Below are 72,089 nucleotides of genomic sequence, written 5' to 3'. Positions count from 1 at the left end.
CTCTTAGCAAAAAAAAAGAACGACAACAAGAGGATGATCTACATATGGACCAAACTGAAATATAATTGCATATATATATATATTCAACGACACTTCATATACTATCTACAAACCATCTACACCATCTAACAACTACACAAAAATTTCTAAAACAAAAAAAAACATCTATTCATCTAACATCACCCGCTGTTGAATAATGCAACCAAAAGGAGATGTTCTAACCAAAACAAACTACAGAGAATGGGGGAGGGGGGGGGGATACCTCAAGGATGCTTGGGGGGCTCAGATCCACAAATTTGAGGGAAGAATGGAGTAGATCAAGGGAAGATTTGGTGCAAGGGGGAAGACGGGTGAGGGAGAGAGAGCCCTCTCGATTCTTGCCCGGCCGCCGCCGGGGAGAAGAGGAGAATGGGTGGGCTGGGCCCAGGCCCGTCCAAGGGCATGTGCGCACTGTGCGACCACACAGGGCCCCCAAATTCAAGGGGCCCCCTGTTTTGGGCCAATGTCTGTATATTATTTGTTTTGGCCCCTTTTTTCGCAGCTAGTCGCGGGCTCCCTTGAACTGGGCCTGCTCCAATATGTCCTGAACCGAGCCCTAGTCCCGATCTACACAGCTTACCGATCCATCGATCAATCTATGATGTTTCCTGAGACGAACTGACAGATCCGCGCCGCCGCCGCAGGGAGACCTAGGCTAGTGCTGTTGTCTCGTTTTTGATTGCTTCGTTTCCTTTGTTTTTTTGCTTTAGTGATTGCTTCATTTCCTGCCCGAAGACACAGCTCAGTTCATAGCCCTTCTTGTATCAAGAACTAATTCCATGATTCCGCTAGCCGCCGGTCGCTCGGAAAGTCGAAGCAAATCAAAACACACAAGTTGAAGCAGCGGGTGGCCAAGACCAAAGGTGAGGGCATCACCGATATGTCTAACAGGTACGCTCAAATTGAATCCATTAAATTTAGACTATGTTGTGTGCTGCTGAATAATTATATTAGTCAGTATATTGTGCGCATATGCATCAATTCATCAATCAACTTTTTTTAGGGGATATATGAAGTAGGTTAGTTAATCAAATTGACACACACCAAGATTTCCAAGATAGTTGATTGTTTAACATTCAGGTCATTTATTTATTTTATTATCTGGACTAGCCTATAATTTATACAGTGTTTGAATTTATTCAAATTTCTTTTCTTAAACAGCGAGTATTCTAGAAATTTTAGGACCACAATTTGCATTTCGCACGGGGGCCTCAAATTTCTGGAGACGGCCCTGGCTGGGCCCACGCGCGTGTGATTTACTTAGCAAGGCGAGACACCAAGGACCGTGACATTTCGACCATTTGCCACGTCAGTCGGTCAACGGGAGAGCGGGTCGTGCAGGCCGGGGGCAGACGTCAGGGTTTCGTGATTTTGTTAGTTTTTTTTTTGAGAATTCCGTGATTTTGCTAGCTATAAAAGGTCAGAACAGAAATTTTGTCCCCCGCCACGGCCCACCACATGTGCCTTCACCAACGGACCGGTCGGTCGACAGGTTCCAGTGGAACCGTGCGGCTTGCTTCCTTCCAGCGACTGCGCTCGCACAGTCGCTGCTGGCTGCGGATCAGCGCGATCGCCTCGCGCGGTTCGAGGGTTTAGGGTTGCAACTTGCACGCGCTTCCCACCAGCCAGCCGGGGCCGGGGATCATTTTCTACTGACACGAGAGATTAGCTGGTAACAGAGACCAAGGTTAGCGCATGTGCAGCTGGCGTCTGATTTGGAGACACTGTCAAACGAGTGGGTGCGACTTTCTGATCGCCTTTACTAATGAAATGCTCCAACTTGATGATGACCACGCGGGCTATTGACTCGGCGGGCCTCGTTCAGATTCACTAGTCCTTCAATGCATTTCATCTTCAATGCATTTCATTAATAATTCATCAATGCACGATGCAAAAAAGTTGGTGGAAAATTATGTCCTGGGGACAAGTTGCAGGTTCGGTTAGTACTGCTTTTCATGATCGGTCTATGTGATAAATGCCTGTGTGCGCTGGATTTCAGATTCATCCTTGATCTTTTATAGTGGGCCAATGTGGCATACATTATAAGGTTAGTCATAGTGGGGAGTAATTTAGACTAGTAACAACGGAGAGTAACTTAGACTAGTAACATCACATTTTACTAGGCTATGTCACTATCTCTATAGTGGGTAGTAACATATGTGTGTTGTCATATTATGCTTCATTTATTAGCCTATAGACTCATATTAGGCTGGTCATAGTGGGGAGTAACTTATACTAGTGTCATAGTGGGGAGTAACTTATACTAGTGTCATGCATATGACACTAGTCTAAGTTAGTACCTTCATAGTGCAAAATAACATAATAGTAGTGTCATAGATGGCTTCATTTATTAGCTTGTAGACTCATCTTATATTGGGAAGCGCTATGTTACAGTAATATATTATGTTACTGCTTCTCATTAACTACTTGCCACATAAGCAAAAATTTCTTGAAGTGCACTATGTTACTCACTAAGTTAGAGGGTGCTTGGATCCAAGGGACTATTTTTAGTTTGACTAAAAATAGTCTCTTTTAGAGGCTAAAGTTCCAAGCACCCCTGACTAAAGAGAGGCTAGGACTAGTCTTGAGCCTAAAATGTTTTAGTCATAGGGAACCTACTAAAATATGTATTAGCCCTCTCTCTCATCATTTAATGCCTCTCCTTTAACACATGCGAGTTCTGGATTGGAGGGTTTGGAGGATAATAAATGCTCAATAACTTGATTTTAGTTTCTTTAGTATTTGGATCCAAGCATGGGTGAGGCTAGCAAGTTTTAGTCCCACTACTTTTAGTCATGGGACTAAAACGTATCCAAGCATCCTCTTACTCCCACTATGACCAGCCTTATCTTGATATGTGTGATGTTACAGTAACTAGCTAAGTTACCACCATCACCTCTCTCATCATTAAATATGTGTCACATAAGCAAAATTATCTTGAAAAGTGTGAGGTTACTAGTGATGTTACTCCCACTGTGACCAACCTTATAAGACTAGTTTTAGCATAGCCTTTATTACTACCTTCACAATGTAAAGTACTCCCTTCAATTTTATTTACTCTGCATATTAGAGTTGACTGAAGTCAAACTTCGTAAAATTTGATCAAGTTTATATAAAAAAATACAAACATTTACTATAACAAATCTATATGATGTGAAAGTACATTCAATAATAAACCTGATGGTATTGATTTTTTATTGTATGTGTTAATAATTTTGTTTATAAATTTTATCAAAGTTTACAAAGCTTGACTTTGACTAAATCTAATACACGGAATAAACAAAAATGAAGGAAGTAGCATACAAGTAGTATCATAAATGATAGCATTTATTACATTATAGACTCATTTTGCTTTGGGTTGCGTTATGTTACAGTAACATATTATGTTACTCTAAACACCCCTCTCCTCATTAACTGTATGCCACATAAGCAAAACTGTCTTGAAATGCGCTATGTTACTTGCTAAGTTACTCCGACTATGACAATCCTGACTATTAGTCTCTCACACAAAATTACTCTTAGGCTGATTATAGTGGAGAGTAACATAGATTAGTAACATACATATGTTACTAGTCTATATTACTACATTTATAGTGGGTAGTGTCATATGTGTGGTAACATAGATGTGTTTATTTATTATTTTGCAGACTCATTTTGCATCGGAAAGCGCTATGTGGTGGTAACATATTAGGTCATCTCCAACAGTTGTAAGATAGGTGTTGTTAAATTTGTCATTTAGGACATAGTGATGACGTGGCATGTAATAAATGTGAAAAGAGAGCAAAGTCATATGTAGATTAACCAACAACCTTTGCACAAGCTCCAAGATAAAATAAAGAGCAATCACATTTATTTTCTCATCATCTATTGGATAACTTAGATACAATCTATTGTAGTAGTTGTATGATATCTTATTGGTTGATGACATGGACATTTTATCAACAAGACTAACATACAACCTGTTGGAGATGCCCTTATGTTACTCTATTTGCCTCTCTCCTCATTAACTACTTGCCACCTCATCATTTTTGCTTATGTGGCATCTATGTTACTACTTATGTTACTCCCACTATGACTAGCCCACCATCATTGTAGTACATCGTTTCACTTAAGCCCACGCCTTTGTGATTGCGCAATGACACAACTCTTCTATATCTAAATAGTTAGAGCATCTACAACCGGATTGGCAAATCCGCCCTCTATACGTCCGCGGGCGCACCCGCGGACGCATTAGGACCGTCTCTCGTATCTCGTGCCCAACAACCACATACCTCAAATCCCAATTCTCACATTCATGCACGTCCATCATACACGTCAATATCGCACCTAAAAAATAAATGTTGATACTGAAAATATATAGTTCTTACATATAATTTTTTTAAATGCACAACTCAAACATTAGCTCTTTGGTTTTCACCGTGGGTCCACATATACTCCACAAGATCACGGAGGAAATCACCGTACAGTTTGTGAGGTTGTGGCCCTCACTAATGCGAATGTCCCCAAGCTTGTTTTTCTTAGTGAGACGAGGCAAGCTTCAAAAAAGTTGAGAAGTTAAGGTGGAGAGACTGGGTTTGAAAGGATTTCATTGGAGTGAATAGTGATGGGATAAGTGGAGGACTCGCGTTGTTCAGGGATGGATCTTTGCAACTTACCGTGCTCAATCAATTCTGGCTATAGATACATTGATACTTTGGTGTTTGATGCAGCGACAAATATTCAGTGGCGAGGCATCTTCACCATCTATGTGGGTGGCGGATGACCCGTGGTTTGTCTGTGGAGACTTCATCGAGACCCTATGGCAGCATGAGCATTTTTCTAGCTCATTGCATGCTGAGAATCAAATGGCGGTATTCAGGGACGCGTTGACAATGTGTGAACTGGGTGACTTAGGCTTCTCTGGACTTCCTTACACATACGATAATGACTAGGAGGGTCATAGGAACGTTTGAGTTCGCCTTCGCGGGTAGTGCATCTGACTACTTGTTCAGATCATTGTTCTCTGCTGATTCACTTGATAGATGAAGAGAAAAGAAGATGGCAGAGTTCTTCTGGATACGAGATTATGCGGGAACATGAACCGAGACTACCAAACGTTATTGCTTCGGTATGGTCTAGGAAGAGGCCGGCCGACCATCTGGGCTCGGTCACAAGTGTGCTTTATGAAGGAGCAGAAAATTTGGAGTAAGCATAAGTTTGGGCACGTTGCCCATAGTATTGGGAAACCGAGGACAGAATCAGAAGCCCTTCAAGTTGGGGCAGGGGACCGGAAGGTAGTCGAACTAAAAATGCATGAGCTTGATTAATTGTTGTATACAGAGGAGATGTTATGGTTGCAACGATCTCATATTACTTGGATAAAAGAAGGAGAAAGAAACACAAAAATTTTACATCGCCGCGCGGTATGGAGAGCTCGTCAAAACTCAAAACTATATACGACGACTTCGTAAAGATGGTTCATGGTGCTCGGTTCCATCAAATATGGAGAGGATGGCAACGAGTGTGGACGATCTGCACATTGGGGCATCTGCACCCGCTTTTCAAAAATATACTTTTTACTTGTTTTGTAATGTTCAAAAATTCTAAAAAAAAGTTATGCATACATGTTAGCAAAGGTATATCCACGGTATAAAGTTTTGTGTAAAAAAGGTATTTTTGTTTTGTCTCAGTAAAAAAGACAAATTTTACTGCTTGTAAATAGCGTCTCACGGCACAAAATTTTGTCTTTTTTTGCACAGGCTACAAAAAAGGTTGTTTTTCCGTGAAACTTTCTGCACATGCATAGAATATGGAGATGTGTGCGCGCACCCTTTTTCAGAATTTTTTAACATTGCAAAATGTGTTTTCCAAAGTGGGTTCATATGTACCCGGGTTCATCCATGTACTTCTCGGATGGCAACCTCTTACTTTCAGGAAGTATACACAAAGGATCCTACCTTAGAGCATCTACAGCCGGACATCCCAAACCCGCCTCAACTGCTCGGACGGAAGACTCTGTCAGTGACTGGTAAAAAAAGCCCGACAGATGGGCGCCTCAAACGGGCCTCAAACATCCGGCCTGACCGGCACCCCTCATATCCAGTCTAGATATGGGGCGGATATGAGAGGCCTAGGCACGACCGAACGCGTCTGCCATATCGTACTGACAACCAGGCCCCACACGGAATCATCCGGAAACCCAATGGTCTTACGAGTGTCTCCTCGGGTGGGGGTGTGAACGTCGTGTGGCGCTGTTCTGGCTCGCCGCCCGAGGCCAAAGTCCGGCTATTTAAGCCGGCCGACGTCCCCAACCCTATCCGCAACCTCTTTCTCCCTCTACGTGCCGTCGGCCCGATCACATTTCTCTCTGTCTCCACCTCCCTCTTCACTCGCCGTCCGATATAGCCCCGCGGAACAAGACCATCTACGCTATGCTAACGCTAGAGCGCCGCTTCTAGATCAAAAAGGAGATCTAGACGAGGCATGCCGCCCGCATCGTAGCCGGACGGCCTCCGGACTGACCGAAGTCGGAAAAGGAGGAGCAGCAACCAGTTCCGATAGAGGTGGTGGATCTGGAGGAGGACAAGGCGGGGTAGCTGGAGGAGGAGCTGGCGCCGACTGCAGGCTTCGGCATGGAGGACGTGGAGACGGAGTTCGCGGTCGCCTAAACGGCGGAGATGGCGGAGCAGCAGGCCATCCTGGATGGAATGGAGTCCATTCAGGATGAGGCTTACGTCGAGGCCAACCGACAATTCATCTGATAGGAAAGGGTGGCGACCAACGTGCTTTTCGTCGAACTTGACGCGGAGGCGGAGGCCGACGTGGCATAGCCGGAGGAGCCATAGGAGCCGGAGTTGCGACTGTCGTCCATGTACCCGGAGCCGGGCATGGAGATAGTGAACATCTCCGACGAGGATTAGGGTAATATAGGTTATATGATCTACGTGGTATGTGAATTTCCTCGTTTGCGTGCTTTGTTTGGATTTAAGGTTTCAAGAATAAGATATCCGGATGCAGAGGAGCAAACTTAAGGTGTGACCGGTCATTGCCAATGGACGCGTTCGAGGCGTTTGAGGGCTTGGATTTGCTGTCTGCGGCTTATAGATGCTCTTAGTCTCTACTTATATTTATATTTATTATTATTATATTATAGTAGTGAAAGGGCCCGTGCATTGCAAGAGAAATAAAAACATAATCTCCAATGGCCATGACCATATTTTGCTGCATCACCGAGATGCACTATCACTCTCAATTTCGTTAAATCATGAACATTTTTTAGACTCGTGAGCATTTTTAAAATTTTTGAACATTTTTTAAAACTAAGAACATTTTTTGAATTGATAAACATTTTATAATATTTGCAAACATATTTTTAAAAAATTGTGAACATTTTTAAACAATTTTACTCAAACGGTGAACATTTCTAGAATGGACGAACATTTTTTAAGAAATTGGTGAAACAGTTTTTGAAATTCATGAACATTTTTTAAAATTTAAGGAACAACTTTTGAATCACGAAGCATTTTATGGTTGAATAAACTATTTTGTAAGTTACGAGTATTTTTGGAATTTTTAGGATATTTTTCAATTCATGAACAGTTTTGGGTTGATGAAATTTTGTCCAATTTCTTTAACATTTTTAATACACGAATTTTTTAAAAAACCATGAACATTTTTTATTTCCCGAACTGAATAAGCAAACAATTGTTTATAAAATTGCGAACATTTTTTGAGTCCATACACATTTTATTTCAGAATCGTCATTTTTGTTTAATTTTCGGATTTTTAAGTCCCAAATTATTTAAAGTGAAAAAAACGAAAATGAAAAAGAAGAAATAAAAAATGAAAATTTAAAAACAAGCCGCCTGGACATGAACCGACCCAAATGGACACGCTGCGTCTGCTCCTGGCGTGGAGTATAGGAGGTCCCTACTGCATGGGCTGGCCCAGGCAGGGGATTTCCATGTGGAGAACTTTTTGTTATCACTTATAGGTGACATTTGTGTGTAATATTTTGCAACTTTTGAGACAATATCCGTGACGTACCGCTAGAAGCAATAGCCCCTTTATTATCAGGTATAGATATAGATTTTATATTACATATACTATTAAAACACAAACATTATCTTTATTAAACACACGTCACTTAACATACACACAATAACGTGCAGTTATTAGAACCTCAGGATTAGGCCTGCTCATTTAGATCTTACTGTCAATATATACCAACTTAAACCTTAAAAAACAACTAAACCTCACCCACATTTGAGGAGGCGGATGAGAACTCTGCCATCTGCACCCGCATTTGTTCAGCTACGAAAAAAGGCACAATATACACAGGCCATCCCAAAAAGCTATCTGTTGTTACTAAGATTTCTTCTTGCAGATTGAGTATCCGTAGCATCGTCTGTTAAGGAAGGAGATGCAAAGCAGGTAATCAACAGAGTGAATAGAACCATGAGCTTGTTGTAACGTCTCTTCCCTTCACATTTTCTTTGCACTAACAAGGAATTAACAAATGTGTTATTAGCATAAACTACAATTCCAAAGGGAGTTAATGAGAATATTGTTCCCAAAATATATACCCAATAGGTCGGTACATTCTATTTTTAACATAATTTTGTAGCAGTGGAGGGGAGATAGCTATTTTTATACCATCGTATGTGCGAGAAGCAATTAAGTGGACACTAACACTTTATAAATCTAGCAACTTTTATACTCCTGAATAAACTATTATATATCATGAAAAGTTGGAACAAAACCCCGTCTGTAGCATGGCACCATATGTATTTTTTTGTTCAAGTGAAATAGTGGACTTACTCAGTACTTGCTATCAAGGATAATATTTGGACCCCGATAAGTATCACACGTGTGGCACAAAGCAATTGGGCCAAACACCCCCATCATCACAGATCGTGCCACGTCACCGCATGCATGCACAAATGATGAAACTGATGATGTCAGCGAGAGTCTTTTAGGTTTTTAGTTTTTTAAATGTTTTATCTCTTAAATTAAAAATCCGACTAAAAGCCATGCATTATTAAATCCGTCACCACGAGATCTACAAAACTAGATCCCATATTGATATGTTTTGACGATTTTCTTGTTTAAAAGTTGACATCTCTATTACACATAAATTACCGTGAGGTTTACACTGAAGTTGCCATGATATGTTTCAACTACTTTTTCTTCTATGTTTAAAGTAAATTTTGGCATGTTATAAAAAAGGGATTTAATAAACTAAGCTTGCCATGGTGGATTACTTTCCATGATCCATGAAATAATTTTGATATGGTTCATAACTAAAAAATCATCGTTAACTAATTTAAAAATGCATGGTCAATGACTCAAATTTGCCATGAAACAGAAACTAAAATTGCCATGGTGAATTATTTAAATTTGCCATGGTTCAAACAAAAAAAAATTCTTTTCATGGTCAAAATTCTGGAATTGCCATGATATATAAACTAAAATTGTCATGATCTATAAACTAAATTTTCCATGATGAATTACTAAAAATTGCCATGATGCATGAATTAAATTTGTCATGGTTAATTACTAAAAACTGCCATGGTCAATTAATAAAATTCGCCATGAAAAATATCTGAAATACAGTGGTAGCTTTAAATCTAGAAGAAAAAAATAGATGAAACATATCATGACAACTTTAGTGTAAACATTACTAGCTTAATTCCCGTGCGTAGCCATGGTGAAAAAAACATAATGAGCAAAGAATATTTTCTCTCATGTTTCTTCCCCCTCGATACTAGTCGTTCTTTCTCAGCCATCTTCTCCTTGAAACAAGTGATGGAATGCCATTTTCACAATACACTGACAAAATGATTGTTTCTCCCCTTTGCTTTCCCCTTGAAATCATCGTTACTTCTTCACCTTCCTCTCTTGGAAAGAAGTGATGGCATGTGGTTTCCATCCATACAAGCTGACTACCCCCCCCCCCCCCTACCCCCGCCCCCACTACCCAAATCATTGTTTCTTCCCAAATATCCTCAAGCAATATATAATCTTCTACCCGCCCCATCCTTCCGCTCCATCTTCAGGATCTTGCACTTCTACAAATTATATAGTCCCTCCTATCCAAAATAAGTGTCATGGTTTTAGTTCAAATTAACTAAAACTACAACACTTATTTTGAATAGGAGAGAGTAATATTGATAAATTGAAAATAACATTGGCATTATATTTCTTATTTATAAATAATTAAATATGCATACAGTACAATGTTTGTCTTGCCTTATTTTTGTGACTGCAACAACGATAACACTTCAAAAACAAGATAAGGGTATCACTTGAGAATATATATAATAGCAACAAATGCATCAATTGCACTTCGCTGCTAAAAAACACCCCCCTCCCCCCTCTCTAGTAAAAAGAACTCCTCGCAGCCTGATCATCTGCCAAGAGCAAGCACACAATTAGAAATACCCATGCGTTGCTATGGAATATGAAATAAAAAAATGATATATTCATCATTGGCAAATGCTTCACCATTGACTTACAATCTTGGATAGCCATCATGGTTTCATTCTCCTGGGACATAGTACCAAGGTACTTGGTTAAGCATAATCAAATTAGAGCATTTATTGGCTGTAAAATTCAAATTAGCTTATTGGTTTCGCCTTCTCCGGGCCTTCACCCGAATTGTCAGCTCCTTTTATCCAACATAGCGCATGTACCCATTGTTGTGAAACCACAGTACATTTTTCTTTCTACCCCGTTCAACTTTCATCTATTTGATAATACGAGTTTAGTACCCCATCTGTTTCTAAATATTAGTCTTTTTAGAGATTTCACTACAAACTACATACGGATGTGTATAGACATATTTTAAAGTGTAGATTCACTCATTTTGCTCCGTATGTAGTCTATAGTGGAATGTCTAAAAAGACTTATATTTAGGAACAGAGGGAGTAATTGACATGCATGAACATTTGGTACATTAGTTTCTTTCAAATAAGCAAACAAAAAAAATTCTGGAGCAAAAGGGTAAGTAACCTTATGGATCTTAAAAACAATACATCAGTTATACTTACAAAGGCATAAATGCAGAACATCTCCCACTATTCTTATATTAAACCATAGTTCCGTGACACACTATACATCTCTAAAATCTCAGGGTTCTATGCCACTTCTGCTTAATTAGCCTAACAATATAGTGTAGTAACATTCTAATTAAGCGCCATACAAAACGAAAATCAAGCAAAGGCATGTAACGCATGTTGCCTATTCATTTTGACACTCATTCTTCTCTACATTACCCCAGTCTGCATGCCTTCTCGTGATCTCGGCATGTCCCTAATCAAATATGATGATAAAAAAGTTTTAAGGTAATAAATAAATGCTATAAGAAAAGATATATCTAGTAAATAAATCAATGCAAAAAACATAGAAGTCCACATGCTTCCGTTTGCATTTTCTCTACTCATTTGCTCAGCTCCATGCTTATCAAAGGTCGCTGTAGAAACTGGAATCAAGTAGCAAGTTATGTGTCTGCGTTGTTTTATTGATCATCCTCCTCCTCCTGTTGTCATCTGGTATAAAAAATTCATTAACCAGTTAGGAGTTTAATCAAACAGGTAAATGCACAAAGATATATTCTACAAGCCAGATCAATGAGATTATCGTTCATATCCATATCTACATGTATTGATCAAATAGTGGGAATCTGTGAAATCAAAATCTGAACCAATCAAAAGAAAATGCAAACCAATTATCTGCTCTAGAGAATTGGTTCACGTGGACCTTGTCATCAACGCTAGTACTGCTTGCGTCCTCCAGTTGTGGGAATAAAAAGAACCATGTGGAGATGGGTTGAGGCCTAATGAGCAGTGACGCTTTGCTTCTAGGCTGCTGCTATGGCCAGCGACAGCGAGTCCATTCGCCCTCAAGTTTCCCTGCTTGCTACCCGGCACATGTATACAACCACGTACGAAAAGCTAGGCTGAACGTTCATGGTTTGTTCCGCCGCTGGCTGCTTAGCTAGCAACGTATATTCATCTAAGAGAGGCCGCCGTGGAACAGTTCTGGGCATCCTTATTCTGCTTGTGAAGGAGATCAAGGTTCAGAGGCGAGGCCATGCTGCCATGGCCATCCGCGCAACCTCGTCGGTTGTCCGACCCCATCCAGCACGCTCGCCTTCCCGTCTCGTCGATGGCCGAGATGGAGTCTCGTGGCTATGCTAGCTTCCAGACGATAGTGGCACATATCGATTTCAGGTCAACACAAATGGATCTTGGTTGCTGTTGATGCCATTGATGAACCTCTCCCCACGTGGCGAGGTAGACCCCCATCGCGAGGGTGAGCACCACGGCGACGCCATCCAGATCGGGCGAGAAGGGAGGCCAGGGGGATGGTGGAGGCGTGAGGGAGGGAGGAAAAAAGGGTGCGGGTGGAGGAGGGGAACGTGCGGCGGCTAGGGATAGCGGATGGCCAACGTGTTTAGGTTTCAATGCGTGGGTTTTTTCCCATTTTTTTTCTCCATCGGCTCTGTTGTGTTGCATGCAAATTAGAAAAAAAATTTGACAAAAGCGGTGGGGGTACGGGGGAGTCCTTTCGATCGATGGGAGGGTGCATACCAACGAAACGACGTACGAAATCCTCCCTCAAAAAGAAGAGATGGCAACTTCAGTGTAACATTATGGCAATTTTTAGCCAAAAAATCGTCAAAACATATCAATATGGAATCTTTTAAGTCTGAAAAATCAAAAAGATTTCGTTGATGTCATCTGTTTGATGTGACAAAATGGATGGTAATGAAAACGTTTGGACCATGTTCCTTCGTGCCACATGTGTGTCACTTATCATTTGGGATATTAATTGAATTTCAGTGAAGAATATGTTCTCCAAGATGGTAGTTTCCTTCCAGAACTACAGCGCATATCATGGCTGTTGCATATCCTTCTAAAAATGAAATGCAGGTTTTCCTTGTCATTGGCTTAACTGCCTTCCTATAAGATTATGACTGTCACTACAGCACAGTGAAGAAATAAATGCATTAAAAAAGTGCCTTAGATTACCCCTCTTAAAGGCATTCCGAACAAAACGCCTTCAAAGGTCTCTTGATAGGAGGCACTTATGAGGAATGCCTCAAAAAGTGCTTAATTACTGGCGTTTTGAAAAAAATGCAGTAATATGTAATAGTTTAGGGGGCGTATTGAAAATGCCAGCACACACTTGGAGGCGTTTTGGAGAAAAATGCCTCGATCTTGTTTACATTTTCAATTTAGTCCCTATTGTATGGAAGATATACCTGTACGGTCTTCCACTCTTGCGGCCCACGTGTGTCCAGATGGAGTTGCTATATGAAGGCTATGCTTTTACCAGCAACAAATAATCTACTGGTTTGCTGGTTGGTGGGTCTTATGAAAAACAGCAGGTCACATTACCTGGCGTAAGAGTTCTCATACATAAGCCGAAAAGAAATGATATTCATATACCTCTACGATAGATAGATATGGATGAGGCAAGGCCAGTCAGCAGCACTGGTGTGTTTCCGTTATTCAATTTTTGCGTGAGCTATTCCTCGCTGGAATACAAAGTTGCAATTTGTTTAGTCCCATACCGCCTGCCCAGCTAAAATTTGACGGGTTTAAATGGAGAGCCGCATTACCTGGCGTAAGAGTTCTCATACATAAGCCGAAAAGAAATGATATTCACATACCTCTACGATAGATAGATATGGATGAGGCAAGGCCAGTCAGCAGCACCAGTGTGTTTCCATTATTCAATTTTTGCGTGAGCTATTCCTCGCCGAAATACAAAGTTGCAATTTGTTTAGTCCCATACCGCCCGCCCAGCTAAAATTTGATGGGTTTAAAAGGAGAGCCGCATTACCTGACGTAAGAGTTCTCATACATAAGCCGAAAAGGAATGATATTCACATACCTCTACGATAGATAGATATGGATGAGGCAACGCCTGTTAGCAGCACCAGTGTGTTTCCGTTATTCAATTTTTGTGTGAGCTATTCCTCGCTGGAATACAAAGTTGCAATTTGTTTAGTCCCATACCGCCCGCCTAGCTAAAATTTGACGGGTTTAAAAGGAGAGCCGCATTACCTGACGTAAGAGTTGTCATACATAAGCCGAAAAGGAATGATATTCACATACCTCTACGATAGATAGATATGGATGAGGCAAGGCTAGTCAGCAGCACCAGTGTGTTTCCGTTATTCAATTTTTGCGTGAGCTATTCCTCACTGGAATACAAAGTTGCAATTTGTTTAGTCCCATACCGCCCGCCCAGCTAAAATTTGACGGGTTTAAAAGGAGAGCCGCATTACCTGGCATAAGAGTTCTCATACATAAGCCGAAAAGGAATGATATTCACATACATCTACGATAGATAGATATGGATGAGGCAAGGCCAGTCAGCAGCACCAGTGTGTTTCCGTTATTCAATTTTTGCGTGAACTATTCCTCGCTGGAATACAAAGTTGCAATTTGTTTAGTCCCATACCGCCCGCCCAGCTAAAATTTGACGGGTTTAAAAGGAGAGCTGCATTACCTGGCGTAAGAGTTCTCATACATAAGCCGAAAAGGAATGATATTCACATACCTCTACGATAGATAGATATGGATGAGGCAAGGCCAGTCAGCAGCAGCACCAGTGTGTTTCCGTTGGGCATTGATTGAGAGCCGAGCTGTATTGGTTGGTGGTGGGTTGAGCATCGGAGGTGTGTAAGAGCAACTCCAATGAGGCGACCCAAACAGACATGGATTTTGTCCGCCTTTTGTCCGTTTGGGTCACCCGTCCGCCTAGCGGATATGACACGGACGACGACTGCTCCCAACGCACAGACGCAAAAACGGACATGCACCTCTGCTCTCAGTCGCTCCTCTACTCCTCCTCGCTGGCAGACACCTCTGCTCCCAGTCGCGTCGCCCCTCCCTTCCTTCTCGCCGGCGGGCACCTCCCCGTGACGCCCCTCTGCTCCTCGTCATGGTGCCCCACTGCTTCCAGCCGCGTCGCTCCCTCCGACCCCTGTCGCGCCGCCGCTGCTTCCAGCCGCGTCGCTCCCTACCCCCCTGCCGCCGCAGGATCTTGCCGGTGCTGAAGTCGAGAGCTCACTCCGCGCAGGCCGGGGCTCTGGAGGTCCCCCACCGAGCGCTTCTTCCTCTGGATCGGCGGCGGGCACCTCTCGCGTCGCCCCTCCGCTCCTCCTCGCCGGCGGGCACCCCATCGCGCCCTCCGCCCCCCGTCGCGCCGGCCCTACGCCGCCGCAGGATCTTGCCGGCGCTGAAGTCGGGGGCTCGCTCCGCCGCGGGCTGCAGCACCTCCCCCCATGAGCTCCAGCGCCGGCGCCAGCTGCTCCGCCGCGGTAGGTGGCGGCCTGCGTCAGTGGGCTCGCTCCTCGTTGCAGCGGTTGTGGAGGTAGATGGGCCTCGACACCGGCGAGGGGTGGGACAACGCGTGTGGGCGGCGCTGGATTAGGTGGGGACGTGCTGTGTCACTGATACGTGGGTCCAGGGACGGACACGAGAGGGCAGCAGCGGACGAGAGCACTCGTTTTGTCCGCCGCGGACCCATTCATGGCCCATTTTTGCGTTCAATTTGGATCGGGGCAGAGGACAAACGGACAACAGGCAGGCACGGACGTCCGTTTGGGTCGCCTCGTTGGGCCAGATTTTATGTCCGGATAATCCAAACGGACGAAATGGGTCATCCCATTGGAGTTGCTCTAAGACCCAGCAGCACTGGCAAGGTTTGTAATTTCAGCAGGTGCAGTTTTTACAGTCGTTCTTCAAGATGCCCTCAAAGGTCCTGAGCATCAAGATGCCCTCAAAGGTCCTGAGCATCGGAGGCGTTTTCAGAAGTGCCTGCCTAGGCTGAGCATTCGAAGGCACACTCCAAAAGTGCCTGCATAGGCTTTTTCCTTCGCGATCGTCCCTAGCATTTTTCTAAAACGCCTGCTTACATCTTTGAAGGCATTTTTTGGCCTTTCAAAGGCGTTTTTGAATGCCTCCTAATATCTACCGTGATGTAGTGTGTAGGACTGAGACACAGGTTTATGATTACATATATGGTAGTTATCTTTGCAGATCATGATTATAGTTCACAATTTTCAAAGCCTTGCATTGCTGCATTCACAATAGTTTCAATTCAGAATCGTGCGTTAAACGAGGAATATGATGTAGATTTTACAAAATTTTGGATTCACTTCCTTAATGCAGATGAACCAAGCAAATGCAATGCAGGGCCTTCTTTTCTCTGATACATGTAAAAGGTTACTTCATGCATTCTTTGGCTAGCGTGCAACATCAGAGGTATGAGGACATTTTTCTTAACTGTTACTATGGAACTAGGGATTAATTTGCCTAGAGAGACAACTGATTCATGACGTCCATGATGACATCCAGCTCTAAATCTGTGAACACAGTGGTACTAGGGGCGGTGGTGGCGGGGGGCCATGGTCACCACCTGGCGCCGGCACATAGGGCAGCTCCCCTTGGCTTGCAGCCACCTCTCCACGCATCGCCCGTGGAACCGGTGCTCGCACGGCGTCTCCTTCCATGCCGCCGAGTCGTGGTCCTTCATGCAAATCGGACAGTCGTGCCCGTCGGCTGGCGCGTCCACAATCTTGAGCGCCTCTGCCACCGCCACGGCCAACGCTGGGTCTGGAGCACCCGCGACGCTAATCTGTGGGGTGATGTCGTCCATGTTCGCCTCGGTAATGTAGGTATAGCCGAGGCGGACAATCTCGCGGAACATGGCATCGGGGTCAGGTAGAAAGTCACCTTCTTCTTGTTGTAGTTGTCGCAGCAAGTCTTGTACTTCGGCCGGGAGTACAAAGTCTTGTACTGCTTGTGATGGTCGTAGCAGCAGTTGGAATTCGTGGGGGATGTCCATGCCAATCGACTCCGTCAAGTACGTAGTACGTAATAGCGAACTCGATCGACGATTCCCCGCCGGCCACGTGTGTTTGTAGTTGGCGGGGTGAGATTGGATCGGGAGCAGATGTTTGGGGAAGCAACGGGAGCGATCGTGCATCTGCCGGTGTGTTTATAGTGGTATATACCGTCTCGTATGTATGCAGGTTCGTGCTGGTGTCGGAGTCGGGGTAGGATTTTTACGTTTTTTTTTTGAGCATCTGGGTAGGATTTTTACGTTTTTTTTTGAGCATCTGGGTAGGATTTGAGCAGGCTACCACGATACAGTGCCGCTATTGGGCCGGGCTGCAAGTTTCGTCACGCTCTTCGTTCTAAACCCAGGTATTGTCCCGGACGGGGCTGGGTTACAGGCAAAGCCAGCCTTTTTTTTTACGAACTAGCAGGAGCTCTGCTTTGCATTAAGTAGGGAAAAATAGTGTCCATTACAGTTTGGGAGCAGGCTGGGAACAGCCGCAGGGCCTCAAGAGGGAGCAAAGAACAAAAGTAAAAAAGAAGAAGAAGGGAGTTTAGTTACATATTGGCTGCCTCTTGAAACATGCAGATATCAGCCTTTGCTTTGCCCGCGACTAAATGCGTCGGTGCCGCTTTGTGCTAAAAAATTCTGGCATTCCTCTCCTTTCAGATATGCCAAGCGATGTACATAGCAGTGGAGACACTAATCTTGCTATCAATGATAGGCGCAGCAGTATGAAGACGAGCCCACCACTTGTTAACTGACGGAGCAGAGAGCACACTTGTAACCATGGACGCAGGAGAGTCCGCGAAATTTCGCCACACCTCCTTAGCAAAAGGGCAAAATATGTTGGAATTTTGCTAGTAGGCCTTGGCCCAAAGCCTAACTAAAATTCTGAAATTCTCTTTGACCCATTTATGCACACATGTGAGTGGAGTAAGTGAGGCTAAAGTTTAGTCCCACTCCGAAAGTTGAGAGAGAGTTGCACCTCTTTATAAGGTGGGCTCTTCTACCACTTGTATGAGCATGAGAAGAGGAGACCTACACGCGCGCTCCTCCTCCTCGCTCGCCTCGTCCCGCCGCGCCGCGGGTTGCGGGATTGAGCCGAGGACAGAGCTATGCACATTGTCTATATTTTTGCTACATGAGAAAACTAATAAGTCATTAATTAATAATTAAAGGACGCGTTAATTACTGAACCGTTTTTGATTCTTTTGGATCGTGACGACTCGGACGTGGGGTTTACTCCCACGACCTACCCGGCCCGCACTACATAGTCAGGCAGACGTCTACCTCGGCAACTGCTGGCAGCGACGACTTCGCGAACGACAACTTCTTCCCCGACCTCGGCAACCTCGTCTTCGACGACATGGGCGATAACGTCAACGCCGGCGGTGCTGCACCCGCTGCACCGTATGTGATTCAATTCTTCCTGTTCGAGATCGTGGTAGAATTCATGCTTCTAGTATGTGCTCTAGATGTGATATGTTCATCTGCTATGCTAGTTTGCATGATTAGTTTAATCTCTACTGTTGTGATCATGATATATCTTCTGTTTATTCGGATTAAATCTTGTAGTAATTTGCTCATATTTCCAATAAAATAGAGATAGATGGGCGGCCATCTCCCGGGTCTGATTGCAGAGCCAGCCTTGACCCGGCCCGACTATTGGAAAAGTACCGCCAGGCCTGGTTGTTGGTTACCGGGGTCGACAAGGACGACATGAGGTGCGTGTCCGACACACATGAGGATAGAACTCCTCCGTCCGTGTCCTCCCGTCGGCGTTGGTTGTTCCTCAAGTGCGAGCCCGTAGAAACTGTGGTTACTGTGGGAACTATTCTTCACTATATGAAAAACCGAGCATCCATGGGTTTATTTTTCCACTTCGTGTCCCAATTAAGAATACCTGGTACTCCTTCTATAAACAAATATTAGAAACGTCTTACATTTATTTTCAGAGGGAGTATTTCTGTTTCTTGTAATCTTCATCATGAAAGATAAAAAGACAAAGTGTTCCAAACTGACGATGTTTATTATAGAGAAAAAAACCAAGAGATATAGTTTATTGCCTTTTGTTCTTGTTAGATGGTGTCTTATCAATAAGGGAGACGCTACGCGTCCGCCGGCTGATCTGTATGACACATCCGCCACCTCGACAGCTGTTCGATGTACGCGCGCGCAGCCGTCCGATCTATTCTGGCGCGTGGCTCGGTCTCCTCCCCCAACCCACCAATTACTGAAACAACGATTGAGTTGCAAAAACAAGCGTCTCGCGAGCCATTCAATGCGTGACGCGAGCCGTTCAATCCTCCTCTCTAATTTCCCGCAACAATGCTCTTGTTACAAGATCTAGTCTTCTCTGATTTCCTGCAACAAGACCTTGTTGCGAAACCTTATCTTCTACAAATTTCCTGAAACAACAGTCGAGTTGCAGAAACAAGCGTCTAATTTTCTGTACATCTTTCACGCGTCTAATTTTCTGCAACAAGATCCTTGTTGCAAAAATTACAACAACATCTTCCGTTACGTCCTATTTTCTGCCACAAGACCCTTGTTGCAAAAATTAAATAAGATCTCTGCCGCATCTAAATTTCTGCAACAGGACCCATGCAGGCATAGGGAGGCGGGAAGAGGAGCAGTTGGAGAGGACAATCAGGAGAGAAGGACTTGCAGCTCGACGGGCGACGGCGACGTTTAGAGCGCCATGGATGGAGATCTCAGAAACAAAAAGAGTTGTGGCCTGCAGCAGTCCTTGCGGTGGCGGCGGCACGCGACAAAGCGGGAGCAACGACCAGCTTGGCGTGGAGCAACGCTATGAGAGAGAAAACGCGAGATAGATTGAGGAAGACGACGGAGTTGCTTTCGGTGGGGAAAGTAACAAGTGGATGAGAACCAAAAAGAGTAGATAAAGATATGACCGTGCGATGCTATAATTGTTTGCCAGGGACACGTGTCTGATGACGGAGGCAACGGATGCAATTGCTGGATCAGCCGGTTGATTAAGATCATTTTCCTATCAATAAACCACTTTTAGTTTCATGCGCCTGTAAACCGAAGGTTATTTTAAGAGTTCGTATATCTACATCTTCGCAGAGGAATCCTATTGGATTTACATCACCTTGGAGATATGGAAGTAGCCCTAAAAAAAGATATGGAAGTATACATGAGAATGTCGGTTGGTTTGTAGAACGACAATGTGTACTATGTAATTTCCTTACCATTATATCTTTTTCTATGTGCCGAATCACTCATAATCACACTGAAAAAGAGACGGCATTTACCAACAAAGGCCAACGAAGCACCACTCAAGGGTACTTGGCGGGGAGGGGGGGGGGGGGGGGGGGGGGGTTGAAACACATGGTCATCATCGTTCTATAGTTGGTATGAGGCGTGCACAGATACAGTTGACGGAAATTAGATTTTCGATGGTACAATCCATATGTTTTATAGTTTTGCCATTTGTGCTTTGGTGAAAATCAACTTCCAGTTAATTTATATCTAGTTTTGTTAAATTTCTCATATATAAAATATCCTGGATTTATTTGATGGGACATGTCTCTTACATAACAGTGGAAGAAGAAGAAGAGGAGGGACATGCAAATCACTAGTAGCAGTTAAGGGCATCTGCAACACTGCCCCGCAAAATTGCTTCGGCATATGTCCGTGAACATTGATCCCGGGCGGACATACGGGGTATGCCAAGTATGCCCCGGCACATGGCGTCCCAACGGTCATCTTGCTCCCACGCTCCGTCCGCGCCCCGTGTTGCCTCCGGCCCCCGTCGTGCCCACCCCCAGCCCCACCCGCCGGTCCGTTGCTCCGACGCCCGTCGGCCAGATAACGCTCCTGCCTGCTCGCTTGTTGGTACGGATGGCTCAGCCCATCCGGCCTCCGATGTCCTGTTACCGGGCCGTTCCAGGCCCGCCTCGATGGATCTTGAACCTAACAATGATGGCTGGACGGAGGTGCGCAGCCGTCGCCACCAGCGCCGTCAAGAGAAGTTGCCCACTGTCAGCCGTTCGCCGGGGCTCAAGCTTTGGATACCTCGGTGGCTGCTGGACAGGTGTTTTAGGTGTCTGGAGTCGGGGCACCACAAAGAGGAGTGCACCGGTGAGATCCGTTGTCATAAGTGTTGGATCTCTAGACACATCGCCCGTGACTGCCCCCCTCCCCTAGCTCCTCGCCTCCCCCCCGCCGCCCAGATCTGGCCGGGCTACCCAGCGCGGCGCCGCCCGTTCGCTGGTCTGGTCGCCCCCCTCCTCCGAGTCGATACCGCCGCCCGCCACCGCTGCAGTCCATGGCGCACTACCCTCCGCTGGCCCAGGTGCGCTTCCCAGGGGAGGTCCTCACGCATGGGGACCCAGATCTGCGGCCGGAGCGTGGCGGCGGAATCATCTCCCGCACCCCGGGTATGGATGCGCTGGAGGCGGACTTTCGCAGCCGGGCGCTGCTGGCCACGGTGGGGGGCCGACGGCCGCCCATCTCTCCGGAGGCCCTGGTCCAATCCCTCGCCCGGATCTGCGGCGTGGAGCGGCGGCATGTCCGGGTGGAGGTCTCTCACCCGGCGGATTTCTTCATCACTTTTTCCTCCACTGCGGACTGTGATAGGGTCTTCCTCGACTCCGGCAAGCTGCGCTGCAAGGGGGCGCCTATCGTGTTCCAGCGTTGGCACCGGAGCGCGCTTGCCTCCAGTGGCTCTATGGAGTTCTTTTGCCGGCTGGGGATTGAGGGGCTGCCGGCAAATGCGTGGGAGTACAGCGCCATCAGCCAGCTGCTCAACAATCTCAATGGCCAGCTGGTTGAAATCCTTCCGCCGGAGGACCGGTGGCAACTCCAGGTCACTGCCTGGTTGAAGAATCCGTCGACGGTCCCGAAGATCTATGATTTGGAGATTACGGAGCCGGTGGGCTTACCGGCCTCCTTCGGCAAAGACAACCCGGCATCACCTCCTCTCCCTGCCCCGCCGACTGAGAGGATCACACTCATCCACCCGCTCACCATCCATGTCATCGATGTGGTGGATCGTACTGTCCCATACTTGGAGCTGCGCCCCAATTTCCAACCAGATGACGACGAGGATCTCACAAGGCGGCACGACTATTCAAGAAGCTGCTACTGGGGCAGGATTGATGGTACTGGAAGGGGCAATGTGCCCAACTCCGGTGGGCATCCGTTCGGCGGGCCTGGTGGCTATGGCATGGCAGGCGACTGGGGAGGTGGCAACAGGGTCATGGGTGTCCTGGCGCCGGCAAGGGGAATGGCGGTACCCGCGCACCTCCTTGCTCCGGGGTCTGCTCATCCTCTGGAAGCTCCGGTCCAGGCGACGCGCTCGACGCTGGTGGCGGTCTCTGGGAGGCCTGGCTCGTCATCCTCTTCGGCGGCCGCAGCAGGTGCGCACGCTGGCTTGCCGGCTGGGAGTCCAGTCGCCAGGTTGCCCCTGGCCGCCGTGCGCTCTTGTGCTTCTCTAGCATCAACTGTTGTTGGCTCGAGGGCCCTGGCGGACACGCCCTTGCTGCTCGGCTCCGAGGCTTCCACTGCGGTTGGATCTAAGGCACTTGGAAGCACGCCTCCCGTTCGGAATTCCGCGCTCTGGGGCACGCCGCCGCATCGAAGGCTGTCCTTCAGCCCGGCGTCTCAAATGCAGGCTGGGAAAGGCACTCAGGAGATGGCGGGGATGATACACGCTGACCAGGCTGGGGAAGAGGAGGTGGAGGTTCAGGGATGCCTGGGGCACCCACAAGCTCATCAAGAGGACAACACTGACTTGCTCCAGGAGGTGGGCTTATCCATGCGGGTAGCGCCGACTCGCAGTGCCAGCACCAGCCCAATCCAGACCCCCTTCGTCGTTCCTCTGCCTCAGCACATGCTGCTGCCGCCGGCATCGGCTAGGGTTGGAACGGGCACTATGCAGGGGGCTATGATGACATCGAAGACACTGAGGCTCGGCCTGGTGGCGTCCCCGGCGCCGTCCATTCTTGGCCCCAGGCCGGCAGCGTCGGCTCTTGTCAGGCGCAGGAAGGCCCTCCCGCCCAATTTTATGCCCAGGAGGAGCGCTAGTCTGTGCAAAAATGCACCAGCCCACAACACAGGGCTTGTGCAGCGGGCGCAATCGGTGCTCCTGAAGCGGATGGGGGTGATTCAGGCTGAACAACAGGTCTCTTCAGAAGCTCTGGACGAGTACCTCAAGTTGTTCGGCAAGCCGCTTGCTCCACACCACGTCAAGGCAATCACCGCGATCTTCGCTCCCGGGGAGGTCGACTTCGACGGGCCTCCACAGGCGGGCTTTGATGCCTTCTCCCTGCCAGAGATGGTAGAGCCGTGTGGCGCTTAAAGCTGCTCTGTTTTATCGGTGGTTCTGCTTTTATCATCATGAGTATGTCTTTAGATGTCATGGTATGGAATGTAAGGGGGCTCAATAACCTTGCTCGGAGGAACGCAGTTAGGCTTTTCGTGCAATCTCTCAATGTATCCCTAGTTTGCTTTCAAGAGTCCAAGTTGGCACTGGTGAATGACACTGTGGTTCGGGAAACTCTGGGGCCTGCCTTCGATGGTTTTGATTTCCTGCCGGCTGAAGGAACACGTGGTGGCATATTGTTGGCTTGGAAGTCTGATATGCTGCGGGTGACTAACATCCAGAAAGAGGAGTTCATGATATCGGCACAAGTTCTTTCTCTAGCAGAGGGCAAAGAGTGGTTGGTTTCTTCGGTGTATGGGCCGCAAGAAGACATAGACAAAGCAAGATTCCTTGAGGTAATTGTGCAGTTTGGAGACCGCGTGAGCTTGCTGTGGATCCTGAATGGAGATTTCAACATTGTGTGCAACCCAGAGGAGCGCATCACTGGGAGAGTGAACAGGAGGCTGATGAATAAGTTTCGGCACACGATCAACAAGTTGGGGCTCCACGACATGCCTCTGATTGGGCGTCGCTTCTCTTGGTGCAATCAACAGGAGAACGCCATATTGGCAAGGCTGGACCGTGTGCTCTTCAACAATGCATGGGAGGACTTGTACCCCATCAGTGATTTGCTTCCGCTTAGCTCCAGTATCTCAGATCACACCCCTTTGCTGCTCACCTGTTCGTCCACATGACCAAGGGCTTTTCGGTTTCGCTTTGAGAATTATTGGTGCAAGTTGCCTGGCTTTTTGGATGTGGTGAAAGACGCCTGGGCTCCAGAGGTTCCGGGGAGTGACCCCATGAAAATCTTCAACACTAAACTTCACAGAACTGCAAAAGCCCTACGCAACTGGGGTCAAAGGAGCATGAGTCAACTGACGCTTCAGTTCCAGGTGGCTAGCGAGGTGATCTTACGCCTTGACAACGCGCAAGAAAGACGTCCTCTTTCCAGTGAGGAAAAGAAGCTGCGTGCTTTTCTCAGGGGGAAGTGCCTGGCGTTCGCATCCCTCGAGCGGGTGCGGTTGCGGCAGAGAGCCAGGGTTCGGGATCTTCGGGAAGGGGATGCCAACTCCATATACTTTCATATGAAGGACAATGGGCGACGTCGGAAACACCTCATACCGTATCTCAAACACGGGGATAGAACAGCTACTGCCATGGAAGACAAATTGAGTATGGCCAACGAGTTCTTTTGTAGGCTGATGGGCGCACGGGATCAGAACCTTAGGAGAGCCTGCCTGCGCCTGGAAGAATTGGGCTTGAGGATGCTGTCACCAGAGATGGCCGACATGCTTGAATCAGAGTTCACGATCGATGAGGTGAAGCGTGTTGTCATGGACATGCCCCCCGACAGGGCACCAAGGCCGGACGGTTTTTCAGGGCTCTTCTTCAAATCATGCTGGGACGTCATAGCCACGGATCTGATGGCGGTGATGAAGGCTCTGCACGACGGCCGCTTCTACTCCTTTGGAGGTCTTAACACCTCGATACTCACCCTCCTGCCCAAGAAAGCCAACTCGCTGGAGATCGGTGACTTTAGGCCCATCAACCTAATACACGGGGTAGCCAAGATATTTGCTAAGGTCCTCGCTACCCTTCTGGCTCCGCTTCTGCCAAGTCTGATTTCGAAAGCTCAGAGTGCTTTTGTGACTAGCCGCAATATCCACGAGAACTTCAAGTTTGTGAGGAACAAAGCTAGGTGGCTGCACAGACGGCGCTGCTCCTCGGTGCTAATGAAAATTGACATATCCAAGGCCTTTGATACTCTATCATGGGAATTTCTTCTGGAGGTGCTGTCTGCTCGGGGATTCGGTCGGAGGTGGCGTTCCTGGATTTGCGGGCTGCTATCCACTGCCTCCACCTCCGTCCTTATCAACGGAGAGCTTGGCCCCTCCTTCGCCCTCGGCCAAGGCGTCCGCCAGGGCGACCCCGTTTCCCCGGCCTTATTCATTCTGGCTATGGACGCCCTTCACGGCATGTTGGAATGGGCAAGGCAGTGCCATCTTCTCTCCGATCTTGGCTGCGACAGAGGGGTGCCGCATGCATCTGTTTTTGCCGATGACGCGGTTCTGTTCTTCAAGCCAGAGCGTAACGATCTCCTGCTTATATCAACCCTTCTGCAGCTCTTTGGGGAGGCGTCGGGGCTTCGGATCAATATGCACAAGAGCACCATCACTTGCATACGATGTGATGAGGTGCAGGCTGCAGAGGTAGCTGGACACTTCCAGTGCAGGCAACAGGCCTTTCCTATCTTATATCTCGGTATACCTCTATCAATATACAGGCTCAAGCGGCACGAGTTGCTGCCCTTGGTTGATAAGCTCTCGAACAAGATGAAGGGCTGGAAACCGAAGATGTTAGCAGTTGCAGGCCGGCTAACGCTCACCTCTTCAGTCCTCATGGCACTGCCCATCCACATCATGGCAGCGCTCCCGCTGCCGGCCTGGGCAAGACTATCAACCGCCGCTGTCGTGGTTTTATTTGGAAGGGGGAGGAGGAGACTAGTGGTGGCCATTGCCTTATGCCTTGGAGCAGGGCGTGCATGCCGCGGGAGCTCGGAGGATTGGGTGTTTTGAATATCAAATGGTTTGGGTTCACGCTGCGCTGCAGATGGCCTTGGTTACGTTGGAGTGCAGAGGAGCGGCCGTGGCATGGCCTGCCTGATACTACGGAGAAGGAGGTCCACGCAATCTTCAATGCAGCCTGCCGCATCACGCTCGGGTCAGGAGAGGTAGCCAAGTTCTGGACTGATAAGTGGTTGGACACCGGCTGCTCAATTGCTCAAACAACACCGCAACTCTGCTCCTTTGTCAAGGACAGGGGGAGATCTGTCAAGGAGGCGCTGACCGGACAGGCTTGGGTACATGACATTGCGGGTGGGCTCTCCCTCCCTGCCATTGCTCAGTACCTCTTGGTCTGGGATATTGCACACGCCACTATGTTAAATCCAGGCGAGAGACACGCCGCGATGGCTCCTGACGGAAAACCAGCAGTTCTCTGTCCAAAGTGCATACGTCTGTTCTTTCTAGGCAACATTCGCTTCGACTGTTACAAGCCTATTTGGAAATCCAAGGCGCCCCCCCCCCCCGCGGCAAATTCTTCATGTGGCTCGTGGTGCACCGTCGTTGCCTTACGGCGGACAATCTGCAGAAAAGGAATTGGCCTTCCAACGGAGTCTGCCCCTTGTGTCTTCAAGCGCCGGAAGACTGCACCCACTTGTTTCTCCACTGCCGTTTTACACAACAAGTTTGGGCGCGCTTCAGATCTTGGACCGGCGCCGATTTCCTTATCCCCGATAACACCTTTGCCTCCACTCGGGAGTGGTGGTTGCAGACCAGGGCTGTCATTCCCAAGCACATGCGAAGGAATTTTGACACGGTGGTGATCTTGATGCATTGGAGGATATGGAAAGAAAGAAACTCCAGGATCTTTGACCAGGTGGCAGCTTCGCCGTCCGGCGTTCTGGAGCGGGTAGTAGAAGATGTGGCCATGTGGAGGGCCACCGGATGCATCGTTGATCTGCCAACTTAGTTGCTGTGGGGGTGTTCATGTTTTGCAAGACCGGCCCTCACCTGGGTGGTCCGAGATCGTTGCTGTAGCGGGGGCACCTCTGTTTTTTGGAGGCCGACCCTTGGCAGGGCTGTTTGTAAACTCTGGGTTCAGTCTAAGTTTCCTAGACTATCCTTGTTGTACTCTCTTTTCTATCTAATAAAGTTCGGCCAATGGCCTTTCGACGAAGAAGAAGAAGAAAAACAAGAGTGATTTAAAAGTAAAAGAGAAGTCTTCTTGATGTGGATGAGCATCGTAAACGTTGCCTCTGTTGAACAAAGCATTCTTCACAGGCATACTATTCAGCACTCATTACTATTTGTTCAACAGAATATCAAAGGTTCAGCTTGCACACCAAGTCTTAACAAATAGAGGTTAAAGTTAAAACTGACAATAAAACACAGAGGCAACATTATTCTGGACCACAAGCAAAAATTAATCTGCACATGACAGTTTTATGCTCTTTATCCGATGAAGCACGGCAATCCTTGCAACATTTGCTTCTTGCCTTGACGCTGCACCATGCTCAATGCTGTATCCAATATGTAGGTTACTTCATTAACTTGCAAGTTTGTCAAACCTTCCGTCCAGAACTTAGATTCATGTAGATCTTACTAGGCCCGGCTCATAGCAATTGACCCAATGATAAGTGACACAACTATTGGCCCCCAAAAAGGGTCAGCAAATTTTGATAGAACTCCTCCAATTTTCGATAGAGCTCCTCTCGGTTTGGTTCGCTTGACCCTAGTGTTTGCCAAGCGGCGCGTGAAGAAGGCTGGCCAGTCCATCTCAAAAGGGATAGCCATCATGACAATGCCGCGAAACCAGTTCGTGACCGCCTCCATTGCCCCTGTTTGGAGATCTATGATGTACATGTCTTCTTGATTGTCCTTGATGAGCAGTATGCCGCTCGTTTCGCCCGCGCACACGCACTGCAGCTGGTCCATCTTGCCCCACTCGGGTGGCTGTAACTCGATCATCTTGGTGCGATGCCAACGGTCTGTGTTGCTAACTCCACTCACGTTGTCAGTCCGGCGTGTCCAGATCACTAGCATGGTGCGTTGCCCGTCCAAGCGAAGCAACGATGGTGCCCCGTCATCAGTGACTCCAAGAATGGGCCGAGTTTGGTCCAGTTTGACTGGGAGCCTTGTTAGGGACATCTCCGTGGTCCTACCACACACGCTGAGTGCATACAAGTTGGACGTATTCTTGCGAAAATATATAACAGAGCATGTGCACCCCGGCCCGCTTATCTGGTACGTCCATATTCCTCGGGATATGCGGCAGACGTTTCCGTAAGACAGTCAGACGACGGTTATATCGCTTGGGTTAGTACTCCCCTCGACCGTGATCTGCCTACATCTCCTACATCTCAGCTTAGGCTACTGTTCAGTGACAAACAGGTTGGAGACACTCCAGAAGCAGGCCCGTGACTCTGGTCCATACGTGTTCCCCCTTGTACCATTATTGAGCAGGCTAGGCGGCGGGGGAGGGGGATTCATCAGTGGCAGAGCATGGTAGAAATCCAAATCTGAGCGGGAGGCAGGAGACTCTGGTACAAGAGGAGGCGCCAGGACGGGCGGGCCACCGGGGAAATCCTCCGCCGGGCCGCCGGGGGAATCCAGCGCGGGTCGCAGCGGGCACCGCCGCCCCTGTCATCTCGCCGCCTCCTGGAGTATGGATCCATCTCAGGTAAATGCGTGATTTCAGATATGCGCATAGGTTGTTTGACTGTCGGGATCTTTTTTGGCATTGGGTGCATATCAGGAAGGTGATTATTCATGGATCACATTGTTCTGCAGGCCAGATTGGGAACGGGGTTGGGGCAGCAATTATTGTCAGGTGTTCACATCTAAGCAGTCATCATGCTGGTAAGATGGCATGTAGAATTAATCTTGATTGTCGATCTGTATTTCTGGGAAGGGGTCCGAGGATGCAAACGAATTACACAATATGTATAGTTGTCATGTCGATACCTGGTCAGGCGGCTTGGTTAGAACAGATTAGCTGATACGTTTGCCATCGTACATGAATGAAGGTATATAGTTGAGCAGTTTTAACATGGTCCCTCTTACCCCCTCTTTTCACATGAGAGGTAAGAGTATAAAATAGATCTTAGCCGTTGATCTCATCAATGAATGGTGTATGGGATGCGCTGAGGTGTACGTCGGGACATAGCCGTAGTATAGAAACCAACGATTTTTGTTTATCCGTCTTGTAGAATTGTACATTAAATCAATGATATTATTGTGCAGAACTACAGCAAGCTCAACAAGCTACCCACGATCGTTGAAGAGGACGAATCAGACAGGGGGGATGGATATAACGGTCCTCCTTTCAGTGTTACTTTGTTATATCATGGTTTGACCAGCAGAAACGAGACATCATTACCTCGATGGGTTGGGGTGGCACTCTATCCATGCAACTGATCAGCAAGTTAAGCGTCTAGCACATGGTTTGGCTTTTAGGGATGGTGGATGAAGTCATACAAGCCATTATCATGGGACCGAATAAGATTTTTAAGTTCAACGAGAGCGACGTTGAGAAGGTATTCAGAATGCCAGCAGTTGGAACAGATGTGATGGACAAAACCGAGCGAGACTGTTTTTGCATACTTGCGAGCTCGATTGGGGATAGAGAATAAGGAGATAAGAAGTCTGAAGAGCATACAGTCCACACTGTCACGTGACTATAAGGGGAAGATGTCACAAGCAGAGGTGGCTGCATTCAAAACTACGTACATCGTCTTCATGATGACACATGTATTTGCACCGACAGTCAAGAACGACTACTTCTACACCGACTATTGGTCCGCACTGGTTGACCCGGATAGCTTGGATAAGTTCAATTGGGGAAGATATATCGTTGAAGTATTGTGTGCTGCCGCCGGGAAGATGAAACAAGATATTCGCAGGAAAACCACGGTGTCGAACATAACATGATGTTTATTCATCCTAAGCGCCAATTGTCCGCAAGGTAATAAAAAAAATCTCAAGGTTCCATTTACATGAATATAGCATTTAATTATTATTGTTATACATGCGTATGTTATACAAGGTTAATGTTCTATGGATCCAGAAAATCATCATATCTACCTATCATGCCTGCGGGCACCTGTATGGTTTCTACGCCATAACTTCTGCAGGAATTTCAGTGGCGACCAAGCGAGTCATAATATTCATGTGGTGAGTATGTTGATTTAGTAAACGTTAAGACCGATTAGATACAATGGATTAGATATAATGGAATGTTAGCTGTTCTAATTTCTTGATCATTTCCTTTTCCTACCATCTGTGAGTTGTTTGATCATGACTCCGCAATCATATCCAGGACGATGACAGTTATCTGGCAGCATGTTACCTTTACGACATATTGCATCTCAATGGGAACAATGCAAGGAGGCCGCATCAGTTCATCGAGTCTATCGATGAATGAAAGAGCATGCAGTTTCGAGTGAACGTCAGGGTGTAACAATATGAAGTCTCTTGGGGGCATTTTTTGCCTGAGACTGTTTCTGTTGGGGCCGAAGTGTTTGTATGTTAATGATCTAGATTGGCTATGTGGAGCTATATATTATGATTTCAAACCATGGACAAAAATATAAGTTGTTTGGTATGGATGTCAAGTTACGAACGACTGGTTGCATGATTTTCATTGTTTTAAATATTAGTTGGAGTTGGTTGGACGAACTTATGTTTCAATAAATCAGTCATAAGAGCAACTCCAACGGGGTAACTCATTTCGTCCGTTGGCGTCTGTTTGGGTCGGCTCGGACACAAAAATCGGCCCAACGCGCCGACCCAAACGGACGCGCGTCTGCTTTCCGTCCGCAGGCGGCCCATTCCCGGCTCATTTTTCAGCCGGATTTGCGTCGATGTAGACACGAGACGAACGTGCGCGTGCTCGCCTTATCCTCCCCCGGGCCCGCTGGTCGGTGGCACATTGGCCTCCCCCTTACATCCAGTAGCAACCCTTGCCCGCCTCCTTCGTCGCCGACGCCGTCGCTCATTTTTTTCCGGCGACTCCGCCAGCTACCGGCGCCGCAACATCTGCCCAGCAACGCCGCCAACTCCCACGTCGCCCGCCACCACCGTCTTGCCGCCAGGGAGCCGACTGCTTCCCAACCCCGCTCACCCCACCACCACACAGCCGCGACCGCGACCAAAAGAAGCCGCCTCGCCGCCCCGGCCAGATCCTCACCAGCACGCTCGTCGGACGCCGGCCTACTCGTCGGACGTTGGCAGGGCAACTAGCTGGTCTGTGCGCGCCGCGACTCCCTTCGCCGGCTGTCTCCTTCGTCGACGCCCGCAAGCTGTTCGATAGTTTTCCAAAGTACAGAATGGACTCCGTCGATGAGTTCTTTTTTCACAATTTCCTTTGCTACTCCGACGATTCGTCGTCCGTTGACGACGAGGAGATATTGGTTGCCGTGTTGGTCCATCACCACCTCAACAGCTAGCGGCCGTTGTTCCGTGGCTCCATTCCGGGCCACCTTCCGGCGTTGAATCGCAACCGAGAGAGCGGTCACTTCCTTCTTTGGAAGGCCTACTTTGATACAACAAATCCGTTGTTCAAACATCAAAAATTCCGCCGCCGTTTCCGTATGAGTAGACATCTTTTCAACCATATTAGAGAGGGGGTGGTCGGCTATGATGACTATTTCGAGTGCAAAGAGGATGTTGTTGTCAAGATTGGTTTCTCCTCTTATCAGAAATGCACTGCCGCCATCCGAATACTTGCATACAGAGTGACTAATGATCTCATTGACGAGTACGTTCGTATGAGTGAGTCTACATGCCTAGAGTCCGTGTATAAGTTATGCAAGGTTGTTATTGCTGTGTTTGACCATGAGTATTTGAGAGAGCCGACTCCTGAAGATACAACCCGTTTGTTGGCGATGAATGCCAGCAGGGACTTTCCAGGGATGCTTGGCAGCATAGGCTGCATGCACTGGGAGTGGAAGAACTGCCCTTCTGTTTGGCAAGGGCAGTATAAGGGCCATGTCAGGGCTAGCACTGTCATACTAGAGGCCACGGCGTCTCAAGATCTCTGGATCTGGCACTCTTTCTTTGGCATGGCTGATCACACAATGATATCAACGTGCTTCAGTGCTCGCTGGTGTTTGCTAGGCTTGCCGAAGGCAACAGTCCATCGGTGAACTTTACTATCAATGGTCACAACTATGACAAAGGATACTACCTGGGTGACAGTATCTATCCTCAGTGGACCACTATTGTCAAGACAATCGCAAAACCTGTCGGAGAGAAGAGGAAAAGATTTGCCCAAGAGCAAGAGAGTACTATGAAGGATGTCGAGCATGCCTTTGGTGTTTTGCAATCTCGATGGGGCATCGTTCAGTATACTGCTAATACCTGGAGCACGCAGAAAATGTGGGAGGTGATGACTGCTTGTGTGATCATGCATAATATGATCGTAGAAGACGAGCGCCCGAAACATCTGTACAATTAAGGGTTTCAGTTTTAGGGTGAGAATGTTGTGCCTGAGCATGAAGGAGCGGCAACGTTTGAACAGTTCATCCAATTTCATCATGACATGCGTGATTGGGAAACTCGTGTGCAACTGCAAAATGATTTGGTTGAGCATATGTGGGCTCATGTTGACAACCAATAAATATATCCTCTTTTATTCGGCTTGCAAAACTATGTGAGACATTTTTATTTTTATTTGGCTACGTGGGCTCATGTTGGCAACCAATGTATATATCTTATTTTATTCGGCTTGCAAAACTATGTGAGACATTTTTATTTTTATTCGGTTTGTAAAACTATGCTATTTTATTCTGTTCAAACTATGTTATTTAACTATATGTTTAAATGGAAATTCAATGCAAAAATGAGCTATTTATTGAAATAGGGCGGCCAACCCGCCACGCCGGTACATATGGATCGGCACGTTGGACACGCTACCAACTCATATTTAAAATAGAGCGGACGCCGGACAGGCGGCCGACCCAAACGAACAGAAAGCGGATAAAATCGTTATCCGTTTGGGTCGTTCCATTGGAGTTGCTCTAACGAAAACACGAAAAGCATCATGCTAAAACATGTACCTGGCACATGGGAAATGTCGGCTGGACCACACGCCGCCTCCCGTGAGATTTGGCAACACCTAAACTGAATGACGTGCATGGCACATTTGCAGCAGTCTCAATTTGCACCTTGTACCTGGCACATATTGGGCGTGCCTTTGCAATCGAGTGCCTGTGGAGTGAACTGGAGTTACGTGTCGTGTACAAAGCACAAGATGTCACCGGGCCATGTACAAGGTACAAGAAGCGTATCATATGCATACCGGAACGTATCAAGCACATGATATGCAGGTGCATGTGCCAGGCACATGATGCTGAATACGACAATCAAGAACAAAGGGAGGTTGGTGGTGGTATCTACCAGTGTTGTACCAATCACATGTTTTTCGTGAGTACGTGAGACGGATTGACAAGATTGAAGCTTAGTCTATGATTTACATTCATCTTATTGTGCAAACAGTATCCGTCAAAACCAGATGAATCATGGGACTTGTAGTAAAGCAATGCGGAGCAAAACGCCATTAGTAAAAACACACCAACCAAGCTGATATGCAGTCAACAGAGATGCATAGGTGCATACGTCACATAGTCACATACCGCACATAAGGAGCTACAAGTTCCATATTCACGAGGCTCACAAAAGAGGCACGATTACCCAAGTCAGCACAAAGGGATTCATAGTCTGTGGCCCAACCGTACACTAAACACGACATAGGTGTTTTAAGATAGGATGCACACCCCGACAGTCATGGACGCGGTCCCAACGCATTTGTGAAACAAACGTGATGACCACAAGATCGTCTTCCTGCTTCATTTCAAGTTGTACGACATATTTTTGAAAACTTCCTTGTATGACGAGCCTAACTTCCTTTGATTTCTTGAACGATGCAGTTACATGGGCTCCTGCATCATCAAGCGGAAGAATGATCCCTGAATCATCCAAGACGCCCGCATTGCTCTCAATGAGATCATCAGCTTTCCTCGGGATCCTCTTTCAAATGCAAACAACAACAACAACAACAACAACAACAACAACAACAACAACAACAACAACAACAACAACACGTTGTGAGCAGCCATACATACGTAGACCGTGAATTACAAAACAACAAATGTAAATGTCAGTATGACAGGATTGGGTCACTAACCATGTAGCCGTTATTAAAGTCGATGCCATTCATCTTGTGCACAAAGATGCAACATTCGTCTTCCAAAGCCCCGAATGCACATCTAATCATCTTCTTCATCTCTGAATATTCAAACTGATGTATACCCCTGGTGTACACACAATGGTTGACGAGCTCACGCTTCATGAGGGATAGGCCATCCAAAGCTGGCCAAAACATCAAACTTATAAGCCAACACACATTATTCAGCGAAAGTAAACTGTTCATAAAAAGATACACAACTCACATTTCCGTATTAAATGCAGTAGCCTTACCTAGATAGGGATGTGGCGTCTGCCTTACGCCATCCCTCTTGACATCCACAAAAACCTTCCATTGCCACAGGGAAGGCAGATATATACCATGTCACCAGGCCGCACTACATACTCATCAAGAAACCTATGCCAGCCATCCCCATGAATCCTGGTCCTCCTAACTCCATGATCAACCAAAACTTCATACTCCAGTAGTTATCTGGTTACAAAGATTGTCTTACACATGGGCTTGTTCTCTCGGGTGGCAATGGACTGCAAATGCTTGATACATGCCCCGAGCACCCGCCTGTTGCAGCATGGGACGAACTGCAAAAGATGTGGCACAAGCATTCCAGAATATCAATCTTATCATGGAACATTTGGGAGGTCAGAATTCATTAAGCAACATCATGCAAGTGCCATCTTACAGCCTCAACCCAATAGAAGGTTGTCATCGGAACTGAAAGGTGGCAAGGCGGTCCTTTGAGATCTCCACATACGGCACGCGAGTTTTTGCAGTTTGGGCACTCCATGGCCTACATGTCAAGAATCAAGAAATAAGCAACAATTCACCAAATAGTTGTCAGATCCATGTGCAGAATCTTTGACGTGAATAATAACAAAACAATATACTACGCCAATGGGGGTTTTCATAAACGTATATCTGTGCTAGAGCGTGAAATAGCTCACACCAGTTTTATGTATGCATGCATGCTCCAGAATAACGAGTATCGCAATAATTATATGGTTAGAAACAGAAAAAAAACAAGGTTCGGTTGTCTAGAATTTCCCAGTCGCAGCATTAATCCACGCATGCTCGATAATCCATTTGTCAACTAAATGCAGAGCAGACTGAAACCTATGTTCAAATGTAAATGCATATATCATCTGAAGCAACCTCTTTTTATGCAGAGACATGGGATTTTCCAAGACCACGATGAGCCATACTTTTTCGTAGGAAGGTATATGAGTGGCGTAAACAAATAATAATACGCCCAAACTATAGTAATATATAAGTGTATTACACCGAAACACGACCCGTCACGCACAATGGATGAAATGAGTATGGGATTTGTTGCCGAACTGCGGCATTCGGCAGTAATACGCCTATTGCCAGGGGAAAGGAGAGGTTAATGTGTAAGTTTATGAAATAAGTTAGGCCAAATAAACGCCGCACCAGCTTCTAGATCCAGCGCCCTACACCATCACCCCTCAGACCATTCCTTTTCCTCCCCTGCCCTTGCTAAAAAATCTAAAGTAGAGAAATCATTGCACAGACATATTATCTATCAGATCTTGAATGGGAAGATAATGACGGGATCTGGTTTCGGTAAGCAATAGTATGAATCTTCCTTTTTTCGGAGGAAACGATCGGATATAGCGGAGGCGGAAAGGGGGACGGCGCATACCTGGGATCCGGGCATGACGAGGTGCTCGCCTTCCAGCCACCTGTCTTGTTCCTGAGTCCGCCCGCCTCGCCCACGCGATTTTTTGTCCAAAAGGACCACCTGACCAGATGAATTGACAAAAGAGACTACCTGTGGATCAATTTGACAAAAAAGACCCCCTCAGCGGTGGTGGCAGGTGCGGCAGGCGACACGTGGCACCTGCCGTCACGGCAGGAGGCGGCGGGCCCTGCCACCACGGCAGGAGGCGGCCGACGATGGGATAACGTTTTCTGCACAGTGTGTGTAGCAGGAACGGAACGGGGTAGGGCATGTGGGCCCGGCCGCCATCGTAGTAGGCGGCAGCGTCAGCTATTGCCGCACCCTAGCCGACAGCTGCTGCAGCTCGTGGGCCGAGGCGTGGGCCCAGCCGCCACCAGCGCTGGCGGCCACCCTGCTGCACGCGCGTCCCCCCAACGCATACGGCGCTGATTCCCCGCAGACAGCCCTCATTCCCACGCGCAGGAATCTGTGAACTTTAACCCTTTGTGCCGACACTCAGCGGATATGACATCCCTCATTCCCACACTGGTTGCTTTGGCGATGCTGCTGCCCGGGAATCACTCCAGCTTTCACTTCTTTTGCCCAGCGGATATGACGGCACTGCGGGAATCACTCACATGCTGAAGGAATCCGAGGCTGTGGGAACCTGTTGTGCCGACACTACAGGGATCCTCTTTCTTTTATATAGTATGCTTATGCTCCGTGCGCAAGCACACTGTCTCCGGCCTCCTCTTCTACTCTCTGCGTGTAAGAACAGGGAGAAAGCAAAACTCAGTAGGCACATTCACTCGTGATTTAGGGCGATTTAGAGTTGGATTTTGAATATGCTGAAGTTGAAGAAAAGATAGACGAAGGTAAGATCTATCCATTTTTGTTGGTTTCGTTCGCATGCATGAAGTTTGTACTCTTTTTGTTTAGTTCATAACTATGTGTTCTCTGTTGTGTTAGGTATTATTTCTTCACTTTTTCGAGTCATTTAGAGCTTTAGGAGTAGGATTTGTGTAGTGAAGTGATCTACGAAGTTGAAGATCAAGGTATGAGCTTCGCAATACATTGATTTTTTTGTACATGCAGGGTGGTAATTAGTTCATCTTTTAGCTCTTCATTAGCTATGTGATGTTAGTGCTTAGAGGTTAGAAATAATTTCGGACGGCAGATGTAGCATTTATACTATTTTCTTAGAAGAGTAGGTTGAAGATGTTGTATCAATGTTGGGTGCGTCCATTAGTATTGACATGCGGAAATCTAATTACGGTAATTAAGAAAAAAATGTACTGTAATTGTTCATTGCATGTGGTATGTTATTTCATGTGGTATGTGTATTAATAAGTCTATAGTTAGGAAATCGTAGGTCTTCTTTTTTATGTCGCAATAATATAAATTTTGTATGTTAAGATTACGTGCTAATGTACTTAATGATGTATGTAATTAGGTAAAATAATTCATCTTAGTAGCAAACAAGGAGGAGATGACGTGATTGAAGAAATTGTGTTTGCATCTTCGCTGTCCCTTTTGAGGTGATGACCACATACATGCAAGTGCTATTTTCATACTTTTGATAGCAGAAAGAAAAATCCGTGTGTAATATTGATGTTTATGTGATAATAGGTTGACTCCGTTCATATAGTACTGGTGACGGAAATTTATTCGAACTATTTGGACTCTTAATTGCATTCGCAAGCACATCCATATTGGAGGTAAGGTATAAAATGACACCGTAATTTTGTTAATATTTTTTATATTGACGTACTGTTGTGAATAATGTGCATGCCGTTGCAAATATTATTATTTGTAAATAAATGATTGCTATCGTATGATATGAAAAAATTATATAAAGCCGGAAGAAATTAAATGTTTCACTCATATGGTATTAAAATATTATTATCGTACTATTATGTTTAGTGGTTGTTTGGATAGCGAGTAATTACCATCGGTTTTGTCATAACCTATTGTAAGAAAATTAGTTTTTACTAATAGTAATTTTTACTCTCTTAGACGAGTTTGAGAAAAAATAGATCTTTAAATACCCATTAACCAAACAACCCCATAAAGTCTAAGCAAATGATTAGAGAAAAAACCAAATATTTGTAACGAAAATACGGTTATTATTTTAGTCATATGATATGTAAATGTTGTCATCGTTACTAAATGTTCAGTTACTAATTATTTGAAATGTAAACATGTATGTTGGTTAGGTACTATGGAAAATTTAGTAGTGTACTATGGGAACGTCTTACGCAACGGTCCATTCGAGGTGGATGTGTCCTTGTGCGAGTCGACTACAGTTGTAGTGAGAGACATGGTCAACGTGGGTTATGCAGCAGTTAGAAGGTGCATCCGAGCGGTGTTTGGCCCAGGGATGCAGGGGGAAAAATGACAATGGAGGCCTTCGTCGTTGACGGAGGAAATGATGGGACAGTTGCCCGTTGGGGTTTGCGGCCTGTCACAGGTGATCGGTCATGGGGGTCGTACATGAGGTTTGCAAGCAATCCCAATAACTCAATGTATGGTTAGCCGATGGTCTATGTGGAGTTCATTTCAGTCACTGATGTTGTCGGATGCAGTAGCAGGGGTGGTGAGGTCGAGTTGGCCATCACATCAGCCCCTAGCGCCGGCCCATCGGAACCGACGGGCGGCCAGCGTGTGTATGACACAGGATATTGGTCTGCGGCCGTTGACATGAGCGAACACGTGGAGGGATTGCCGGAGGCGCTAGATGATGATGGTCATTCTTCTGCGTCTTCGGAGTCAAGCGAAGAAGAGGATGTTCCTCCTCAGAGGGCGGTCGCGGCGGCACTGCAACCTGGGTTTTTACAAGATATGAGCATCACCAACGAATTTCACTCTGCTTCTGGCCTAGGAGCGGGGAGCCTAGAGGTTGGGCAAGTTTTCCCAGACAAGAAGTGTGCTTACCAGGCAATGGGTAGCTATGCAATCGGCATCCACCGCCAACATAGAGTGAAGCAGTCTGATAAAAAAGAGTTGAAGGTCATATGCATCCACACCGCGAAAGGTTTCCGCGGAAGAGTTCTCGCTAGACTGAAGCCTGGGGTATGTCAGTCATGGCATATCACAAAAATAGTGGAGCGTACCTGTGAGCAAACCAGGACTCTTTCAAATCACTGCAATGTGACAGCAAAATATGTGGCACAGACGATGGAAACGATTGTGTAGGGAAGTCTCAACATTAGTGTTAGGGCTCTGCAAAAAGATGCAGAGGATCTATTTGGCTTCCCTGTTAGCTACAGCAAGGCTAGGCGTGCGAAGGAAAATATATTCAAGAACTTGTATGGTACCTATGAGGAGGCCTATTCTTATGCCCCTAGAATGCTTCATCAAATAGCAAGTGCTAATAGGGGTACTCAAGTTTGGCGGAGAGAACGTCTAAACCCAATGAACCCGGGTGAGCTAATCCTGGACCGCTTATTCTGGGCATTCGCCCAGACTATACAAGCCTTCAGGCACTGTCGCCCGGTATTATCAGTTGATGGTACCTTTCTCACTGGAAAGTACAAGGGCACACTATTGGTGGCGATTGCAGCGGATGCAAATAATCAGCTTCTTCCCATTGCATATGCATTGGTCGAGAGCGAGAACAAAGACAGCTGGTTGTGGTTCCTGAGCTGCATGAAGATGGGTGTCGTGAAAGAGCGTAAAGGTGTTTGCATCATCTCTGATCGCAACACTGGATTATTAAGCGCTCTTGAAATAATTAAGGCGTCGGAAGAAGAGTGGGGCTGGCCCGATCTAGAGGGAAGGTGGTGCATGAGGCATTTGGCAGCAAACTTTTACTCCAAATTCAAAAACAAGGATTGGTTCAAGTTATTCAAGAGGATGTGCATGCAAAAAACTGAAGCCAAAATGAATGCGATCTGGGCAGGTATCAATGGTGAGATTGACCGCGCGGCCTTGCCGCAGAGAGAAGAACGGAGGGGTCGTAGGACGCCCATAAATTTGAGCCAGTGGATCGTCGAGAATTTCCCTCATTTGGACAAGTGGGCGCAGGCTCACGACACCGGGGCTCGGTATGGAATAATGACCAGCAACATGTCAGAGGTGTAAAATGGTGTTCTGAAAGGGGTGCGAGCACTGCCTATCACAGCCCTAATTGAAGAAACTTGGAACCGGACCCTGTCATACTTTGCAGACATGGTCACCATCGCCAAAGCACAAGTTGAATTGAACAAGCCATGGTCCGAGAAGATGCAAAGACATCTGGACGAGAAAGCAAAGAAGTCCCAAAGTCATGGCTGCAGGAAAGTGGACGCACTTAGGAATAAGTGGGAGGTCAATGTGCGAGCCAAGTACGTTAAGGGTCACCACAGAGGATCAAAAAAGCAAGCTGTTACCCTTGGCTCAACCTCCCGTGAGTGCACTTGTAACAAGCCCAAGCTTGAGGGCTACCCTTGCAGTCATGTGCTCCGGGTGGCTGCTGATCAAAAAATCAGCGTCGAGCCATACATATCACCGTACTTCAACATGTACAATCTGTACAACACTTGGAACGATGAGTTCTGGGCTTGGGGCATAGATATGAACTACAAAATGTTGTGGCCAGATGGGCCGAAATGGGTTCCGAACGCCGACTTGATGAGAACCGCAAAGGGACGACGTCAGTCTAGGCGTCATCGCAATGACATGGACCATACCAGATGGGAGAACCAAGGCGATGTCGCGTTTGCAGGTGTCCTGGACATTCACACAGGGAATGCCCGTATCGAGCCAACAACAACGCATGATGTTGATATATATGTACTCGCTATGTCTATTTATATGTGTACTCGTTATGTGTACTTATATTAAATTTAAATTGAATCTCTTTGTATTATTATACTCGTGATGTTAACTTCAGATAATTAATGTAAATCGTATCTCTTTGTATTTTTAAGTTAATTTTGATTTGTATTTGTATTTGTGTCTTCCTTGTAATTTATATTTGTATGTTTGTGTGCAGGTTATGGGTGAAGTGTCAGTGCTTTTGCAGGGGCCACATGACGCCGACCACCGTTGCCACCTATTTTTGAACCCAAATATTAAGCATGATTATCGGCCTTTCAGACTTCGAACCATAAAGAAAACATGGCCAATACACAATGCTTTCCTTGCTCACCTTGACGCTTATGGATTACAAGGTTTTGCTAGGCTCACATCATGCCACGACCAAGTACGTTCGGACCCATCCCTTTTGACATCCCTCGTTGACCGGTGGAGACCTGAAACCCACACCTTTCACTTTCGTTTTGGGGAGCTTGCACCTACACTGAAATATGTTTCTATGATCACTGCTCTATCAATTAGACGTGAGCCGTTAGTCTCTCCACGAGTGTCTCCATCTTGGGCATTAGATATAGCAGCCCATCTTGGGATGGAAATGCCAGAATCACAACGTTCTTGTGGCCCTCGGGGCATCCCACTCGTCTGACTTCGTGATAACTTTCGTATTTTATCTAGCTTCACCGATGAGGAGACGAGAAAAAGACATCTGTTTGCGTATTTGTTGTGGCTCCTTGGGACTCTGTTTCCAAATTCACATGGGGATGTTGTTGTCCCTGGTCTCATCTACATTGCAGAGAATATGGTAGATGAACCTTTACCCGAGCAGCCAAAATACAGCTTCGGTTCTGCCATGCTATCTCATACATACAGAGGCTTGTGTGATGCCACACAAAAAACCTCTTTCGCACAAAAAGCTCCATTACTTTGTGTCGCCTACGAGTTTCTACAGTTGTGGTCTTGGGAATACCTCCTTGTAGGACGACCTCGTATAGTACAACCTGTACACCCATACGACTTTAGCGAGGGTGGCAGCGCAACTATGGCCACCAGGTGGACAAAGGCACGGAAACATTGGTCTCCAGATATTGCAAAAAATTGTTACCCTATGTACCACCAGCAGTTTGAGATACTTGATGAGGCAGAAGTCACATGGAACCCGTGGACTCAGGACCAGCTACAAATGGTCTTTGATGCTTGACCCTTCACACGAAGCATGTTGAGCGATAGTGCATTCTGGCTGACTCGCTGCAACTTATTGTTCCTGTGGTGTGTTGAGCCTTACAACCCAGAGCGTGTAATGAGACAGTTCGGTCTCTATCAAGAAATTCCACCACCTTTTCCAAGACGTATCGATGAGGAAACCCATAAGTAAGATGTGACCTTCCTAAATATTTAGTGTTTATTTTAATTTACTAAACTCACACTTTGTTACATAATTTGCAGGCTAACCAATATGGGCAGGGGTTGGAGTTTATACAATTGGAGGGAGCAGAACATTGAATGGATACACAAGTGGGAAAATGAAGGGCTAGCAGATATAGTGCATCAACTTAGGTATATTTTATTTACATTATTTTATTACGATGATCATACGATGCGTGAAGATGCTTTGCTTTCATCACAACGGTTTATGTAATTATTTAATTTTGCAGACCGTACGATGGAAGTACAGATCAAGCGTACAAGCAGTGGTACTGCATGAACACACGTGCTAGCCTGGCCAGTCAGCCAGCTACTATACCAACACATCTCACACAGGAGGAGCAGGCGCGAAGACATATTGAGCTGCATGCAGCTTACTATCATGACAACACGGTAATCACTTGTAACTTTTTTAGGTCCATCATTTCATAATCATTTGAACTAAATAACATCCAAATATTGTTCAGCTTGAAAGTTGCAACGAAGTAGGGCATATGTCTACGGATAGCATGCCGGCCCAGGGCCCAGCTTGCCTGTCATTCCAGAAACGTTTTCAACAATACATGGCAACAAAGTTCAGATGCGGTAGAGGTGATGACGTTGTCACTGGAGCGTACAACATGCCGGTAGCGAGGTCAGCCAGACCAAGTGCGGCGCCGTCGTCCAGACCGAGCGAGGTGCGTACGAGCCATGGGTAGTGGGGGGAGGGTCCGAGTACTAGAATGATATTTCCACGACATGACTCATCTTTGCCACTGCATCGCTCTTCTTCGGTGCAGCTTCGTCAGGGGCAGACATCTCAGGACCATGGCACGGGCTTGGATTCGATGCCCGAGCAGACTCTTTCCCCTAACCCATATGCGTACACAGGATATGATGCATACACCCAAGGTGAGGGATCTCAGTCGTATCTCTCCACGCGAGGGATCTCCATGCCCGAGGAGACTCGTGTACCAGATTTAAACCAGCACCACGTACCATGGCCAGACAGTGCAGGCGAGGGATCTGATCCGGTAGTCATGTTTACATTTTAATGCGTTTACAATGTTATCATATATTATCCTCTAACAGTTTGTTTACAATGTTTCTATGTGCAGGACATACCTGATGTTAATTGAGGCGATGAGAACACCCAACGTGGCGTCAACACAGGCGTCCTGGGAGCATCACATGATCATGGCGACCCGGTTATATCATTAGTTACAGAGTTCTTCGGAGGGGACGTTACTGGCCCATCTTTTATCCCCGCAGAGTCACAACTATACACCTACAATTACGCTTCAGGTTCGCAACAAGGATTCGTGACTCCACCACCTACGCAGGACTCGCAGACACATGAAGCCGAATTGGAGTACGGCCGCGGTCTTCGTGTAACTCGGCCACCTAATCGTTTGTCGCCTTCCGGTCATAAGGGAAGGCCAGGTGGTCGTCGTAAAGTAGGTTGATACATCTATCCATGTGCGCGACCCATTGTATCTACATATGTCAGTATCATACTTTTCGATTTGAACATCTATGTATGCTGAAATAAAAATGCACCAGTCGGGAACAATTTTTCCCGCCTATATCTCCTGCCATACTATCCCGCTCCACTCTTCGGCTTATGTTAGGCCAAAATGATTTTTTTTTAAATTTTGGCTGATGAATACTGTGCAACCATTGCCCATCTTAGACATTGAAAAATATATTTTCAGGCAACCCTTTCCCCTCAATATTTTCCCGCCAACGCTTTCCCTTCATATGTTCCCGCCACCCGTTTCCCGCCAACCCCTTCCCGCCATATCTTCGTGCCACCCGTTTCCCGCCAACCCCTTCCTGCCATATGTTCCCGCCAACCCTTTCCCGCCATACTGCTGTCGTTCTTTCCCGCCATTTTCTCCTCTCTACCTATAAAACCCCCTTCAGACGGAGGTGGATAAGCATTCAAGTGTAGTGTAGTCGAGATGTCCCATTATCCTTTCGATCGTAGTTTTCACCCTGAGATGAGCAGGACTCTTCTTGGGCTAGCTACCGATTTCAGGATGGACAATAGGATTGTTCCATGGGACGAACTCACCGGTAGTGACACCATAATGAATGAGTTGGCTCACCAATTACATAGGTCTGGGTGGCCTGAAAGGACCTATGAGGAGGTACGTAAAGAACTTCTTAGGTTGAATGGAAGGTGGAAGAAGGTAGTGGAGCCGAAGAGCGAAACTTTTAGAAGGACTGCAGAAAAGCATCCATTTTTATGGACTCAGGAGAGCGAGGACGAAGATGATATCTTCATGCCGCTGCTTCCGGGTTCTGCATTGTCAAAGGGCAAGAGTTCTGCACCGTCTAAGGGCAAGAGTTCTGCATCGTCTAAGGGCAAGAGTATTTCATCCCCGAAGGGCAAGATTTCTGCATCGTCCAAGGGTAAGAGTTCTGCATCCTCGAAGGGCAAGAGTTCTGCATCCACGGAGGATGACGATGATGCCTTCATGTAGTTTTTAAGCTGTATTCCAGTTCTACCGTTTAATTCAGATGTACTCGCATTTTTAGTTTGTACTCTCTTATTGTAGGGCATTATGTTCTATCTTAATTTCATTCTCTAGTTGTTGCACGATGTTTGATATTAGTGGAGGGCAAGAAAATGCCACTACTTTATTCTAAAACTTTATGTTTTTTCCATTACGACACGGTACAACTGAAAATAAGATACATCGTAGAATTGAAATAAAGCTACATTTAACTACTGAAATAAAGCTACATTAAACTGCAGAAATAAATATACAAATGATTGCGAAATTTAAAATACTACCACAGGAATCTACTGAGTCCAGCGTGGATATTTTCCTTTTCCATCGCCATCTTCTTCTGCTGCCTTGGCCTCACGAGCCCTTTCTTTCTTTCTCTGCCTCTCCGCCTCACGGGCCTCCTTTCGCTGTCGTTCCTGCTCCTCCATGCGACGAGCCTCTTCCCTGTTTTTCTTTCCTAAATCCTGAAAAAGCGGTGTTGCTCCGCATAATATTCTTTTAACTCTCTCTCTTGCTCTGCTTTCTCCTCAGCTTCCGCCTTCTCGCGTCGCTCTTCCGCATAGAAACTATTCCACGCACGGCGACTTCTTTCACGAATCTCAGTCACTGCCAAGCCGGCATCTCCGTGTCAATCCAACGATAGTACATGCACAGAGGCGGAGGAGACTACAACAAGAAACAAAAATGTTATTAAAGAATCTATCAAAATACCAACAATATCTATTTGTGATGGTTAAAGCATACCGGAGGCTTGTCGTACTCTGAAATAGCTATGGGTGGATCTTCCTCATAATTGGCGCACATGAAAAACTTCATGCCCAACCAATCTGAAAAATCCGTAACCTCCTTCACCTTGCAAAGATCGCCACACCAACACCGCAGGACTGCCACCCCCGGAGGCAAACTTGCGTTCTTCATTTTCCTCGGCCTAATGCTTTGATCCGAGCAAGGCAAACTCATACCGACTGAAAAAATGTGTTATACACTTTGAGAAGTGGCGATTTCAAGGATGGCTGGACGAGAGCCTCAGTGTCTCCTTTTATAAGCTCAGACGATAAATAATGGCGAGAAAATTAAGCGGTAAATTTTAGGATCCCTGTAGTGTCGGCACAATAGGTTCCCGCTGTATTGAATTCCCGCAGCGAGTGACTGATGCCGTCGCATCCGCTCAAGCAATAGCCAGAGCGATTCTCACAGTGCTGTCCCATCCGCTGAGGCAAAAGAAGCTAAAGCAGGACTGATTCTCGGGCGAAAGAAGCATGAGCGTGCATTTTCCCGCTCATGGGAATCACCACCGTCAGCATCGCTGTTGCACACGGGAATCAGCGCCATCTGCAACAGGAAAATGTGTCGGGCATGAAGAAAGATGCCGCCTCCTCCGGTGGCGGCCTGGCCCACGCCTCGGCCCGCGCGCAGCAGAGGTGTCGGACGGGGAGCGACAGCGGCAGCGCTCGCCGCCTCACCATTGGCGGCCGGGCCCACCGCCCCTGGCCCGTTCCGTCCCAGTTGCTACACTGTGCAAGAACCTGTTGTGCCCCGCACGGCCGCCTCCTGCGGTGGCGGCTGGGCCCTCCGCCTCCTGGCGTGGCGGCAGGTGCCACGTGTCGCCTGCCGCACCTGCCGCCACTAGTGAGGGGGTCCTTTTTGACGTTTTTATCTGCAGATAGTCCTTTTTGGCAATAGCGTTCGGCAGGGGGTCCTTTTGCACAAAAAATCCGCCCACGCCCCCCCTCCATCAATCTGCCGGCCTGCGAAGAACAGACCGCCGGCCGCGGAGGTGGATTTGATGTCCGGCATAGAGTCAATAAACAACGAGGATTCAGAATCTCAGTGGGAAAACTAAAAAACCGATAGAGGCTCAACCCGGACGAGCGTTGCGAGTATTTTGGCAGTAGGTGGCGTAGATTCATACCTACAACCAGCCGCTGGAGAGGTGCCGGGGGCGGCGAGCGCCAGCGCCATTGAATCGCCTCCTCGCGCCCAATCCATGAGAGAGTCTGGTCAACAGAACGAGCAGGGCACCGTGTATGGATTGACTTTTTTTCACGGGTCCACATCAGTATGCAAGGGGCAAGTGGAAGAAAAAAAAGCGCAGTGCGGACTGTTACCCTACGAGACAGGGAACATGACAGACATCGGCCACGGTAACACGCACGCCAAATCGGTATCCAGCCTCGGGCATCTCGAGGTAAAGCGCGACGATTCGACCGCTGGGATAGCGCGGCCCCGGTGCAGGTGCTCGAAAAATCCGCGTCCTGTATTCTTGAAGAGCCAATGTGTGACGCCTTGGCACACAACAACGCTGGTCTTCTGAGACACCAGACGCGTGTCGTGCTCCAAAGAGTCCAAGCACTCCCTAGGCGCGCTCCAACTCGAGCCCGACTCGGTCGAAGTGAAAACGTGGAGACTGTGCCGTGGCTCATCTCGATCGGCGGCGATGATTAGCACTTTGAAAAAGGATGAGTGGACCGACGCTGCCTCTCGCCTTTTGGCCGAGCAACGATCCACACGGGTTAGAAGGGCACATCCTTCTATTCGGAAATGTCTATTGCTCTTCAACGCAGGCAGCTGGTGGCTTTTACCGGCGATTGGATCACACAATTCCAGGGTCATGGTCTTCACGTGCTTATTGTTGGGTTTGTCGAGTCGGACCCTGCGCCCAACAACAAGGCCGCGACGTGAGGTGAGCAGCGCTGCCTGGGTGCCGCGAGGACCAGGAAAAGTGGGGAAGCGGTAGCCCTGTCCGAGGGGGGACCATGGCGCCGGGGTGTAGTGCGACATGGGCGTAGCCGTAGAGCTCCCTTCTGTTGGTTCTTCATGGGGCTGTTGCATGGCGAAGAAGCCGAGCAGGAAGGACGGGCGGCTCACGCTCTCCGGCCAGCGGCGGCAGAGGAAAGACGGCTCGGTGACGAGGATGTGGCATCGTTTGCACGTCACGGCGCAGCGGAAGAGGGCTGCCACATCCATCACGCGCACCAGGATCTCCACCACCACGTCGTCCGGCAGCGTCTCCATCGATTCGATCCTCCTCCACTAGCTGGCGCGCGGCGGACTTGCGAGCGATCGAGTTGGAGGATATAATTCACTCTCTCTATTGATCATCAAGTGTTACATACATGGTTTATATACACCGGGCGCTGCCCGAGTCATGAGGCACGCAGGCCCTTGATCCTATATACGTGGGCATGCATAACAGCACGTTACAACACAACTCAACACCCCCCTCACCCGGAACTCCATTGGCATGGACGTTGAGGCTGGATCTGAACTCGTGGAACACCGGAGATGGCAGGCCTTTTGTGAACAAATCAGCAAACTGTGAGCTCGAAGGGACATGCAAGACACGGACGTCGCCGAAGGCAACGCGATCACGCACAAAGTGAAGATCTATCTCGATGTGTTTGGTGCGTTGATGTTGAACCGGATTGCACGCGAGGTAGGAGGCGCTGATATTGTCACAGTAGACGATTGTGGCACGCTGTGGTGGACACTTGAGTTCGTGAAGGAGTTGGCGTAACCAGCAGGACTCGGCAACGCAATTAGCAACACCACGATACTCGACCTCCGCACTAGAACGAGAGACGGTGGACTGGCATTTGGATGACCAAGATATGAGATTGGAACCAAGGAAGACACAAAAACCCGACGTGGACTTCCTCGTGTCAGGGCAATCGGCCCAGTCCGCATCCGTGTATGCGATGAGTTCCTTGGAAGATGACTTGTAGAAGTGTAAGCCATAGTGGGAGGTGCCTTGGAGGTAACAAAGAATGCGCTTGACAAGCTGCATATGAGTGTCGCGGGGCTCATGCATGAAAAGGCACACCTGTTGGACGGCATAAAATATGTCCGGCCGGGTCAAGGTGAGATACCGAAGCGCGCCTGCAGGACTTCAGTAATATGTGGGGTTAGAGAGAAGCCTTCCATGTGAGAGGGACAACTTGGAGCTCGTGTCTATGGGGGTAGAGACGGGCTTACAATGGAGCATGTTGGCACGCTCAAGAACCTCCAAGGTGTACTGTTGCTGGCTTAGAAAGAGTCCCGAGGAGGTTGGAGTGACGTTGATGCCAAGGAAATGGTGGAGGGGCCCCATATCGGTCATGGAAAACTCAGACTTGAGAGCCGAGATAATGTGGTGTAGGGTTTGAGGAGAGCTAGATGTGAGAATGATATCATCTACGTACACAAGCAAATATGCGATGGAGGTGCCGTGATGAAGAATGAACAAGGAAGTGTCACTCTTGGAGCCGTGAAATCCAAGGGAGAGAAGGAAGGCCCGAAAGCGAAGAAACCATGTGCGAGGAGCTTGCTTAAGGCCGTAAAGAGACTTGTGGAGGCGACAAACATGATCCGGACGAGCGGTGTCAACAAAACCAGCCGGTTGGGAGCAGTAGACGAGCTCGTTGAGATCACCATGGAGAAAGGCATTCTTGACGTCCATTTGATGAATGGGCCAAGAGTGGGAGGTGGCAATGCTCAACACCACACGGGTAGTAGCCGGCTTGACCACCGGACTGAACGTCTCGTCATAGTCCACGCCTTCCCGTTGTGTGAAGCCTCGAAGCACCCATCGAGCTTTGTACCGTGCCAAGGAGCCGTCCATGTTGAATTTGTGGCGAAAGATCCACTTCCCCGTGACCACATTAACACCTGCAGGCTTAGGCACCAAAGACCACGTAGAGTTATTCATTAAAGCAGTGTACTCATCTAGCATTGCTTAGCGCCAATTTGGGTCTTTGAGAGCCGATTTGTAGGTGGGTGGAATGGGTGAGATGGTGGTGGATGGTGTGTCGGCAAGGAAAAGGCGACGAGGCATGCAAAAGCCGGATTTGGTGCGAGTAGACATTTTGTGTGCGTTATTGGGTGGTGCAACAGGGACAACACGAGGCGGTACGTGGTGCGGTGGGGTGCATGGGAGCAGCGATCCCGAGGAAGATTCGGTGGGGCTGGTGGCAGATAGATCTAATCAGCAGGGTGCGTGGAGCGAGGAGGATGCGGGCGCAGTGGGGCTGGCAGGTGCGGCAGAGGCGGGCGAGGATTGGGTGGGGGTGGACGCGGTCGATGTGGTAGTGGTGGACTCGCAAGAGTGGCTGGTGGAGGGATGGCACGTGGTGGAGCCAGGCGATGGGGGCGCGTCGCGACGAGCGTGCACGGGCGTGCATGGGGTGGTGGGGCCCGGAGAATCGGGACGACCGGGCGGTGGATCCGAGGAAGCAGGATCGGCCAGAGATTTGGTAGGGGAGATACGGTGGGCGGGATCGTCTATGGTCGTGCGGGGGTGTGGCTGTGTGTATGGAAAGCACGTTTCGTCAAAAATGACATGGCGAGAGACGATGACGCGGCGCGACTCCAGATCAAAACACCGATAACCCTTGCGCTCGAGGGGATACCCTAGGAAGACGCAGCGGACAGAGCGAGGAGAGAGCTTGTGGGCCATGGTGGAGGATGTGTGAGGGAAGCACAAGCAACCAAATACTCGGAGATGGTCGTACATGGGATGGGAGCCATGAAGGAGATAGTACGGTGTGACGTTGGCAATAACACGAGAGGGGCGGCGGTTTAGCAAGTATGTGGCGGTGTGAAGAGCTTCTACCCAAAAGGGAGGGGTGAGATTGGCTTGGAAAATAAGGGTACGAACGATGTCATTTGTGGTGCGGATGAGGCGTTCAGCCTTGCCATTTTGGGGCGACGTGTGTGGGCAGGAGAATCGGTAGGCGACGCCGTTGGAGGAGAAGAATGAACGGAGGGAGGTGTTGATGAACTCACCACCGTTGTCGCATTGCATGGCCTTAATGACTATGTTGTATTGGGTGCGGATAAAGGAAAAGAAGCGTTGGAGAGTAGTAGACATGTCGGACTTGTGACGAAGAGGGAAGGACCAGGAGTAATGAGTAAAGTCATCCAACACAACAAGATAATACTGATAACCAGAGAAGCTTACAACCGATGAGGTCCACAAATCACAATAGATGAGATCGAATGGTGCATACGATTTACTAAAAGAAGAGGGAAAGGGGAGACGAGGTTGACGGCCTAGTTGACAAGCAGTACAAGGTGTATGAGCCTCTTTATTACAATCAGGAAGAACAGTTCTAGCTAATGTGGAGAGTGTATGACCGCCGGGGTGTCCGAGCCGACGATGCCACAAGTCAGGCGAGGCAGTGGCAAGAAGTGTGGACGCCGAGGACGCTTTATGGCCAACAAAGGGGTAGAGGTCGCCATTGCTAATGGAGATCATGAGGACCCGCCGCGTTCGAAGATCCTTCACAAGAAAGCCACATGGGTAAAACTCAAGGGAACAAGAATTATCCTTAGTGAACTTGCGAACAAAAATGAGGCTAGTTACTACGTGTGGAGAAACGAGAACATTGGTGAGGCGGAAATCATGAGGGGGAAGGGTGACAGAGTCGGTGGCTATGACGGGTATGTGTTGGCCATTGCCGACAAGAATGCTAGGTGGCACATGCTTTAAAGAAGTACTAGACGAGGTGAGGGTACCTGGATTGCCGGTGATGTGGGAGGAAGTGCCACTGTCGAGGTACCAGTCCGGCGACGGAGTGGGGGGGGGGGAGGGAGGCCGCCGTTGCTGTAGGCGGCGTTCAACATGGCGAGATGCTCCCATGAAGGTGGTGCGGGCGGGTAGTACGGTGAGGACGGAGGAGGCGCTGGCGGATACATCGGGTAGGCGTGGGCATGCGAGCCCGGCCGGGGGCCGAGAACCCCGGCGGAGTTAGGCGGCACCCATCCAGGTCGAGGCAGGGGGAGCGCCATCCCGTACGGGGCGAAGTAGCCCGTGAACAGGGCGGGCTGCGACGGCAGGCCACGTCCGCCAGAGTCATGACGGCCACGCCCGCGTCCACGTCCACGGTCGGCACCGTCACCGCGGTCACCACGACTGCGGGGCTGCTGCGAAGGCGGAGGCGGAGCCTGGGAACGATCGGAGCCGCGATCACCAGAGCGGTCGCCGTGATCACCCTGAGAGCGCACGCCAGAGCCAGAGGCGTCTCCCGATCTGGAAGGGCCAGCGAGAGCGAACGCCGAAGCGCTCTCCTCAGCAGCACGCTGGGCATGGGACTCCTTCGGCAGGACGACGCGGGAGAGGACGGTGTCGAAGGGCATGGTGGATGCCTGATCGCCGAGGACGACGCGGATGGTGTCGAGCCGCTTGTCGAGGCCGTGAAGGAACTGGGTGGTGAGATCCACCTCTTTGGCGTGGTCGATGTCGGCGAGACCGTCAGTGAGCACCTTCAGGCGACGAGCGTACTCGGTGACAGAGAGGTCGCCCTGCTGCAGATTACGGTACTGGCAGTTGAGCATCATGAACCGCGCAGCCCGATTGGCGAGGAAGATGGCCTGGATCTTGGTCCAGAGGTCGTACGTGGTGGTGGCGCCGACGACGTGGTCGATGAGGGGGTCGGCGAGGGTGGCGTAGATCCAGAGCACCACATGGGCGTCCAGCTCCAGGTACCGGGCGTCGGCGTTGGGCGGCGGGGGATGCTCGATGGGAAAGTGACGCCGTAGCGGATGAGAACGAGGAGGAAGAAGGACTTCCACTTATGGTAGTTGTGTTCGGCAGGATTGAGCAGGAATTTGATGTGGTTGGTGATGTGATCGAAGAAGATCGGATTGCGAGGGGCCGGGGTGGGCGGCGCAGGAGTGGAGGACGAGAAGAGGGGATCGAACTGAGAGGGACCAGTGCCCCCGGATGCGCCGGAGAAGATGAACGGGGAGGATCCCGGCGAGGTCGCCGAAGAGGTGGCAGGGGCAGTTGCCGAAGAGGAGAGGGAGCTCGGCGAGGTCGCGGCGTCGGTGGCGGCAGAAGAGGAGCCGGGCTCAACCATGGCGACGGAAGAAGAGGGCCTGGTAACTGATACCAAGTTGGAGGATATAATTCACTCTCTCTATTGATCATCAAGTGTTACATACATGGTTTATATACACCAGGCGCTGCCCGAGTCATGAGGCACACAGGCCCTTGATCCTATATACGTGGGCATGCATAACAGCACGTTACAACACAACTCAACAGACCGTGCGTCTCTTTCCAACCGCTGATTTGGTCTTGATTAGATTCCAGAGATTTGGTCCTTCCCGTTTGATTCTTTTCCATGACCTATCGTGGTACAACTCTTTTCTCCAGACTTGCGGAGAGTACCCAGCGTGACGTGCATGATACACTGGTATTTCTTTTTTCAAATACTAATAATAAGCAAACCAATTTGTGGTTGGATGGTTAGAGGATTGTGGTATTTCTAGCCCATCAGGGTTCAAGTCTTGCTGCTGGCATTTATTTTTGATTTCTGGCGATGCATATTCAGTGTGACGAGACATTGCATGATATGATGATTGATGGCTCAGCCTTTCGAAGGTACTCATAGGAGTAAGGTGTGCATGTGTATATTTGGATTAAGATACTTGTTTTTTTTCTATTGAGTTTGGATCCACATGCCAATAAAATAAATAAAGTCCAGATGAAGACATAAAGTGTGAGGTGGTCACAATAAAAAAGAGAAAGACACGATAAAAGGGTCCCGATAACTGCTACACGTGTGGTGTATTGGGTAGTTGTGCCACACGCCTCGTGTGGCATGGACAGCAAACAGCCCACACACCTACGTGTGGGCAAAACAACTAATGCCCACGCACATCTTTTTTCCCCTCCTGAACCCTCTCACACGCGTGCGTGTGGGCGAAGTTGATAACGACCACACACCCGTATGTCAGGCCTCGTACCCTTCTGGTCCCGCACGTGACGCTTGACGCCCACCGCGCGCCCGCAGTTGCCATGGTCCAGACCCTCGTCCATGTTCGTTTATCTGCAGTTGCCATATCGCTGAACTACGGTTGCCATGTCGGACAACTGCAGTTGCCATGGTTGCTCAACTGCAGTTGCCATGTATGGTCTGATCTAATGTAGTTGCCATGATTTCATAACTTTATGAGTTGCCACATATTAACACTAGACAGTTGAGAGAGTTGCCATGTGCTCACAAGCATGCTAGGGCAGTTGCCATGTAATAAGGAAGAGTTGCCATCTGCTTACGTGCACGTTAGGGCAGTTGCCATGTACGTGCACGTTGGAGCAGTTGCCATGTACCATGCAAAAACACATGGCAACTCGGTAAAAGACAGTTGCCATCTGCTTACGTGCACACTAGGCAGTTGCCGTGTACCCTGCAAAAACACATGGCAACTCGGGTAAAAAAAGAGAGTTGCCACCTGCTTACAAAGCATACTAGAGGCAGTTGCCATGTGCGCTGCAAAAACACATGGCAACTAGCAGCTTCCGTGTGGGAGAGGAGACGGACGTGTGGGGGAGATGGCAAATGCCCACACACCAGCCCTTGTGCGTGACTGAAAACTGGTGTGTTGGTGAACTGCTAAACCCCCAAACACCGGCCCCTCCGTGTGGTAAAACAGATGTGTGGGCGAACTATATCACACACCACACACACGCCTTGTCCTATGTGGTACAGAAAAATCAGCCAGATTATGTCAAGATTCGTGCATATAGTACTGGACGGTGATGGATGCATGTGGTTGAGATGGTCAACGCCCACACGTGTAGGCGTTAACATTTTCATAAAATTAAACTGATTGTGGGTTGCATGGTACGTTAATAAAAATTAAAAATTGAATAAAATAAGAAAAATGATGGGAAGGATTTGGTGGGCTACATGCAATTAGATAAAAATGACCCAATAAAATTAAATCGATCGTGAGTATTATTGTTGGTCAATAAAAGAAGAGAAATGTGTTAAATAAAAAAGGAATGCGCGAGGGTTTCTATGGGTTACATACAATTAGGAAAAAAAAGTGTCCAAAACTGAGCTTCAAAATGCTCCAATTTTATCGTAGCTGCATTGGAAAAAGTTCCGTAAAAATAGATGGAGGGAGTAAATAGTCAACTTAGTGACTTTGACGCGCTTTAATTTGTTCATGTTTGGTGTGATCAGAAGTGTCATACAAAAGGCGTGCCAAAGGTTCGAATGGTTCTTAATGCGTCCTCGGTGTATGCCTTCCTGCCAAGGATTTGGATCCCAAGTGCATGTTTTTTCTCGCGGGGCACCGAAATTCTCGGTTACCGCGGTATCCGTGAAATCCCAAAAAAATTTAAACGAAATTTGAATTTTGAATTCAGTTTTCTTTCCTCTACTATACATTAGGCCTGGACTTCATTTCATCAGCAACCACTTTGTGGCGTAGTGGAAGTCTTGTGGGTGTTTCTCTTGCCTTGAGGTTGCCGGATCGTTCGGATGTTAGCGTACAGCGCGGTTGCGACGCACGATATGTTTGCTGGTGAATATTGTAAAGAACAATCCAGGAGGTAGTGCTACAGGTGGAAATGAAATGTCAATTATGATCACAATTAGCCGTAAAGTTTCCATCTTAGATAATGGAGATTCACATAATATAAACGACAGTTCAGCACTTATTTTCTTGAGAATAGAGACGCTTGCCCAGCCTTAAATTGAGGCCCTTAGATTCACAAACAACAGATACTCAAAGTGCAAAGAAAGAACAAAGCACAAACTAGAGTGGTTCAATAGAGGGTCACAGGTGACCAAAAGAGCGACGTAGCGCCACACCACAGGCCATAACTAAGCCTAAACTGTACCATCCAAAGTTGCAGCAAAGTGCAGATCGGCGTCTCCCGTAGCCACCATCATAAGACTAGTCACAATGGGAGTAACTTCAGCAGTAACATTAAGTTCAACTCAGCAAATTTGCTTATATGGCAATGAGTTAATGAAGAGAGAGGTAGTTGTAGTAACTTAGCTAGTTACAGTAACATCACATATCCCAATACAATATGAGTCTATAACCTAATAAATGAATCTTTGCATGTTACCACACTTAAGTTACTGCCCATTATAAAGATAGTAACATAGTATATGGATATGTGTATGTTACTAGTGTATGTTACTATCCATTATGGCTAGTCTAACTAGTCAGCACTCATTACACTTTGTTCAACAGAATATCAAAGGTTCAGCTAGCACACCAAGTCTTAACAAGACAATAAAACACAGAAGCAACATTCTGAAGCACAAGCAAAAATTAATCTGCACATGGCAGTTTCATGCTCTTCATCTGACGAAGAACGGCAATCCTTGCAACATCTGTTTCTTGCCTTGATGCTGCACCATACTCAATGCCGTATCCAATGTGTAGGTTACTTCATTAACTTGCAAGTTTCTCAAGTCTTCCACACAGAACTTAGATTCATGTAGATCTTACTAGGCCCAACTCATAGCAATTGATACAATGATAAGCGACACTACTATTTGTCCCCAAAAAGGGTCAGCAAGTTTTGATAGAACTCCTCCCGGTTTAGTTCGTTTGATCCTAGTGTTCGCCAAGCGACGGGTGAAGAAGGCTGGCCAATCCATCTCAAAAGGGATGGCCCTCAAAACAATGCCTCGAAACCAGCTGGTGACCGCCTCCATTGCCCCTGTTTGGAGATCTACGATGTACACGTCTTGTTGATTGTCCTTGACGAGCAGTATGCCGCTTGTCTCACCCACGCACACACACTGCACCTGGTCGATCTTGCCCCACTTGGGTGGTCGTAACTCGATCTTCTTGGTGCGATGCCAGCGGCCTGTGTTGTTGTGTCCACACATGTTGTCAGTTCGGCGTTTCCAGACCTCGAGCATAGTGCATTGCCCGTCCAAGCGAAGCAATGACGGCGACCCGCCATCGGTGACTCCGAGCAGCAGCCGAGGTTGATCCGGTGTGACTGGTATCCTTGTTAAGGACATCTCTGTGGTCCTAGCACACACAGTGAGTGCGTACAAGTTAGACGTATTGCTGAAGAGCCAATGTGCAGTGCCTTGGCACACGACAGCGCTGATCTGCTGGGACACCACACGCGTGCCGTCCTCCAAAGGCTGAAAGCACTCCCTGGGCGTGTTCCAGCTCGAGCTCGACTTCGTGGAAGTGAACACGTGGAGATTGTGCCGTGGCTCATCTTGATCGGCGCCTGGCCCATCTTGATCGACGCCGATGATTAGCACTTTGAGGAAGGACGAGGGGACCGATGACGCTGCTCCTCGTGTTTTGTCCGGGCAACAATCCGCACGGGTTAGAAGGGCACATCCTTGTATTCGGAAAGGTCTATTGCTCTTCAACTCAGGCAGCTGACGGCTTTTGCCGGCGATTGGATCGTACAATGTCAGGTTCATGGTCTTAATGTACCCATCGCTGGGTTCCTCGAGTGGGAAGAACCGCATAACAAGAAGGCCACGGCGCGAGGTGAGCAGCGTTACCTGGCAGCCACGACCCCCAGGGGCGGTGATGGTCAGGGAGCGGTGGCGCTCTCCGAGCGGGGACCATGGCACCGGGGTGAAGGGCGGCATGGGCGCAGCAGAGCTCCCTTCTGTTGGTTCTTCACGGGGCTGTTGCATGGCGAAGAAGCCGAGCAGGGAGGACTGGTGACTCACGCCCTCAGGCCAGCGGCGGCGGAGGAAAGACGGCTCGGCAATGAGGAGGCGGCATCGCTTGCACGTCGCGGCGCAGCGGAAGAGGGCTGCCACATCCGTCACGCGCACCAGGATCTCCACCACCACGTCGTCCGGCAGCGTCTCCATCGATTCGATCCTCCTCCTAGGGCCCGCGCGCGGTGTACTTGCGAGCGATCTATACGTTCGATCGTGCGTTTCTTTCCAGCCGCTGATTTGGTCTAGATTGGAATTGTATAAACTTTTTCCAGAGATTTGGTCCTTCCCGTATTCTTTTCCATGAGCTATCGTCTTACAACAATTTTCTCGAGACTTTGTTTTTGCGGGTGAATTTTCTCGAGACTTGCGGAGAGATTACCCAGCGTGACGTGCGTGATACACTGGTATTTAAAAACAAAATACTTGGTACTAATCTATTTGGATTCAGATATTTGTTTCCTTTATAGTTTGGTTTCTTAGATGTGCGAAGCAACTCGTGGTTGGATGGTTAGAAGGACTGTGGTATCCCAACCCATCAGGTGCTCGCATTTATTCCTGAATTTATTTTAGGATTTCCGGCGATACACATTCATTGGGAGGAGACGTTTTCGTCAATGACGAGGCGCCTACGTCTGTACTGATGTTCAAAAAAAAACTATCCATTAGCGCCGTGGTTTTCACTTCCAACAAATTTAATCCAAATTTGGAGAAATTATATATCAAAATTTCGAAAATTCAGTCATTTCGATACACACTAAAATAATTGCCTAGCTTCCAGTCAAACTATTTCAGCAATTACGGTAGTACACACATATTCAAATACTTATCAAATTATTATTTTCAAAATTTGCACATCTCTGCCGAAATTAATAGAAACCAAAACCACATAAATTCAATGAAATCCGGTGATTTCGGCAATGGATTAAATAGTTTTGAAATTGAAATGCAAAACCATGGCAAGCACTAGCTCATCAAATTTATGTGAAGGCACCTTCGCACGTATGTCATATAATTAGCTGCATGAACTTCTATGGATTATAAAAAATATTCGGTTAGTCCATGCAAAGGGAAAATAATCGATTAGTTGGTGGATTTTCAGCGTATAAATGGAGCGCATGGCTCAGGGTGAATAGAGAGATGGACCTAGGGCGAACATCACAATATGGCACCCCAAAGGAGACAAATATGAAGATAGAAGAGGGTATGTTGGATCAACAAGATGCCACACTAGATCTTTTCTTAGGGTTTGAGATTTTTCTTCAGGGATTTGTGAGAGTTGTGACCCAGCAACAAAAAGCGAAATTTTGGGTAAGTAAATGGTGGAGCAAGTACAAGATGAAAATACATCAACTGAAATGTACGAAATAATCTAAGTCTACATGATCCCATTCTTGTTTCAGTTTAGATGTTCTCTAAACTACCTTCTCTGCTCGATCGGGTTTATTAGGCTCACTCGTATTAGTGTCAAACTTTGACCACAATTTTATGTAATAAAATATAAACTATATGTAAAAAAATTATAATCTGAGAATCTTCTTTCAAATACAAATCTAACGGTAAACATATTGTAGCATATAACTCATATGAATGTACACAAATTACTCTGCATATGGCAATGTCATCTTGTTGATCCAACGAAGAGTCATAGCACTCCCTAGGCGTGCTCCAGCTCGAGCTCGGCTCTGTGGAAGTGAACACATGGAGATTGTGCCGTGGCTCATCTTGATCGCCGCCGATGATTAGCACTTTGAAGAAGGACCACGACGCCGCCCCTCGCGTTTCGTCCGGGCAACAATCCGCACGGGTTAGAAGAGCGCATCCTTCTATTCGGAAAGGTCTATTGCTCTTCAACTCAGGCAGCAGACGGCTTCTGCCGGCGATTGGATCGTACAATGCCAGGTTCATGGTCATCTCGTACCCATTGGTGGGTTCGTTTAGTGGGCCCAAGCGCACAACAACAAGGCCACGGCGCGCGGTGAGCACCACTGCCTGGTTGCCTTGAGGCTGATCAGGGATGGTGAGGAAGCGGTGGCGTTCTCCGAGGGAGCACCATGGCACCGGGGTGAAGGGCGGCATGGGAGCAGACGTAGAGTTCCCTTCTATTGGTTCTTCACGGGGCTGTTGCACGGAGAAGAAGCCGAGCAGGGAGGACAGGTGGCTCACGCCCTCCGGCCAGCGGCGGCGGAGGAAAGACGGATCGGCGATGAGGATGCGGCATCGCTTGCATGTCGCGGCACAGCGGAAGAGGTCTGCCACATCCGGCACGCGCACCAGGATCGCCACCACCACATCGTCCGGCAGCGTCTCCATCAATCCTTCTCCACTAGGGCCGGCGCGCGGTGTACTTGCGAGCGATCGACTTGCGATCGTGCGTTTGCTCTCCATTGGGTCTTGATCTTTCAAGAGATTTGATCCTTCCCGTATTCTTTTCCATGAGCTAATCCCGGACTTCTGGTACAACTCTTTTTTTACATCATTTTGGTACAACTCTTTCTTGAGAAGACTTTTTTTGCAGGCAACTTAGAGAGCTTTATTCATAAAAAGTAGTCCTAGGACAGTCAGCCAACAGGCTGGTCACTAGGAAGCTTGGAGTATCATTGAGCCAGATCTCGACCCGGGAGGTTAGGCAGGAACGTTTGAATTTGCTTCTGGGCTGTAGTGGGCCGAATTCGGGTGAGATCCAGGTGGGCTCAGGGCATGCGGCCCAGCCTTTTTCTTCTGAGCATGCGGCTCAGGTGGTGGTGGATGGGCCGTGCGAATTGCTGAGCTTGACCCAACCCAGCATGGGCAAGTTTAGGGTTCGGCCGACGAGGGCAAGGCCTGGCTTTCGTTCCTGCGGGATCAGAAGGGCAGTGCGGGTTCGAGCGGACGCGCCGCCCATCGACAGAGCATCCTTTGCCGCGGTGCTCATGGCGGGGAGGGGATCGGATCAGGCTGCGGCTGCTGGTTCTTTGGGATCGGGACTGGGCCGGTCTGCTGCAGCCGTCAATGGAGGGCGCGGCGGAGCCTTTGGGCCGAACAACAGCGGCGACCGCGACGGAGCTGCTGCTCGTGGAGGTTTTGCAGGGAGAGATGGCGGGGCTGGCTACGGCCGGGCCGCCGGACACTACAAGAAATATGTCAACTTGTGACCACCACTATTGGTCACTGAATGGTAAATTTCCATTTGTGACCTTTTTGTGACCAAAAACATAAGGTCAAAAGCTGGCCGTCATAAATTGACTATAGCGACCTTTCTTCTGAAATGGTCGAAAACGTTTATGACCAAAATACGTCTACTGTGGCGTTTTGGTCACTAGCAACCTCCCCAGGCCACGTAGGCATCCAGCGTGGCAATCTGACGTGGCACAAGATTCAGCCCGGTCCAATTCGATTTTCTACATGGGCCTAGCCCAACAATTCGGCCTATTTGTGTTTTTTTCTCATATTAATTTTGGCTAGGTAGATGGGCCAAGCCCAACAATTAAGCCTTCTTATTTTTGGGCCGTGGCCTTTTCCGCTAGAAAGTTTTAGTTTTTTTGTAATATAAAAAAGGTCCACTAGTCAAATGGGTCCCAGATGTCAGGTTCAGGTACGTGGGTCCCAGCTAGCAAGTTCATATTCTTCATATTTCAATTTAACAGTAAATAAATAACCAGTATTTAAATTGGCACAAACAAAACACACACATAATACTCCAAATATTATCAGCCAGATTCAGTGCAGAGCTCCTATTGTACAAATAACATATACTTTACAATCTCTACACATAATAAGCTCATACAAGCTCTACAAACTCTACACGTGATACGGTGCCCTGGTGTTAACCCTGTAGCTCTACAAGTGTCTTCAATCTTCTTCAACATGGAGCTCCTTCGGTAGTGAGCACAAACTGGGCACCTGCATCATCACAGGAAGGCAATTTTAGATCATAAAAACGAATGTTCCAAGCATAGTTTAGAGAAAAGAACCAAGTAAATTTGCCCTCAATCATACAAACAAAGTTTAGAGAAACCAAACATGAACAAACACTTATTATACAGTTTTTAAAGTTTTTAATACATTTATTTTCTGTTAGCAAAACTGAATATGCTACTTCCTGATTCATGGCTGCATAGTTCAGCTAGCTACACCAGTTTGCTCTCATGCAAAAATTAGAAAGAAAAAAAGAACAAGAAATAAATCAACACTAATTTATCTAACACATACAGTAACTTGCTGATATAACTTGTATAACTTGTATATTTGTCGACGGAAAACGGGATGCAAAATCATGTTTCAGTCCAGATCAATCTATCATGAGAAAACATGTATAACTCCCACTAGAATTTTTTAATGCAGTTGTGAATTATCCTGAAAACTTGTGCACTTAATGATGGTTAGATCCATCTTACAGAATAGTCAGCTTCCAATATAAGTTAGGTACATAACAGAATGTATAAGCACAAAGTAAGATAGGCCATGCATCAAACACAGAAATAATTTTACTAGGTAGCAGCATAGTAAGTTGGTTTTTACTAGGTAGCGGCATAGTAAGTTGTGACATTTAAAAAAACCAGTAAGAAAACCAGCGGCGGCTACTCCAGCCCGCTGCTCTCCTCCTGGACACCGCTGCTGTATATTTAGCTAGCAATCATCAGCAGCAAGTACAGAGTAAACTGGGACTTTGTTGTAGCTACAGAAACTGAAACAACACACACATCATGGAATTTCATATCATAGCCAACAAATATTTTACCAGAACACAGGGTGTTCTTCTCTGTATTTTAGAAACATGCAAACAAAGGTTTCAGTAAAAATAAACAAGTGGAGTAGACAAATTATCATCAAGAAATCAATGGCCAGATGAGCACCACCACAACAAATCGGCACTAACACTTGGTCATCGACGCGATGCCCAAGCAAAGAACCAGCTCGCACACGCAAGATGATGATTGCATACATACAAATCATGTGCTGGCAGAAAAAAATCCAAGCATGAGCTCATCTTCTCTCTCTGTTTGGTAATTAACAACCTAAATAAAATAAAATAAAAACATGACTTGTTCATACAGATCCCTCTAAAATTCCTTGGGACAAGTGCATCACATATTCGTCAACTTAGCAGCAGAAGTAGTGAGCACAGGAAGAGGGGGACGGAGATGGAGGAGCTACCTGCCGCGATCGCAATGGAAGCAGAGGAGCAGACCCCTCCTGCCCCTCCCCCACAAGCAGGACAGGGCTGCCGGCTGGGCACGCCCCTACTCCTCCGCCTCCTCAAGCAGGAGACCCCCTTCCCCTACTGCTGCTTCGCGCACCGCATCACTAGTCACCTCCTCATGCACGAAGTACACAATAAATAGACAGACGGTCAGTGAGGTACATTTTCACAGCAACAGAAGCTTAGAATTAATAGAAATGCACACTCAAATGAAGTCACTAAGATACTTATGTCCACCACATGGTGTAGAATTATGTGGCATATAATTGCAACACATGAACCAAAAGAGGAATAACATCATCACCAAGAGTTTCTGATGATAAGCATAGCTCCCTACAAAAAAAACTAAGGGCACAGTGACTAAAGCATGGCTAAATATGAGTCCTGTTGACAGTCTGCAGAACAACATAGCATCATTCACAAGCAAAGTATAGGATGCAAACATCAAGTAGTGCCATAATTCCCATCACAGTCATACATTGAATTCATTAAAGGCTACAGATTCATATAATTTATTAAAGGCTACAGGTAAAAAATAGGTAGATCTATTTCTTCTCTTTGATTTATGCTAGCAGAGATGTAGCAGGCAGGAAGGCAGGAAGTAATCACATATGCATGTATCTATGAAGCAGATCATGAAAAGAGCAACATCTAGTTAACATGAGACCACTAGCAGCAGCTAGCAAGTGCAAGTGATTAGCAGCAGCTTGTAGGCATTCTGTCGAACAGAAGCTTGACAGACCACAAAGAACAGGGCTCGATGGCCGGGCATGGACAGAAAGAGCACTGGAGAAAACAAAGGAGGGGAAGGTAGTGGCTCACCTACATCCGCAGAGTCGGACTGAGCGGGCCTGAGTAGCACAAGGAAGAATCGAGAGGAGGGAGCTCGGGGACCAGCAGAGGCACGTCCATCTTATCCCCCCGAGTTCCAGGGACGATTGATCTTGGTGAGGCCCGGATCTGGACCCCTCCTCCGTCATGGCACGTCCCGGGCGAGCAGCTTCAGAGGGCACCAACCGCACGGCCGCATCGTCGTCGTCGTCGACCACACAACAACGGAAGAAGTAGACGGAGCCGTGGTCTCCTACTAGGCTGTGCACCCGCGCGCATGCATTAGGGAGGGGAGGAAGGAAACCGCATCAGCAAAATCAAACCAAGCAACAGAGAGAGACCAGGAGGAGGAGAGAGAGGCGAACCTTGCATGGCGTCAAGCACGGTGAGGGAGGTGGCGAGCAGCGCGAGGAGGCGGCGGCTGTGCTCCCCATCCTCGGCCTGGTAGAACTCGCGGTGGATTCCATGGCGGCAACACGTGCTGGGCCTGGGCGTTGGGTCGATGGGATTGAGGCGTGCGGGCATGGAGGGAGGAGGATTCGTCAGGGGGCCGAGCCCTTCCTCGCCATCGTCTCCGGCCGCCGTGGGGTGCGGGGTCGGGGCCCGCACGGTGGTGGCACCCTGATCCGGCGATGCAGGAGGCCATGGTGCCGGATGATGCGGGTGATGCAGAGGGACAAAGCAGGGGCGCGGCACCGCACTCAGGAGATTGGGTTTGGGCGGCGACAGAGAGATCTGGATCGGGGAGATGGGGAGAGACAGGTGGCGGCGGGAGAGGGGGAGAGGGGGATTGCGTTGCTGCTAGGGTTTGGGTTGGGTCTCTATGACCTGAGAGGTGAATGATAGACGTTGGATCCTTCGGACACGGACGGTTCAGATCGACTATAGTAGGGTGATCCGTGAGAAGAGCCCTGATTGGTTCAGAAATTTTGTGATTTAAAATAGTTTGTAAGTACTAAAACTAGGGGAATTTTGTGAAGCAACTATCAAAATATTTTTCAAAATGGCACAACCAAATTTTTCACTCAAATTAGCCCCCATTTTATGGATGATCACCGATTTCCATGCATTTTTTATCTTTCTTTATTTTTTTAATCATTTTTCTTGTGGCAAAATTTTTTTTTTGTGAAGAACCTCCCAAATAATTGTTGTAAAATTGGACCAAATCATTTTTCTAAAATACTAGGACATATTTAATGCACAATTGACCAAATGGTTGGGTGTAAAAAATTTTGATCCACCTCTCGTGAAAAAGACAAATTTCCGCCGATTCAGCTGGAAGCGGGTCAAATTTGAACTGTAGCTGCCTTCTAGTTTGCTATTTATTTTTTCCAAAAATCATTTCTAGGTACATAAGTATCTATTTAATCAGAGAAACATCAAAAAAATTCCAAGATTAAACCACTAGCTAGGAACGATCATTCCCGCCGTTTTGACCGCATTTTGAAACGGGCATAAAAAATTAAAAAAATCAAAAAATTGGGAAACCTTCGCATTATGTCATTATATGTGGCCCAGTTCCCAGGAAAAATAACAAACTTGCAATACGGTAATTATTTTTAAAAAGTGTTCTCAGAAACGAGCTATCAGGTGTGGAGATCAATGGCTTTCAAGCCAAGTGATCAATCTTATGGCCACATTCATGGCATAGTTTGTTAAAATGATCTCATATTGTACCCAAGGGTGCATATTGTAATGGAAAACAATATTGCCTAAGGAACTTTTCATTTTCTTTGGACGAAAAAACCATTTTCCATTTTTCGAGTGCCCAAAAGGAGGTTTTTTTGTGAAGGACCTCCCAAATAATTGTTGCAAAATTGTACCAAATCATTTTTCTAAAATACTAGGCCATATTTAATGCACAATTGACCAAATGGTTGGGTGTAAAAAGTTTTGATCCACCTCTCATGAAAAAGACAAATTTCCGCCGATTCAGTTGGAAGCGGGTCAAATTTGAACTGTAGCTGCCTTGTAGTTTGCTCTTTATTTTTTCCAAAAATCATTTCTAGGTACATAAGTATCTATTTAATCATAGAAACACCAAAAAAATTCCAAGATTCAACCACTAGTTAGGAACGGTCATTCCCATCGTTTTGACCGCATTTTGAAACGGGCATAAAAAATAAAAAAAAATCAAAAAATTGGGAAACCTTCGCATTGTGTCATTATATGTGGCCAAGTTCTTAGGAAAAATAACAAACTTGTAATACGGAAATTATTTTAAAAAAGTGTTCTCAAAATCGAGCTATCACGTGTGGATATCAATGGCTTTCAAGCCAAATGATCAATCTTATGGCCACATTCATGGCATAATTTTTTCAAATGATCACATATTGTGCATAAGGGTGTATATTGGAATGGCAAACAATGTTGCCTCAGGAAGTTTTCATTTTCTTTGGACAAAAAAACCATTTTCCATTTTTCGAGTGCCCAAAAGGAGGTTTTTTTGTGAAGGACCTCCCAAATAATTGTTGCAAAATTGTACCAAATCATTTTTATAAAATACTAGGACATATTTAATGCACAATTGACAAAATTGTTGGGCGTCAAAAGTTTTGATCCACCTCTGGTGAAAAAGACAAATTCCCGCCGATTCAGTAGGAAGCGGGTCAAATTTGAACTGCAGCTGCCTCATAGTTTACTATTTATTTTTTCCAAAAATCATTTATAGTTACATAAGTACCTACTTAATCATAAATACATGGTTTGATGGCGATACGTCGAGGTTTGGGCGGTGGCCAAGGCCCCCAACTCTAGAGCGCGTAAACTCGCATGCCCGACGCTTGGTCACCGCGTGACCGTGGCGTTGCCATGTGTTCTGGGCAGCCTAGGCATGTCTAGTGGGTTGGGCACTCCCCAGGTAGGTTCTAGGAATAAAATTACAACATAAGATTCTCACGAGGAGACCGATTGATGCTCAAACATGAATTAGCAGCCAAGTGTTTGATTAGCGGTACGGGAAATGCACATGGCCAATGGGCGTGAGTTTTTGCTGAGGATGATCATCTACTAAGAAGAATGTCTTTGCAAATTTTCAGATCAAAAGGAGGATCCTAGGTGGTACTTGCTTTGCAAAGTACCACACTGGACATAAATATGAATGTTGAAGCTGGGCTCAAAATAATGAATGGATTGATCTGAAATTTGGTGGAGGATGGTTATTTGGGCATTGGAAAGCACCGTAGAAAATTGATACCATTTGGACATGCCAAAGTGGTACTTCCTTCACAATGCTCTTCTATGGACAGAAACTTGGGAAAACTAGTGAGAGAAATTGGATGAATGAAATGAGCTCAAATTTGGTGTAGGTAAGTTACATAGGTATGGTTATGCCTTGGTAGATTTTTAGATCATTTGGGTAAGCCTAGCTAGTACTTACTTCACAAAGCTTCTCTCGAGGTAGAAACTTTGAAAATTTCCTGAGAAAGATTGACTAGGAAAATGGAGCTGAATATTATAATGTGGCAATGATTTGGGTATGGAAGAGTGCCCAAAGAGTTTGAGGTTAATAGGAGGGGTCTAGATAACACTTGCTTTGCAACGTGCCAATTTGGCCATAAAATATAAATTGAACCTGGGCTCACATAGATAATTTGCCTGAGCTGCAATTTGGAGGAGGGTGATAATTTGGGCATATGAAGAAACTGTATAAATTTCATGTCATTTGGATATATAAAAAAGGTACTTCCTTCACAATTCTTCTAGGTCGACAAAAACTTTGGAAATTTGCCGAGGAAGATTTGCTAGGCAAGTGGAGCTGAATTTTGTCATGCGGTAATGATTTGGATAGGAAATAGTGCCCAAAAATTCTGAGGGCAATCAAGAATATATAAATAACACTTCCTTCATAAAGTGCTGTCGTGAACAGAATAGAAAAATGAATATTGTTTGAATTAGTTTTGAACTAGGCAAGGAAGGATTTTTACATATTTGATGAACATATGAGCCAAAGAATTTATGAGATTTTTTTGGGAATTTTGGGAATGACAGAAATATAGGTTGCTTCACAACCTAGGGCAAAAACTGCCACATGGACATGACACATAGGCAAAATTGATGAGGTGGCGCCTAGTCATAGCAACCCACCACAATTTACAAGGTTATGACCATCTATATTGGTCATGATCAGCTAGAAATAAGGCAGCAGACCAGTGCTATCTGCTTTATGACCATTTCGTGTAAGGAAATTACGACTTTTCTGACCAAAATGGTCGTTATAGTTTAGGTTTTGGAGCCCCCCGAACAACTTTTGACCAATTGGTCTGAAATGGTCATAGATCTATGACCAATTTTTCCAGGGTCACTAACAGAAGGTCACAAGTTGACATATTTCTTGTAGTGGGAGGTGGCGGTAGAACGCACTATGGTCGCGGCGGCTATGGCAATTCCGGGATCGGCGATGGTCGTGGAGCGACGGGCGGAGGTGGCTTTAGGGCGCCGGCACGCCAGTTCGATGGGGATGGTCAAGGAGCATCAGCCGGCGCCGGTCGTGGCGATGCCGGCGGACGTGCTTTCCATGCCCCAACTGGAGGTTTCGTCGAAGGGCCGGCGGGTACTCAACAATATGTGCCTCGCCGGGGAGGTTTCTTCAGAGGCGGGCGTGGTGGTACGGGTAGATTTGGCCGGAACGGATCCCGTGTCCCACATCGAGACCCACCACCTCGCCGTGACACGACGCAGCTTACTGAGACTACTAAGTCGGCGGAGGACAATGCGGCTGCCTCGACTTCCATGGCTGTTGCACCGGTAGCTAAGCCGCTTACTGCGGAGGCAGTTGCGGTGGTTCGGGATCTGGTGAACGTGGTTGTTCCGGCAGTGCCGACGACGGTAGAGAATGCCTCTGACAAAGGTGATAATGATAAGATGAGCAAAGGTCAGCACAAGAGGGAGAAAACGTATTGTTTCCGTTGCGATGAACTAGGGCACTATGCGGTAGGGTGTACGACAGAGCTCTGTGATATCTGTTTGAGACCGAAACATGAGGATGGTTGCCCACTTTTGTCAGCTCCTAAGCCGGTGGTCAATTTTTATGGTGTGTGTGATGAAAAACTTTTGTTCTTTGAGACACCTACGATGAGATCATGTAGACCACGACTAGAGAATGCTAGAACTGGAATCATTAGAGTGACTAAGGGCAGTCTTTCGGAGGACCAAGTGACTTTGCAACTAAAGAGATTGGTTTCTAGTACGTTTCAGTGGGCGCTTATTCGGATCGATGAGACCACGTTTAAGGTTGATTATCCTACAAAGTTTGATCTAGACAAGATTAATGAGTTTGGCATGTGTAAAGTTCCTGGAAGTGCTTGTATTCTTGAGTTTGATGAGTGGAAGCGCAATGATCCGGTGGGAGTGCCGCTTGCTCAGATTTGGGTCAGATTTTATGGGCTTCCTCCGGAACCGCTGAATGACTTCTTGGAGACTTGGAGCCTGGGGTCTCTTATTGGAAAGACTCTGGAGGTCGATATGCCTTTCACGCGCATGCATGGCATTGCACATATGAGGGTGGGAGTCCTGGATGTGGATGCGGTTCCGTGCTTCTTAGGTTGGGTTTATGAGGGTATGAGCTATGACATGAGAATTGAGATTGAGGGGGTTCCGATGATACAGGATGCTGACAATGCCATGGGTACTGATGGTGGGACTGATGGTGGGACTGATGGTGGGGAAGGCAAGCAAGATGATCTCATGGACCATGATCAGCATGTTAACCAGTCTGCTGCTTCCGAATGGCAGGGTCAGGTGTCTGAGGCCCCAGTGGGCAAGACCTCCTTTGCGGCGCCCATGGCGGGGCTTCGCCATGACGCGCTTGATGTGACTGTGACACCATCTGGGACTCTCAGAGTTGATCTGGAGGATGAGGACCTTACCCCTACGACTCCGGGGAACAGGACTCGCGCCCCCATGTCGGTGCATACGGCAGGAGTTCGGTTCGGGTCCTTTGGTGCGATCTCGGCACCTGGGCGACTGTGGGGGGATCGGGTGGACAGAGATGACATTGTTGAGCAGGAATTACCTCCGCTATCTCCAGTCCGGTTCTCTTTTTCTGAGGGTGGTGACGATTTGGCGGCGTCGAGGTCACCTAGGGGGAGCGACTCCAGGCAGGCGGCCTCAGTCCCTCCATTGTCTTTGGAGTTCGCGGAATTATCCAACGTTGCGGCGGCTGCTCCGGACATCTCACATCGGCGTGATACTCCTTCACCGCAACGACAGCAGGAGGCGAATGTTGTGGTGGCGGGGTTTAGGCCTTCTTCCTCTCCGGATCCATGGGGAGACACGGCTTATCCACAGTTGTCGCAAGAGGTAACAACTGTGGAGGCGCCTTCTGTGCGAGCAGCTCAGGAACAGAGGCCGGAGGTGGCTGATTCAGTGACACGTTTCGGTCAGGGGATGGACATTTCTATCACGGAGGTGGTGGCCTTTGGGGGTATCCCTGATCCGGCGTCGGGTGGGAGGCTGTCCAGCCGGCGTATTCAGGGGCAGCCAGATGAAGATGAGTTTCAGCTCGGGCGTGCCATGCGGTTGGCCAAGATCCGCGACACAGAGTCTTCTACAGGTCTGTCTTTAAATACCAGTTATTCTGTTTTACACTTTTCTGAAAATGATATTATGCATAAGGCGGATAATCTGGGTATTTCTTTAGGTAATAACAATCGCGAAGTAGTTACTTCTATCAATGAACTTCTTGATTTAGAGACAGATAGAGCAATGGATATGCTTAAAAATTTAGCGGCTGTAAAACCAATGCAAGAAAGAGAGATTAATGAGTTGGGTATGTGTGAGTTGGAGGGTTTATGTGAGGATCTGGTTCCTGCGAACCTTCTACATGAGGAAACTTTGGAAGAGGAGGGGCATGCGGCCACTCTATCTCCACCTATAGATCTCGACGAAGATACTAGTCTTGCGGACTATATGATCCTCCCTCAGGCACCAAAGCGTAAACGGCAAAAAAAGGTATATGGCCTTTCTGCAGTGCGTCGAAGTGCCAGGCTTAAGTTTAAGAAGAAATTTCACGACGAGTCATGAGAGGCATTTTTTGGAATAGCAGAGGTCTTAGGGACTTGGCTAAGCATAGGTTTTTGGCGGATGCTTCTCGGGAGTACAAACTTGATTTTATTGCGTTGCTTGAGACTGGTAGGGATAATTTCACTTCGCAATTTCTTGGAACGATCTCAAGTGGTCTTGACTTTGATTGGCATTGTCTGCCACCTCGAGGAAGATCTGGCGGGATACTCCTCGGTGTCAACTGCGAGTCCCTGGAAGTATTAGATGTATTCTCGGGGGAGGTTGCAGTTAAGTTCCATGTGCGGTCGAAAGCTGACGGGTTCAGGTGGGCTTTAGTAGCTGTGTATGGGGCGGCGCAGCCAGAGCTAAAACCGGACTTTCTCGCAGATTTAGTTAGGATTTGTGGGGATGATAGTTTACCTATTCTCGTTGGTGGTGACTTTAACATTATCAGAAGACAAGAAGAGAAAAATAATGACAATTTTGATGGCCGATGGTCTTTCATGTTTAATGCGATCATTGAAAGCCTAGACTTGCGAGAGATTGATCTCACGGGGAGGCAATTTACTTGGGCTAATACTCTTCCAAATCCAACTTATGAAAAACTTGATAGAGTCCTCACAAGTATAGAGTGGGAACAAAAATTCCCGCTAGTGACGGTGCAGGCGTTACAGAGGGGAATATCTGATCATACACCCATTCTTGTAGACTCTGGTGAGGCGGCTCACCATGGGAACAAGAATGTTTTCTCTTTTGAAACGGCGTGGTTCAAGAGAGAGGATTTCCTTGAGTTAATCACTAGGGAATGGGTGAAGGAACATAGGGGAGAGTCGCATATTGATCGATGGCAGTATAAGATTAGACATCTTAGACAGTTCTTGCTAGGATGGGCTAAGAACAATAGTGGTGTGTATAGAAAAGAGAAAGAACGATTGTTAATGGTTATCAATGACCTTGACATAAAAGCTAAAAGCACTGCGCTGGAGATGGATGAGCGAGTGGCTAAAAGAGAAGCTGAGGTTAGTCTGGCAAAGCTTCTTAGAGAAGAGGAATTGAAATGGGCACTTAGAGCGAAAGTGCGCCAGGTTGTTCAAGGCGATAACAATACTCAATTTTTCCATATGATTGCCAACGGGAAACATAGGAAAAAGAGAATAATTCAACTTGAACAAGATGAGGGTACGATAGTTGGTCATGAAAATCTAAAATTGTATATTACCAATTATTACAAAAACCTTTTTGGGGCCCCAGCTGAGAACTATGTCACCCTCGATGAGAGCATGGTGGACGACATTCCTCAGCTGAGGGAGGAAGAGAACGAAGTGCTCACTGCACCTTTTACAGAGAAGGAGGTGTTTGATGCGATATCCCAAATGGAAAATAACAAGGCATCTGGTCCGGATGGATTCCTAGCTGAGTTTTATAAGAAATGTTGGGGTATTATTAAAGGCGACTTGATGCCCATGTTCCAGGATCTATTTAATGGCCACCTTCAGCTTTTTAAGCTTAACTTTGGTACTATCACGTTGTTACCGAAGAAGGCAGAAGTGATTCGCATCGAGCAATTTAGGCCGATATGTTTGCTCAATGTGAGCTTCAAGATCTTCACAAAGGTTGGCACAAACCGTTTGACTCAGATTGCCCATTCTGTGGTACAACCAAACCAGACTGCCTTCATGCCAGGACGACACATTCTCGAGGGAGTGGTCGTTCTTCATGAGACCTTGCACGAAATTCACTCGAAGAAACTCGATGGGGTGGTCTTCAAAGTGGATTTTGAAAAGTCATACGATAAAGTGAAATGGCCATTCTTACAGCAGGCCTTGCGTATGAAAGGATTCGATGAGGCTTGGAGGAAGCAGGTCGAATCATTTGTACAAGGTGGCAGTGTTGGCATCAAAGTAAATGACGATATTGGTCAGTACTTACAGACGCTAAAAGGATTGAGACAGGGAGATCCAATGTCTCCGATCCTTTTTAATGTGGTTGTTGATATGTTGGTTGTTCTTGTTAATAGAGCAAAACAAGACGGCCAAGTAGGTGGTCTTATCCCACATCTGGTTGAGGGTGGGGTATCCATTCTTCAATATGCTGATGATACAATCATTTTCATGGAACATGACCTTGTCAAGGCCAGACACATGAAGTTAGTGCTTTTCCTTTTCGAACAGCTATCAGGGTTGAAGATTAATTTTAATAAGAG

The 72,089-nt window shown here is 47.3% G+C and overlaps 3 protein-coding genes, 1 long non-coding RNA gene and 3 pseudogenes across 5 annotated transcripts; 2 read left to right on the top strand and 5 right to left on the bottom strand.

Moving 5' to 3' along the window:
* Positions 1 to 16,352: 16,352 nt before the first annotated feature.
* Positions 16,353 to 16,896, bottom strand: LOC147992276 (uncharacterized; annotated as a pseudogene).
* Positions 16,897 to 27,435: 10,539 nt separating this feature from the next.
* LOC147992273 (uncharacterized) lies at positions 27,436 to 47,449 on the bottom strand. Its single transcript, XM_087528916.1, has 2 exons — positions 46,701 to 47,449; positions 27,436 to 28,033 (listed from the first exon to the last, which is right to left on the bottom strand). Exons 1-2 carry the CDS (start codon positions 47,447 to 47,449, stop codon positions 27,436 to 27,438), a joined length of 1,347 nt encoding a protein of 448 aa, XP_087385042.1.
* On the top strand, positions 28,168 to 30,457 carry LOC125537647 (uncharacterized). 2 transcript variants are annotated; one of them, XR_007296017.2, is made up of 5 exons: positions 28,170 to 28,513; positions 28,624 to 28,692; positions 29,077 to 29,797; positions 29,900 to 30,006; positions 30,152 to 30,457. It is a non-coding gene; the product is annotated as an uncharacterized LOC125537647 (long non-coding RNA). The 2 variants fall into 2 exon arrangements; XR_007296016.2 differs by having other exon boundaries at positions 28,168 to 28,513; positions 29,077 to 30,006.
* Positions 40,696 to 41,886, top strand: LOC147992275 (serine/threonine-protein phosphatase 7 long form homolog; annotated as a pseudogene).
* Positions 44,728 to 45,394, bottom strand: LOC147992274 (uncharacterized; annotated as a pseudogene).
* Positions 47,450 to 55,671: 8,222 nt separating the features above from the next.
* LOC125533055 (uncharacterized) lies at positions 55,672 to 57,092 on the bottom strand. The gene has a single exon (XM_048696850.2). The coding sequence runs from the start codon at positions 57,022 to 57,024 to the stop codon at positions 55,672 to 55,674; it is 1,353 nt and encodes a 450-aa protein (XP_048552807.1). The 5' UTR covers positions 57,025 to 57,092.
* Positions 57,093 to 58,412: 1,320 nt separating this feature from the next.
* On the bottom strand, positions 58,413 to 59,259 carry LOC147992272 (uncharacterized). Its single transcript, XM_087538986.1, has 2 exons — positions 58,477 to 59,259; positions 58,413 to 58,424 (listed from the first exon to the last, which is right to left on the bottom strand). Exons 1-2 carry the CDS (start codon positions 59,257 to 59,259, stop codon positions 58,413 to 58,415), a joined length of 795 nt encoding a protein of 264 aa, XP_087395112.1.
* Positions 59,260 to 72,089: the final 12,830 nt, after the last annotated feature.

The sequence above is a fragment of the Triticum urartu genome, chromosome 1A, assembly GCF_056163025.1.
Source record: "Triticum urartu cultivar PI428250 chromosome 1A, HENAU_Tu73, whole genome shotgun sequence".
In the NCBI taxonomy this organism is placed as follows: domain Eukaryota; kingdom Viridiplantae; phylum Streptophyta; class Magnoliopsida; order Poales; family Poaceae; genus Triticum; species Triticum urartu.
The sequence above is the reverse complement of the archived record's forward strand: the minus strand, read 5'-3'. Positions and strand labels throughout refer to the sequence as shown.

Excerpts from the sequence above, each read along its gene's own strand:
- LOC147992273 (XM_087528916.1), bottom strand. The coding sequence starts at position 47,449 with ATGGAGACGCTGCCGGACGACGTGGTGGTGGAGATCCTGGTGCGCGTG. Across the intron at positions 28,034-46,700 it reads GGCGTCACACATTGGCTCTT|CAAGAATACGTCCAACTTGT; the intron begins CAAGAATACAGG and ends TATATATTTTCG.
- LOC147992272 (XM_087538986.1), bottom strand. The coding sequence starts at position 59,259 with ATGGAGAGCAAACGCACGATCGCAAGTCGATCGCTCGCAAGTACACCG.
- LOC125533055 (XM_048696850.2), bottom strand. The coding sequence starts at position 57,024 with ATGGAGACGCTGCCGGACGACGTGGTGGTGGAGATCCTGGTGCGCGTG.